This window comes from Salmo trutta, chromosome 21 (genome assembly GCF_901001165.1).
Source record: "Salmo trutta chromosome 21, fSalTru1.1, whole genome shotgun sequence".
In the NCBI taxonomy this organism is placed as follows: Eukaryota; Metazoa; Chordata; class Actinopteri; order Salmoniformes; family Salmonidae; genus Salmo; species Salmo trutta.
Genome location: NC_042977.1, coordinates 28,006,159 through 28,078,247, shown reverse-complemented (window position 1 = coordinate 28,078,247; position 72,089 = coordinate 28,006,159). Strand labels below are relative to the sequence as shown.

The 72,089-nt window shown below is 44.3% G+C and overlaps 1 long non-coding RNA gene across 1 annotated transcript; it reads left to right on the top strand.

The window, feature by feature from the left end:
- The first annotated feature begins 39,580 nt into the window (after nucleotides 1-39,580).
- LOC115157102 (uncharacterized) lies at nucleotides 39,581-71,297 on the top strand. Its single transcript, XR_003868387.1, has 3 exons — nucleotides 39,581-39,892; nucleotides 40,018-40,096; nucleotides 71,162-71,297. It is a non-coding gene; the product is annotated as an uncharacterized LOC115157102 (long non-coding RNA).
- The last annotated feature ends 792 nt before the right edge of the window (nucleotides 71,298-72,089 follow it).

Here is a 72,089-nt window from a genome sequence, read left to right as displayed (position 1 = left end):
AGTAATGTAGAGAATGGTTGGAGTATGGCTGCAACGCGGTATCGGCAAATGAGTGTGTCGAAAGGAGTGGGTGTATAGAAAGCGAATCAGCTAATTGGACAGATTTATTGCAATTTAAGACTGTTTTGCATGGCTGATTGGGCTGCACGACGAGCCGATAAGCCGGCGGCTAGTGCACTAGTCTTGTATGGACATGCATGCTGACCTGAGACCTACAGGGTATCATAGTCGTGTCGCCGGTGATAGCTAACGTGGCAATTATATTTCCCTCCCATGATTTTATTTCAAGTAGCAGCCTACACAAGAAATAACTAATATTGATAGACCATCTAGATGTCACCTTGATACATGCACATACAGTCTACTCAATGGGGATGGCATGAACAGCAACAACACTGGGACACAATGCCCTTTGCTCCCACTTGACAAGCACTACTGTCTAGCAACAGCGTGGGAAGTAGCTACCTAGTATCAGGATGACGGTCACAGTAAGCATACGCATTCAATGTGTGAAGCAACAGTACTCCCATTGTTACGTACCCCAGGAAGAAACCAAATAATGTTGCTAGAACAGAGGCGGAACTAACAAAGAGTCATTGACAACAACCAAAACGAAAGAGGGGTTCTGAAAGACACTCATGGAGGTGTCCACTGAAAGGTGACTGGCAACAACAACTGGAACCTAAAAGACACCCTCCATGAGCACCCACTAAATTTGCCCAAGAAGAGGCAAATAAAATATAAACACACACAAAACAAAGACAGGAAGCAAACCAAAAAGGTGGAAAAAATGTATTCAGGGAAGACCAGATAAAGGATTGGTTGCCTAGAAATCAAATAGGGAGCGCCAACTAAAGGGGGTAACCCTCCGTCTCTCAATACAACTGGAGCACAGGTGAAACACTTTCCCACTAACGCGATGGCAACCATCACAGTTGTAACACATACTGACTAATGAGGTGACACCAATCGGTGCAGCCTACGTGCTATACGTCCAACCTCAAAACATAAATGGAAAAACTAAAACATGAAACACCTTCCCCCTTAAGACAGCAAATATATCTTATATTTTTGTTGGACAAGTTTGCTCACCACCAACAGAAAACAGCTTCCATTGCGCAACATAATCAACATAAATGGGTTGCCCCATTTAAGTTTATATTTGAGATTCTTCAAAGTAGCCACCCTTTGCCTTGATGACAGCTTTGCACACTCTTGGCATTCACTCAACCAGCTTCATGAAGTAATCACCTGGAATGCATTTCAATTAACAGGTGTGCCTTGTTAAAAGTGAATTTGTGGAATTTCTTTCATAATGCGTTTGAGCCAGTCAGTTGTGTTGTGACAAGGTAGGGAAGGTATACAGAAGGAAGCCCTATTTGGTAAAAGACCAAGTCCATATTATGGCAAGAACGGCTCAAATAAGTAAAGAGAAATGAAAGTCCATCCTTACTCTGAGACATAAAGGTCAGTAAATCTGAAAAATTTCAAGAACTTTGAAAGTTTCTTTAAGTGCAGTCGCAAAAACCATCAAGCGCTGTGATGAAACTTGTTCTCATGAGGACCGCCACAGGAAAGGAAGACCCAGAGTTACCTCTGCTGCAGAAGATAAGTTCATTAGAGATACCAGCCTCATAAATTGCAGCCCAAATAAATGCTTCACAGAGTTCAAGTAACAGACGCATCTCAACGTCAACTGTTCAGAAGAGACTGCGTGAATCAGGCCTTCATGTTCAAATTGCTACAAAGAAACCACTACTAAAGGACACCAATAAGAATAAGAGACTTGCTTGGGCCAAGAAACACAAGCAATGGACATTAGACCGGTGGAAATCTGTCTTGGTCTGATGAGTTCAAATTTGCAATTTTTGGTTCCAACCGCTATGCCTTTGTGAGACGCAGAGTAGGTGAACGGATGATCTCTGCATGTGTGGTTCCCATCGTGAAGCATGGAGGAGGAGATGTGATGGTGTGGGGGTGCTTTGCTGGCGACACTGTCAATCATTTATTTAGAATTCAAGGCACAATTAACCAGCATGGCTATCACACCGGCGATACGCCATCGCATCTGGTTTGCGCTTAGTGGGACTGTCAATTGTTTTTCAACAGGACAATGACCCAACACACCTCCAGGCTGTGTAAGGGCTATTTGACCAAGAAGGAGAGTGATGGAGTGCTGCATCAGATAACCTGGCCTCCACAATCAACCGAACTCAACCCAATTGAGATGGTTTGGGATGAGTTGAACCGCAGAGTGAAGGAAAAGCAACCAACAAGTGCTCAGCATATGTGGGAACTCCTTCAACACTGTTGGAAAAGCATTCCAGGTGAAGATGGTTGAGAGAATGCCAAGAGTGTGCAAAAATGTCATCAAGACGAAGGGTGGCATCTTTGAAGAATCTAAAATATATGAATTGTTTAACCTGTCTGGGCTAGGGGGCAGTATTGAGAATTTTGGAAAAATATGTTCCCATTTTTAACTGCCTCCTACACCAACTCAGAAGCTAGAATATGCATATTATTGTTCAGGTTTGGATAGAAAACACTCTGAATTTTCTAAAACTGTTTGAATGGTGTCTGTGAGTATAACAGAACTCCTATGGCAGGCAAAAACCTGACAAGGTTTCAAGCAGGAAGTACCCTGTCTGACAAGGAGTCGTGCGTCTTACATCTTTTTATTGAAAAGTAAGGATCTTAGCTGTAACGTGACAATTCCCAGGGCTCCGATAGGCTCTCAGAGCCCGGGAAATAACTGAAGGTTTACGAGGGAGTCTCAGGCTGAAACACATTATCACCTTTTGTAAGTGGCTGCTCCGAGGACCTTTGAATGAGGCGCGTGCATGAGTCGCTTCTGAGGAGAAATTTTATTCGGCTGTTTAGGCTCAATGCATACTCCCGGTCGGAATATTATCACTTATCTACGAGATAACTGGCATAAAAATTGGTTTTAAACAGCGGTTGACATGCTTCGAAGTACGGTAATGGAATATTTAGACATTTTTGACACGCCAATGCGCCATGCGCGGGACCGTGAAGAAGCATTCTGATAGTGTCTAGAACTCACGAACAAAACGTCGCTGTTTGGATATAACGATGGATTATTTGGGACCAAACCAAGATTTGTTATTGAAGTAGAAGTCCTGGCAGTGTATTCTGATGAAGAACAAGCAAGGTAAGAACATTTTTCTTATAGGAAATGTGATTTTGGTGGAGGCTGACCTGGGTGGGTATCTAAATAGCTAGCCCTGTAATGCCGGGCTATGTACTTAGATTATTGCAAAATGTGCTTCATCCGAAAAGCTATTTTAAAATCGGACATATTGAGTGCATAGAGGAGTAATGTATCTATAATTCTTAAAAGAATTGTTATGCTTTTTGTGAACGTTTATCGTGAGTAATTTAGCAAACTGTTAGTAAATTCCCCGGAAGTTTGCGGGGGTTATGCTTTTTCTGAACGTCACATGCTAATGCAAAAAGCTGTTTTTTGATATAAATATGAACTTGATTGAACAGACATGCATGTATTGTATAACACAATGTCCTAGGTGTGTCATCTGATGAAGATCATCAAAGGTTAGTGCTGCATTTAGCTGTGGTTTGGGTTTATGTGACATGATATGCTAGCTTGAAAAATGGGTGTCTGATTTTTTCTGGCTGGGCACTCTGCTGACATAATCTAATGTTTTGCTTTCGTTGTAAAGCCTTTTTGAAATCGGACAGTGGGGTTAGATTAACGAGATTATTGTCTTTAAATAGCTGTAAAATAGTCATATGTTTGAGAAATTGAAGTAATAGTATTTCTAACGATTCAAAAATCGCGCCACTGGAATTTCAGTAGCTGTTACGTAGGTGGGACGAAATCGTCCCACATACCCCAGAGAGGTTAAGACTTTTTTGGTTTCTACATGGTTCCATATGTGATATTTCATAGTGTTGATGTCTTCACGTGGTCTTCCTGTCTGGGTTGGCGCCCCCCCCCCCCCCCCCCCCCCGGGTTGTGCCATGGTGGAGATCTTTGTGGGCTATACTCGGCCTTGTCTTAGGACGGTAAGTTGGTGGTTGTAGACATCCCTCTAGTGGTGTGGGGACTGTGCTTTGGCAAAGTGGGTGGGGTTATATCCTGCCTGTTTGGCCCTGTCCGGGGGTATCATCGGATGGGGCCACAGTGTCTTCTGATCCCTCCTGTCTCAGCCTCCAGTATTTATGCTGCAGTAGTTTATGTGTCGGGGGGCTAGGGTCAGTCTGTTACATCTGGACTATTTCTCTTGTCTTATCCGGTGTCCTGTGTGAATTTAAATATGCTCTCTCTAATTCTCTCTTTCGCTCTTTCTTTCTTTCTCTCGGAGGACCTGAGCCCTAGGACCATGCCTCAGGACCACCTGGCATGATGACTCCTTGCTGTGTTCTGCCTGCGGCTATGGAACCCTGACCTGTTCACCGGACGTGCTTGTTGCACCCTCGACAACTACTATGATTATTATTATTATTTGACCATGCTGGTCATTTATGAACATTTTGACATCTTGACCATGTTCTGTTATAATATCCACCCAGCACAGCCAGAAGTGGACTGGCCACCCCTCATAGCCTGGTTCCTCGCTAGGTTTCTTCCTAGGTTTTTGGCCTTTCTAGGGAGTTTTTCCTAGGGAGTTTTTCCTAGCCACCGTGCTTCTTTCACATGCATTGCTTGCTGTTTGGGGTTTTAGGCTGGGTTTCTGTACAGCACTTTGAGATTTCAGCTGATGTACGAAGGGCTATATAAATAAATTTGATTTGATTTGATTCACTATTACTCTACAATGTAGAAAATAGTACAAATAAAGGAAACCCTTAAATGATTCGGGGTGTCCAGACTTTTGACTGGTACTGTATATACACCCACACACACACACAAAAGTATGTGAACACCCCTTCAAATTCATGGGTTCTGCTATTTCAGCCACACCCGTTGCTGACAGGTGTATAAAATTGAGCACACAGCCATGCAATCTCCATAGACAAACACTGGCAGTGGAATGGCCTTACTGAAGAGCTCAGTGATTTTTAATGTGGAACCATCAAATTTCTGCTCAGCTAGAGCTGCCCCGGTCAACTGTAAGTGCTGTTATTGTGAAGTGGAAACATCTAGGAGCAACAACGGCTCAGCTGCGAAGTGGTAGGCCACAGAAGCTCACAGAACGGGACTGCCAAGTTCCAAACTCCCTCTGGATTTGGCAGTTGCCAGGAGAACGCTACCTGCCCCAATGAATAGTGCCAACTGTAAAGTTTGGTGGAGTAGTAATAATGGTCTGGGGCTGTTTTTCACGTTTTGGGCTAGGCCCCTTAGTTCCAGGGAAGGGAAATCGTAATACTACAGCATACAATGACATTCTAGACAATTCTGTGCTTCCAACTTTGTGGCAACATGACAGCATGACAATGTGCAAGTGCACAAAGCGAGGTCCATACAGAAATAGTTTGTCCACCGCCAGAAGGAGCAGGCGGATCATCACCGCAGTGAGGCTCCCGTGTTCCATCCTGGTGATCGCGTGTGGCTCTCCACCAGGAACCTCCCACTCCGCCTGTCCTGTAAGAAGCTGAGAACCTGGTTTGTGTGGCTGTTCAAGGTCCTCCAGAGGGTCAACGAGGTGACATATAAAGCACCTTTCGAAAGCCAGAACCACTTGTCCACCGCAGGAGCTTCGGTCTGTCTCGGGGTCCAGGGAGCCAGGGCTGGCTGATAACCCAGAACACACTGGAAGGGAGTCAGCCCGGTGGAGGAGTGACGAAGTGAGTTCTGGGCGTATTCCGCCCAGGGAAGGAATCGGGCCCACTCCCCTTGCTGGTCCTGGCAGTGACTCCTCAGGAACCTCCCCAGCTCCTGGTTCATCCTCTCCATCTGCCCGTTAGACTGAGTCTGGTACCCAGAACTGAGGCTGACCGTGATCCCCAGCTTTTCCATGAAGGCTTTCCATACCTGTGATTTGAATTGGGGGGCCACGGTCGGAGACGATTTCCTCCGGAAGGCCATAATGCCAGAAGACCTGCTGGAACAATGCCTCAGTGACCTGGCAGGATTTAGAGAATCTGTCCACAACCACCAAAATGATGTTAAAACCATCAGAGGAGGGGAGATCAGTGACAAAATCAATGGACAGATGAGACCAGGGACGCTGAGGCACTGGAAGGGGAAGGAGTTTCCTTGCTGGAGCGTGCCAGGGAGATTTAGTTTGTGCACATATGAAACAAGAGTTGGCGTAGTGAGTGACATTCTGCTCCAGGTGGGCCACCAACACTTTCCAGAGATGGATTGAATAGTGCGGGTGATACCTGGATGTCCAGCGACGACAACTGTGTGCGGCTTTGCGGAGGCGCAGAGCCTGCAAGCAGGTCGATGGTACAGTTCCAGCGGTGATGAGGACGGAGACAGGTGATGCGGGTCTTGGAGAAAACCTTCCGCAGGTCTTGGTATACCTCTGGGATGTTGGGCTGAAGGGCAACCACAGGACTCTCAAATGACATGGAACCAGAGGGGAAGGGAAAGCAGGTTCTCTGGCATTCGGGTGCCCAGTCCGTGATTGTCATCCTCGACCATGAGATGGTGGGGTTATGGCGTTGGAGCCATGGGAGGCCGAGGATGATCTACTGTACGGATGCACTGATGATGAGGAAAGGAAGGCTTTCTTGATGGTTGGATTCCACGGTGAGGGTGAGTGGTGCTGTGATGTGTTGTGATAGTCCCGGATCCCATTGGTCGATTATCCAGCGCTTGAACCGGAAACGAAGAGGAGCGTGGGTGATGTTCAGGGAGGAGGCAAGGGCCTGGTCAATAAAATTCCCAGCATCACCGGAGTCCACTAGAGCTGTAGAAACAAAACATGAGGGACAGCCAGCTAGTTAAATCGATACTAAAAAGGGTTTGGGGGAAAATGATGATGATGGAATACCCACACTTAACCCAGGAGATGGATGATCACAGGACCGTCCCTCTGCTCTCGTGGAGCCCGGGTTGGAGCGTACCAGACACCGTTGAAGCTGGTGCCTCTCCTGACCGCAATAGGGACAGAGCCCCAGCAGTCTCTGTCGGCATTGCTCAACCGCGGGGAGGCGTGCGGCCCTTACCTCCATGAGTTCAGGCTCTGACTCAGAACGGTCAACGAAGGAGGGTGAGAGGCGATGGGGGTGCCGACGCTCCCCAAGAAGGTGTTGCAGACGGATGGCCATCGCGATGAGTGCGTCCAAGGAGAGGGTGTCGTCTCTGCATGCCAACTCCGTCTAGACCTCTTCGTCCTCTTCTGAATAGGGTGTGGAGCGCCGGCTCATTCCATCCGCTGGGTGCTGCTACTGTCCGGAAGGTGAGGGCACACTCCGCAAGAGGGAATTTCTATGAAAAGAGATTCAACATAAATGGACATTCCTCCTCCCACTCTTGATGTTCTACAGTGGTGAATAGCATTATAAGGAGACATGTCATAAAGCATCTTAGTCTCTTCAGTTAACCATGTTTCTGTCAGGGCAGCAATGGAAAGATTCATGATTGAGAGAAGACAGATAATGAACAAGGTGGTTGTGATTTTTAGGAAGACTGCGAATGTTCAAATGAAAGGTAGAAAATAAGCTTGTCTTGGAATTATAATAATCACAAGTGATTGACTCACCTCTGGTAAATTTCAGGAAATTTGAATCTGAATCAACACAATCCTTATACACTGCTCAAAAAAGTAAAGGGAACACTGAAACAACACAATGTAACTCCAAGTCAATCACACTTCTGTGAAATCAAACTGTCCACTTAGGAAGCAACACTGATTGACAATAAATTTCACATGCTGTTGTGCAAATGGAATAGACAACAGGTGGAAATTATAGGCAATTAGCAAGACACCCCCAATAAAGGAGTGGTTCTGCAGGTGGGGACCACAGACCACTTCTCAGTTCCTATGCTTCCTGGCTGATGTTTTGGTCACTTTTGAATGCTGGCGGTGCTTTCACTCCAGTGGTAGCATGAGACGGAGTCTACAATCCACACAAGTGGCTCAGGTAGTGCAGCTCATCCAGGATGGCACATCAATGCGAGCTGTGGCAAGAAGGTTTGCTGTGTCTGTCAGCGTAGTGTCCAGAGCATGGAGGCGCTACCAGGAGACAGGCCAGTACATCAGGAGACGTGGAGGAGGCCGTAGGAGGGCAACAACCCAGCAGCAGGATCGCTACCTCCGCCTTTGTGCAAGGAGGAGCAGGAGAAGCACTGCCAGAGCCCTGCAAAATGACCTCCAGCAGGCCACAAATGTGCATGTGTCTGCTCAAACGGTCAGAAACAGACTCCATGAGGGTGGTATGAGGGCCCGATGTCCACAGGTGGGGGTTGTGCTTACAGCCCAACACCGTGCAGGACGTTTGGCATTTGCCAGAGAACACCAAGATTGGCAAATTCGCCACTGGTGCCCTGTGCTCTTCACAGATGAAAGCAGGTTCACACTGAGCACGTGACAGACGTGACAGAGTCTGGAGACGCCGTGGAGAACGTTCTGCTGCCTGCAACATCCTCCAGCATGACCGGTTTGGCGGTGGGTCAGTCATGGTGTGGGGTGGCATTTCTTTGGGGGGGCCGCACAGCCCTCCATGTGCTCGCCAGAGGTCGCCTGACTGCCATTAGGTACCGAGATGAGATCCTCAGACCCCTTGTGAGACCATATGCTGGTGCGGTTGGCCCTGGGTTCCTCCTAATGCAAGACAATGCTAGACCTCATGTGGCTGGAGTGTGTCAGCAGTTCCTGCAAGAGGAAGACATTGATGCTATGGACTGGCCTGCCCATTCCCCAGACCTGAATCCAATTGAGCACATCTGGGACATCATGTCTCGCTCCATCCACCAACGCCACGTTGCACCACAGACTGTCCAGGAGTTGGCGGATGCTTTAGTCCAGGTCTGGGAGGAGATCCCTCAGGAGACCATCCGCCACCTCATCAGGAGCATGCCCAGGCGTTGTAGGGAGGTCATACAGGCACGTGGAGGCCACACACACTACTGAGCCTCATTTTGACTTGTTTTAAGGACATTACATCAAAGTTGGATCAGCCTGTAGTGTGGTTTTACACTTTAATTTTGAGTGTGACTCCAAATCCAGACCTCCATGGGTTGATAAATTTGATTTCCATTGATTATTTTTGTGTGATTTTGTTGTCAGCACATTCAACTATGTAAAGAAAAAAGTATTTAATAAAATTATTTATTTCATTCAGATCTAGGATGTGTTGTTTAAGTGTTTCCTTTATTTTTTTGAGCAGTATATTTTTTGTTCGCTTCATTAATATCTTATGGGTTAAAGACCATGTTATCAGGATTGATATCCTGCCCTACTAAGGTAGATACACAGTCTCATTCATCTAGATTGTGGAACGGAAACATAGAAGTGTTGCCTCACATGTCCAATACAACCATACATTTGTGTTAGTTTTATCAATGGGGTGCACTTCCGATGGAATGCACATTGACACAGTCCACATAACACTGAAGACTTCAGAAGGTTATGACATTTAGAGCAATGTGTGTTTTTGGTCATGAGGTTAGGTGAAACACATGAACAAAGTAGAATACATTTGTGTTTGTATCACATTTTAAGGTATTTTAAGGTATGGTGAACGACCAGATGATCATACTTCAGCTATGCGATGTTGCCTTTCTTTCTTTCTTTCTTTCTTTCTTTCTTTCTTTCTTTCTTTCTTTCTTTCTTTCTTTCTTTCTTTCTTTCTTTCTTTCTTTCTTTCTTCAATTAGTCATGGCAGCAGTTCCTTTCTTCTGAGGCGTACCTTTTCGGAGAAGTCTTCATTGATGAAGATTTTGGTTCCCTTCAGGCACTTGGCTCTCCTGAGAATCTCCCCCTTGTCTTTGAACCTGAGCAGTTTCACCACAATAGATCTGGGCCATCTATCGGGGAAGAAAGTACCATTCCTATGCACTTCTCCTTTCGATGAGTTTAGAGTCCAGTTTGAGTTGATCTGCCAGGAGTTTCTTGGCCTTGACTTCTGTGTCATGCCAAGTTTCACATCCTTTACGTCCTCAATTCCATCGATTACAATGTTATTGCACCTTGATTAGTTTTGAGGTAGTCTGCTTTGAAAGAGCAGCAAATCCTCAGACATGGTCTTGAATGTGGTTTGCCTGGTGACATTTGTGCCCTTTAGCTCCTCCTCCTCTGACTGCGTAGATTCCAAACTGTGTTTAAATTCCATTACATCCTTAAACAGATCATCAACCCTTTTGTTGGTAGAATCCGTAAGGAGTTGCAGGAAGGACATAGTTATTTTCCTGCAGATCTATTAGATCTTTATAGAACTGTTTTTGTTGATTGAGTAGTTCATGGAGTGTAGTGTTTGATATGTACTCCTCTTCCACATTGAGCTTTGCTGTGTTTTTCTGTCTAGTATTAGCCGTGCTACAAGCTTGTGAGCAAAAATGAGTTCACAAACACAACCCACACCCGTCCGCCCAAAAACAAGCTCTGCCAGTGAAATGGCAAGCACACACAAGCAATACAGGCTTGATCACATATGCACCAGTACAAAAAACAGATAGGCGGAGAACTTGGCTGCACTTTACTAAACGGATGGGAGATCACCAACCTCCAAGTTAGAACTGTGGATACAAGCCGTTTGAGGGGCCGTAAGCCAAAACACCGGTCAAAGATGCTTGTGATAGACAGTGGTAGGAGCATTCGTTTACCCACGGAACAGGCAGCGTGAACTGAATGTCCAAATGATCACTGAAGAGAAATCTGCTTTGGAACAAAGTTCCTTGTTAGTTGTCCCATCCAACTGTCTGTCGACAGATGATACCACCATTTATTTTCAGTGCATCTGTCCACGAGACATTATAGTATGGACAAACACTGAGCACCACAATAAACCAGAAACACTGATTTGAATGCATTTGACATGTGTGAGAAGTGCAGCGAAACATCACAGTAAATTCAAACTCCAATGTGTGACATTGTGTCTAACCCTGCAAACTATGTGAAATGAAAACAAATCGAATCTATGATATATAAATCCACCCAGTTCCCCCTGTCTCCTATCTGTCCATAAATGTTATACTCAGTCAGCTGACAGAGGGTTGTACATCCGATACAGTCAACACAGCAGTCATCACTCATTCTAAGGAAAAAAATAGGAAGGAAAATAATAAATTAGAATGTCCATTTATAAATGTACAGTATGTCTCCGTACAGTTTGGTGCTGAAAAGTATACTCATGAGTTTGTGAGTGTTTTATGAGGGACATTTCATCAAACTTTGTACCATGACATTTCTTTCTTTTCATGGCCAAGGCCACTCCAAGGATCATCTCAAGTCCATCAACCATCCCCCTGCTCTATAGCACTCAGACAAAAATCCCAACACGAGTCCCCCACTGGTTCCCCAAGCTGACTTCATCATTAATGAGGATAGGGGTTCCCTGCTGATTGAGACCATTGACCCAGTACCTCAAATTGGGTCCATAGTGGATGCCATTTCTGGGTAACAGTTAAGTACCTTACTATGATTGTTTTACATTAAAATGGTGAAAAAGAGACATATATTCTTAGCAAAGTGCAATTTCTCAAGCAAGAATTTTGCTAGGACTGTCTGGGAGTGGTCCGAGTGGAGAGGGGGAAACTGAAAACAATCTGTTATTTGCAGAGAGGTTTGGAACTCTTTATTATTGATCTATTAACTAATTTATCGCCTGGTGATGTCACCAGGCAGGTCAAAACTCCATCCCACCAAAACAGGCTGAAATTTCAGGCAGTCTTTTCAGACAGCTCTTACACTAAAAGGTCCTTATCATAATTTAAAAAAAATTATTCTAACCTCAGTGTAGAAATATTTTTAAAATAATGGAAAACTCACATTTTTGACTGCATTGGGCCATAAACAAAGGTTTGCCATGTATTAGCAAAAAATGTATGTCCAAATCAAGGAAACTTAGCAACAGCCACTTGCCACACTGGTAGCCTATTTGCAAGTGTGTGAGTGTAATTGGCTCCAGTGAGTGTAATTTTCTGTAATGATGTGCGCTGAGAGTCGGTAAGCAAGTTCAGGGAGTGAGGGTTTTAATAAATAAATAAATGCAACATAAAACAAAACAAGAACCATTCTGTGTACATCTGGCCCTTCTTTGGACACTGTGTTAACAAACCTCCAAACGAGCTTCAACGCCATACAACTGTAACGGGCGTCGTATAGAGGGGACCAAGGCGCAGCGTGTTGAGTGCTCATATTGTATTTTAATGAAATCGAACACTTAGACAAATAAACAAAACGACAGCCAACAGTTCTGTCAGGTTACACAAAACGAAACAGAAAACAACTACCCACGAAAACCAAGTGGGAAAAAGGCTGCCTAAGTAAGGCTTCCAATCAGAGACAACGATAGACAGCTGCCTCTAATTGGAAACCATACGCGGCCAAAACATAGAACCAAAACACATAGAATGCCCACCCCCTATCACACCCTGACCTAACTAAACAGAGAAAAACAGCGCTCTTAGGTCAAATCAAATCAAATGTATTTATATAGCCCTTCGTACATCAGCTGAAATCTCAAAGTGCTGTACAGAAACCCAGCCTAAAACCCCAAACAGCAAGCAATGCATGTGAAAGAAGCACGGTGGCTGGGAAAAACTCCCTAGGAAAAACTCCTGAGAAAGGCCAAAAACCTAGGAAGAAACCAAGAGAGGAACCAGGCTATGAGGGGTGGCCAGTCCTCTTCTGGCTGTGCCGGGTGGATATTATAACAGAACATGGTCAAGATGTTAAAATGTTCGTAAATGACCAGCATGGTCAAATAATAATAATCATAGTAGTTGTCGAGGGTGCAACAAGCACGTCCGGTGAACAGGTCAGGGTTCCGTAGCCGCAGGCAGAACAGTTGAAACTGGAGCAGCAGCATGGCCAGGTGGACTGGGGACAGCAAGGAGTCATCATGCCAGGTAGTCCTGAGGCATGGTCCTAGGGCTCAGGTCCTCCGAGAGAAAGAAAGAAAGAGAGAAAGAGAGAATTAGAGAGAGCATATTTACATTCACACAGGACACCGGATAAGACAAGAGAATACTCCAGATGTAACAGACTGACCCTAGCCCCCCGACACATAAACTACTGCAGCATAAATACTGGAGGCTGAGACAGGAGGGATCAGAAGACACTGTGGCCCCATCCGATGATACCCCCGGACAGGGCCAAACAGGCAGGATATAACCCCACCCACTTTGCCAAAGCACAGCCCCCACACCACTGGAGGGATATCTACAACCACCAACTTACCGTCCGAAGACAAGGCCGAGTATAGCCCACAAAGATCTCCGCCACGGCACAACCCAAGGGGGGGGCGCCAACCCAGACAGGAAGACCACGTCAGTGGCTCAACCTACTCAAGTGACGCACCCCTCCCATGGACGGCATGGAAGAACACCAGTAAGTCAGTGACTCAGCCCCTGTAAAAGGGTTAGAGGCAGAGAATCCCAGTGGGAAGAGGGGAACCGACAAGGCAGAGACAGCAAGGGCGGTTCGTTGCTCCAGCCTTTCCGTTCACCTTCACACTCCTGGGCCAGACTATACTTAATCATAGGACCTACTGAAGAGATAAGTCTTCAGTAAAGACTTAAAGGTTGAGACTGAGTCTGCGTCTCTCACATGGGTAGGCAGACCATTCCATAAAAATGGAGCTCTATAGGAGAAAGCCCTACCTCCAGCCGTTTGCTTAGAAATTCTAGGGACAATTAGGAGGCCTGCGTCTTGTGACCGTAGCGTACGTGTAGGTATGTACGGCAGGACCAAATCGGAAAGATAGGTAGGAGCAAGCCCATGTAATGCTTTGTAGGTTAGCAGTAAAACCTTGAAATCAGCCCTTGCCTTAACAGGAAGCCAGTGTAGGCAGGCTAGCACTGGAGTAATATGATCAAATTTTTTGGTTCTAGTCAGGATTCTAGCAGCCGTATTTAGCACGAACTGAAGTTTGTTTAGTGCTTTATCCGGGTAGCCGGAAAGTAGAGCATTGCAGTAGTCGAGCCTAGAAGTAACAAAAGCATGGATTAATTTTTCTGCGTCATTTTTGGACAGAAAGTTTCTGATTTTTGCAATGTTACGTAGATGGAAAAAAGCTGTCCTTGAAGCAGTCTTGATATGTTCTTCAAAAGAGAGATCAGGGTCCAGAGTAACGCCGAGGTCCTTCACAGTTTTATTTGAGACGACTGTACAACCATCCAGATTAATTGTGAGATTCAACAGAAGATCTCTTTGTTTCTTGGGACCTAGGACAAGCATCTCTGTTTTGTCCGAGTTTAAAAGTAGAAAATTTGCAGCCATCCACTTCCTTATGTCTGAAACACAGGCTTCTAGCGAGGGCAATTTTGGGGCTTCACCATGTTTCATTGAAATGTACAGCTGTGTGTCGTCCGCATAGCAGTGAAATTTAACATTATATTTTCGAATGACATCCCCAAGAGGTAATATATATAGTGAAAACAATAGTGGTCCTAGAACGGAACCTTGAGGAACACCGAAATTTACAATTGATTTGTCAGAGGACGAACCATTCACAGAGACAAACTGATATCTTTCCGACAGATAAGATCTAAACCAGGCCAGAACTTGTCCATGTAGACCAATTTGGGTTTCCAATCTCTCCAAAAGAATGTGGTGATCGATGGTATCAAAAGCGGCACTAAGATCTAGGAGCATGAGGACAGATGCAGAGCCTCGGTCTGACGTCATTAAAAGGTCATTTACCACCTTCACAAGTGCAGTCTCAGTGCTATGATGGGGTCTAAAACCAGACTGAAGCGTTTCGTATACATTGTTTGTCTTCAGGAAGGCAGTGAGTTGCTGCGCAACAACTTTTTCAAAAATTTTTGAGAGGAATGGAAGATTCGATATAGGCCGATAGTTTTTTATAATTTCTGGGTCAAGATTCGGCTTTTTCAAGAGAGGCTTTATTACTGCCACTTTTAGTGAGCTTGGTACACATCCGGTGGATAGAGAGACGTTTATTATGTTCAACATAGGAGGGCCAAGCACAGGAAGCAGCTCTTTCAGTAGTTTAGTTGGAATAGGGTCCAGTATGCAGCTTGAGGGTTTGGAGGCCATGATTATTTTCATCATTATGTCAAGAGATATAGTACTAAAACACTTTAGTATCTCCCTTGATCCTAGGTCCTGGCAGAGTTGTGCAGACTCAGGACAATGGAGCCCTGGAGGAATACCCAGATTTAAAGAGGAGTCCGTAATTTGCTTTCTAATGATCATGATCTTTTCCTCAAAGAAGTTCATAAATTTATTACTGCTGAAGTGAAAGCCATCCTCCATTTGCGAATGCTGCTTTTTAGTTAGCTTTGCGACAGTGTCAAAAAGAAATTTCGGATTGTTCTTATTTTCCTCAATTAAGTTGGAAAAATAGGATGATCGTGCAGCAGTGAGGGCTCTTCGATACTGCACGGTACTGTCTTTCCAAGCTAGTCGGAAGACTTCCAGTTTAGTGTGGCGCCATTTCCGTTCCAATTTTCTGGAAGCTTGCTTCAGAGCTCGTGTATTTTCTGTATACCAGGGAGCTAGTTTCTTATGACAGATGGTTTTAATTTTTAGGGGTGCAACTGCATCTAGGGTATTGCGCAAGGTTAAATTGAGTTCCTCGGTTAGGTGGTTAACTGATTCTTGTCCTCTGACGTCCTTGGGTAGGCAGAGGGAGTCTGGAAGGGCATCAAGGAATCTTTGGGTTGTCTGAGAATTTATAGCACGACTTTTAATCTTCCTTGGTTGGGGTCTGAGCAGATTATTTGTTGCAATTGTAAACGCAATAAAATGGTGGTCCGATAATCCAGGATTATGAGGAAAAACATTAAGATCCACAACATTTATTCCATGGGACAAAACTAGGTCCAGAGTATGACTGTGGCAGTGAGTAGGTCCAGAGACATGTTGGACAAAACCCACTGAGTCGATGATGGCTCCGAAAGCCTTTTGGAGTGGGTCTGTGGACTTTTCCATGTGAATGTTAAAGTCACCAAAAATTAGAATATTATCTGCTATGACTACAAGATCCGATAGGAATTCAGGGAACTCAGTAAGGAACACTGCATATGGCCCAGGAGGCCTGTAAACAGTAGCTATAAAAAGTGATTGAGTAGGCTGCATAGATTTCATGACTAGAAGCTCAAAAGACGAAAACGTCATTGTTTTTTTTTTTGTAAATTGAAATTTGCTATCGTAAATGTTAGCAACACCTCCGCCTTTGCCGGATGCACGGGGGGTATGGTCACTAGTGTAACCAGGGGGTGAGGCCTCATTTAACACAGTAAATTCCTCAGGCTTAAGCCATGTTTCAGTCAGGCCAATCACATCAAGATTATGATCAGTGATTAGTTCATTGACTATAACTGCCTTGGAAGTGAGGGATCTAACATTAAGTAACCCAATTTTGAGATGTGAAGTATCACAATCTCTTTCAATAATGGCAGGAATGGAGGAGGTCTTTATACTAGTAAGATTACTGAAGCGAACACCGCCATTTTTAATTTTGCCCAACCTAGATCGAGGCACAGACACGGTCTCAATGGGGAAAGCTGAGCTGACTACGCTAACTGTGCTAGTGGCAGACTCCACTAAGCTGGCAGGCTGGCTAACAGCCTGTTGCCTGGCCTGCACCCTATTTCATTGTGGAGCTAGAGGAGTTAGAGCCCTGTCTATGTTCGTAGATAAGATGAGAGCACCCCTCCAGCTAGGATGGAGTCCGTCACTCCTCAGCAGGCCAGGCTTGGTCCTGTTTGTGGGTGAATCCCAGAAAGAGGGCCAGTTATCTACAAATTCTATCTTTTGGGAGGGGCAGAAAACAGTTTTCATCCAGCGATTGAGTTGTGAGACTCTGCTGTAGAGCTCATCACTCCCCCTAACTGGGAGGGGGCCAGAGACAATTAATCGATGCCGACACATCTTTCTAGCTGATTTACATGCTGAAGCTATGTTGCGCTTGGTGACCTCTGACTGTTTCATCCTAACATCGTTGGTGCCGACGTGGATAACAATATCTCTATACTCTCTACACTCGCCAGTTTTAGCTTTAGCCAGCACCGTCTTTAGATTAGCCTTAACGTCGGTAGCCCTGCCCCCTGGTAAACAGTGTATGATCGCTGGATGATTAGTTTTAAGTCTAATACTGCGGGTAATGGAGTCGCCAATGACTAGGGTTTTCAATTTGTCAGAGCTAATGGTGGGAGCCGTCGGCGTCTCAGACCCCACAACGGGAGGAGCAGAGACCAGAGAAGTCTCGGCCTCCGACTCCGACTCGCTTAACGGGGAGAACCGGTTGAAAGTTTCTGTCGGCTGAATAAGTGACACCGGTCGAGCATTCCTACAGCGTTTCCCTCCAGACGCCATGAGAAAGATGTCCGGCTGCGGGGACCGTGCGAGGGGGTTTATACTAACGTTACTATCTGTACTTGCTGGTGGCACAGACGCTGTTTCATCCTTTCCTACACTGAAATGACCCTTGCCTAACGATTGCGTCTGAAGCTGGGCTTGCAGCACAGCTATCCTTGCCGTAAGGCGATCGTTCTCCTGTATATTATGAGTACAACGACTGCAATTAGAAGGCATCATGTTAATGTTACTTAGCTTCGGCTGTTTGAAGTCCTGACGAACCATGTCCAGATAAAACCTCCGGGGTAGGAAAGTTGAATGAAAAAAAAAAAAAGTTGAGTGAGGGAAAAAGTAAAAATATACGGTAATGAAAAAGTAAAAACCGTCAGGTAGCAAAGTAAAAACGGCAACAAAAACGCACAGCAGCGTAAACAAGTCTGCAAGTTGTGACCGGATAGTTCAAATGATGATGTAGGTCAGAGCGTGACAGTACCCCCCCAAAGGTGCGGACTCCCGACCGCAAACCTGAACCTATAGGGGAGGGTCCGGGTGGCCATCTGTACTTGGCGGCGGCTCTGGTTCAGGGCGTAGCACCCCCACCGCCCGCTGATCCCCCCGCTTCTGTGTGTCCGGAGGAACCAGACCGTGGATCATAGCCGGAGGTTTTGGAATGTCAACCGCCGCTGAAGACTCTGGGCTGCAGACCGCCGCTGAAGACTCTGGGCTGCAGACCACCGCTGAAGTCTCTGAGCTGCAGACCGCCGCTGAAGACTCTGGGCTGTAGACCGTCGCTGGAGGCTCCGGACTGAGGAGCGTCGCTGGAGGCTCCGGACTTGGGAGCGTCGCTGGAGGCTCTGGACTGGGGAGCATCGCTGGAGGCTCCGGACTGGGGAGCGTCGCCGGAGGCTCCGAACTGAGGAGCGTCACCAGAGGCTCCGAACTTGGGAGCGTCGCCAGAGGCTCCGGATTGAGGAGGATCGCCGGAGGCTCTGGACTGGAGAGAGTCGTTGTAGGTTCCGGACTAGGGACCGTTGCTGCAGGCTCCATGCCATGGATCATCAATACAGGTTCCGCGCCATGGATCATCACTGGAGGCTTCGTGCCATGGATCATCTCTACAGGCTCCGGGCCATGGATCATCCCTACAGGCTTCTTGCTATGGATTATCCCTACAGGCTCCAGGCCATGGATTACCTCTGGAGGCTTCGTGCCATGGAACATCCCTACAGGCTCCGGGCCATGGATCATCACTGGAGGCGTTGTGCCATGGATAATCTCTACAGGCTTCGGACCATAGATTATCACTGGAGGCTTTTCTCGTGGAGCTGGAACAGGTCTCACCGGACTGGAGAGACGCACTGAGGACCGGGTGCGCAGAGCAGGCACCGGACATACTGGGCTATGGAGGCGCACTGGAGGGAGAGTGCGAGGAGCAGACACATGCTCACTACGATAAGCACGGGGAGTTGGCTCAGGTCTCACCCCTGGCCTCGCCAAACTACCCGTGTGCCCCCCAAAAAATGTTTTGGGGGGGCTGCCTCTCGTTCTTCCCTGGTAGGCTACGATACCTGTCCAAAACCTGGCCCCAAGTCCAGTTTCTCCTTTCGATCCACTCCTCCATCGACCAGGTATCCATCTCCGCCCGGGCACGCCGCTTGATCCAATCGTGGTGGGCAGTTCTGTAACGGGCATCGTATAGAGGGGACCAAGGCGCAGCGTGTTGAGTGCTCATATTGTATTTTAATGAAATCGAACACTTAGACAAATAAACAAAACGACAGCCAACAGTTCTGTCAGGTTACACAAAACGAAACAGAAAACAACTACCCACGAAAACCAAGTGGGAAAAAGGCTGCCTAAGTATGGCTTCCAATCAGAGACAACGATAGACAGCTGCCTCTGATTGGAAACCATACGCGGCCAAAACATAGAACCAAAACACATAGAATGCCCACCCCCTATCACACCCTGACCTAACTAAACAGAGAAAAAACAGCTCTCTTAGGTCAGAGCATGACAACAACACTCCTTCCGTGGCCTCCAACTGCTCTTAAATGCAAGTAAAACTAAATGATTTTACTGGTCATTGCCAAAGCCAACACTTCCTTTGGCCGCCTTTCCTTCCAGTTCTCTGCTGCCAATGACTGGAACGAATTGCAAAAATCACTGAAGTTGGAGACATATCTCCCTTACTAACTTTAAGCGTCAGCTGTCAGAGCAGCTTACCGATCGCTGCAGCTGTACACAGCCCATCTGTAAATAGCCCATCCAACCAACTACCTACCTCATCCCCATATTTGTTTTCGTTTTTCTGCTCTTTTGCACACCAGTATTTCTGCTTGCACCTCCTCATCTGCACATCTATCACTACAGTGTAAATTGCTAAATTGTAATTACTTCGCCACTATTGGCCTATTTATTGCCTTACCTCCTTACTTCATTTGCACACACTGTATACATATTTTTCTATTTTGTTATTGACTGTATGTTTGTTTTACTCCATGTGTAACTGTGGGTTGTTGTTTTTGTCGCACTGCTTTTCTTTATCTTGGCCAGGTCGCAGTTGTAAATGAGAACTTGTTCTCAACTGGCCTACCTGGTTAAATAAAGGTGAAATAAATCAAAAAGAATAAAAAAGAAACACGAACAACACACAGACTAAACACTGGAACAGAAACAATAACACCTGGGGAAGGAACCAAAGGGAGTGACATATATAGGGAAGGTAATCAGGGAGGTGATGGAGTCCAGGTGAGTCTGATGACGCGCAGGTGCACGTAACGATGGTGACAGGTGTGCGCCATAACGAGCAGCCTGGTGACCTAGAGGCCGGAAAGGGAGCACACATGACATTTGCTCAATATTAGGAGTTAAGAAATAAAGTTGACATCATCAGCAATAAAATATTTTCTACTGTAGGTATATAATTCCAAAATGTGTTTATTCTGTGTGTTTGCTAGCGATATTAATACAAATAATCAAGGGGCCGCGGACCCCCAGTTGAATACCTCTGTTACTGACCTATTTCTCCTCTAGGTCTATTTCATTACTTTTCACAAAATTGTCATGGTGAATTGGACTTTATATATGACTTTGTATAGATGTCAGTACAGTATGCAATGCACAATACACACATGTTTCCTTTACCTGAAGTTAGAACAAAGTTTTGTAGTGTGTCCCCTAATTCCAATTGAAAGTTACTTGACATATAAAGCAAAGGCCAACAAAGTCAAATGTAAAGTGTGTTTGCCTAATTTGTTGTGCTGTTATAATTGGTTGAAACTTTGTCTGTTGTCTCTCATGTGTTAATGACTTGGATAGCATTTGTCAATAAAGCTTTTGAAGATTATTTGAGATTATCTGGATTAAAGAGATAATAAAATGCTGTCTGAACACTTTCATTATGGATTGATGATAAGAGTCCTCAGTCTCCCAGACAGTTGGCTGCTTGATGTGGAGTTAATTATTATTATTCAGATATTACAACAACACTGTCTTTGTCACGCCCTGACCTGAGAGAGACGTTTTTCTCTGTTTGGTTAGGTCAGGGGTGGGGTGGGCCTAGTAAGGTTTCCAGTCAGAGGCAGCTGTCTATCGTTGTCTCTGATTGGAAATCATACTTAGGCAGCCCTTTTTCCCTCCTTCAGTGTGGGATCTTGTTTTGGTGTTGCATGTGTTTGCATGCCTAGCTTTTCGTTCGTTGTATTGTTTATTGTTTTTTCTGGTTCACAATTAAAGAAAGAAATATGATGAACCCAAACCACGCTGCACCTTGGTCTACCGTTAATGACCACCGTCACAGTCTAGACATCTTCAAAGCCAATGAAGTTAATTTTGCTCCATCAAACCAATGAAAAAAACATTTATTATAAGTCTATAAAGAATTGTAAATTACCTCCATACCAAGCAGCCAACCATAGATAGTATTTGAAATGTCCCAACATTTGAGAGAGACTTAGAGACTTGGGAGGCTGGAGTATGGCTGGAGTATTTCCCAACATTGAGCAGTTGTCAGAGAACACCTGGAAATGGACTCCCAAGATACCTGTAACTAAAAGAGTGTCAGCCAAACCAACACCCAGAGCAGGTGAAAACTAGAGCAGAAACATTAAATATTTGTATATTCTAAAATAAAAAAAGCATCAGCATGTCGTTGCAGTGGGATTAGCCTCGACTGATGGTTGTCAACCTGTGAAGACAGTAGCTGTAAGATTACAAAACACATCAGCGTTGACTGTTTTCAATTTGTCTAAATGTCAACACTTCCTTTAAATTGTATGTGGGGTTCAGGGGCATTTCATGTCCATATGGAAATTAATTAATCATGGAAATACAACCCAGTGCAGAAACATCTATGACAGTTCGTTTATAACTAAGATGCAGAGGACAGGTCATGGAAAAGGCTCTCATGCTTTATTCATGTTATCATTTCTGTGTGGAATGGAATTGTTTGAATTGTTTTGGATGTGATTATTTGTAAGGCTGTGTGTTACAATCAAGACTTTCCTCTGTTATTGCACAGCTACCATCTCACCAGCCATAGAGAATATGGTGAATGTTTGTTCATATGGAGGTAAGTTTGGGAAGTAACAATAGCACACATGGTTCTTAGTGGAGAGCTATGAACTAACACAAATTCTCCCATCTACTTCACCAATCTACAGTGCATTTGGAAAGTATGCAGACCCCTTGACTTTTTCCACATGTTGTTACTTTACTGCCTTATTCTATAATGGATTAAATTGTTTCCCCCCTCATCAATCTACACACAATACCCCATAATGACAAAGCAAAAACAGTTTTAAAAAAAACAATTGTTCCAAATTTTTACAAATAAAAAAAATGATATCACATTTACTTAAGTATTCAGACACTTTACTCTATACTTTGTTGAGGCACCTTAGGCAGCGATTACAGCCTTAAGTCTTCTTGGGTATGACGCTACAAGCTTAGCACACCTGTATTTGGGGAGTTTCTCCCATTCTTCTCTGCAGATCTTCTGAAGCTCTGTCAGCTTGGAAGGGGAGCATCACTACACAGCTATTTTCAGGTCTCTCCGGAGATGTTAGATCGGGTTCAAGTCCGGGCTCTGGCTGGGCCACTCAAGGACATTCAGAGACTTGTCACGAAGCCACTCCTGCATTGTCTTGCCTGTGTGCTTAGGGTCGTTGTCCTGTTGGAAGGTGAACCTTTGCCCCAGTCTGAGGTCCTGAGCACTCTGGAGCAGGTTTTTTATCAAGGATCTCTCTGTATTTGCTCTGTTCATCTTTCCCTTAATCCTGACTAGTCTCCCATTCCCTGCCGCTGAAAAACATCCCCACAGCATGATGCTGCCACCACCATGCTTCACTGTAGGGATGGTGCAAAGGTTTCCTCCACACGTGACACTTAGCATTGAGGTCAAAGAGTTCAATCTTGGTTTCATCAGACCATAGAATCTTGTTTATCATTGTCTGACAGTCCTTTAGGTGCGTTTTGACAAACTACCAGGGTTGCTGTCATGTGTCTTTTACTGAGTAATAGCTTCCGTCTGGCCTGATTGGTGGAGGGCTGCAGAGATGGTTGTCCTCCTGGAAGGTTCTTCCATCTCCACAGAGGAACTCTGGAGCTCTGTCAGAGTGACCATCGGGTTCTTGGTCACCTCCCTGACTAAGGCCCTTCCGCCCGATTGCTCAGTGTGGCCGGGCGGCAAGCTCTAGGAAGAGGTTTGGTGGTTCCAAACTTCTTCAATTTAAGAATGATGGAGGCCACTGTGTTCTTGAGGACCTTCAATGCTGCAGAAATGTTTTGGTACCCTTCCCCAGATCTGTGCCTCAACACAATCCTGTCTCAGAGCTCTACGGGCAATTCCGTCGAGCTCATGGCTTGGTATTTGCTCTGGCATGCACTATCAACTGTGAGACCTTTATATAGACAAATCAAGTCCAATCAATTGAATTTAACACCGGTGGACTCCAATGAAGTTGTTGAAACATCTCAAGGATGATCCATGAAAACAGGATGCACCTGAGCTCAATTTCCAGTCTCATAGCAAAGGGTCTGAACACCTATGTAAATAAGGTATTTCTGTTTTTTACTTTTAATACATTTGCAAACATTTCTAAAAACCTGGTTTCGCTTTGTCATTATAGGGTGTGTAGATTGAGATTTTTTATTTATTTAATCCATTTTAGAATATGGCTGTAATTTGGGGGTCTGAATACTTTCAGAATGCACTGTACATACAGTTTGAATGATACTTTGACAGTGTAATAATTTGTATTTCTTGTGCTGAACAGAACCGGCGCAGCAGAAGCAGAATGGTTACCACAGTAGCCAACACGGCCACACTTTGAAGCACAGTCAAACAAGGTTGAGTGTTCAGTCACTTTGCCTATGTAACGGCAGTGCTCTGCTTTCTCCGAATCATGCTCTGTAAAATATGGCCAGCGTTTTGTGGCGGTTGTGGGTTCATAGGACCATTTTAACTATCAGTCAAACAAGAGGGTCTCAGGGGAGCCCTAATGTAATTAAACACTAAAGTGTTTTATGGTTGGCCAGTCAAGAAACATGCCCTGCAAGGCGTCCTCTGAGAGTTGTAACAGCAGCTTTAAAAAGATTAGGCTTTGCATTTGAGCACTCTAATTGTTCACACAGCATTAGTTTCACTAAGTTATTTTAAGATGTGCAGTCAGGGTAAGTGGTTTTACTTTAAGAGATTTTTACAAGAGAACATTTTATGGTTACATAAAGTCAGACAATGTGTTGTCATGCCTGGGCTTTTTGTAGCTCGAAGCCCAGCTTTTTGTGACGTGTGCAATGAAGAGCATGTGGGTAAGTCATGTAACATACATAACGAAGGGATTATCCTGAGGTAAAATGAGTGTCCTGGTTTGGTATCACAGAAATTCTGATTTGAACCACCCACATCAGTTATATTCAAAACGCCTGCATATTGTGTATTGAACTCCTTTATCGTGTCCATATCCAGACCCCCAGTTGCAAATAATTTGTCATTCTACATTATGAACGAGGCATTGGGGCCAATCTGGGATTAGATATGGTTCTAAGGTTACAATATGTGAGGCAGGATCAGAGGGGATGACAACCTCCCACCTCAGGCAATCTGCTGCTACACACACAGATCACAGCATCTTAGGTCCAGATCTCTATCAACTCTCCCCGAGGAGGCCAGATGAAGTGTGTTTGGAGATATCAAAGACTACACCGACAGCCACCACAGCACACACACACAAACATATGAAATCCTGCACCCTGGGTTCACATGGACATAGAGAGTTAGCATGAGCTGTTATCTCAACTGAAACAACACTGTCAGAGCGTATAGGACTGGTCAGACACATCCAGTTGGACTTTGAATGTAGCCAACCTGACCAACCTGAATGTACAGACATATAAGGGAAGTGTTCATGACTGGCGATTTATAGGAGCAAGAACACCTTCTTTTAATGTACTGTAATTACTGTACTGTAAAAGTTTAAAGTTGACAGACCGGCGACGTTGAGAGCATTAGCTAATATATAAATCTCCACCTATTTAACTTTGCCTTTCACTGTTAATCATTAAAAGCTTTTATTTGAAACGACCAAAACCCTTTGGAAATGTAGGCCAGTGTACAGAGCCCAATGCAATGAATCCTTTTCTAAATCTCTACGCTGGGGTAGAGGGAGTGTGAAGAGACGAGCTGTTGAATAATTCATTATGTGAGCATAGGAAGTGAAACACACCACTAGGGTGACAGTCACAGGGAAGCAGAATGTAGGTTGTCTGTGTGCCAACTTTACTGTAAGTTGGTCCCTTTCAGTAAGAACACTCCTTAATATGCATGCAACCATTGAATTACATTTATGATATCTGATTCTGTGTACAGGTGCTCATTTGGTCGTCTGTTACGGGATAAAAAGTGGGTCCTCCAGAGCTGCCTGTCTTCCATTGCAGACGTAATATCCTCCTCCAGTCCGATACCACTCCTGAGCTGGTCCACATTCGTGATCTCTGATCCCCCCTTAGGTTCACACACTAGGTAAGGCATAGACTTCACCAGGCAACTCCCCATCACAGATGGAGGTGATGATATCACTACTGTTGTTCTGCTTACCCATAGTTTGGCCCATGTATTAAACTGATTCCATCCTAGATCTGTCCCTTTTTATTGAGAGAATTCCTGTAGTCTCATCTATAGGGATTTACTAGAAAGTCAACTTGCTTCCCTTGCAGTGTAAACATTCAAATAAATACCTCTGGCAAGCTTACTGAAATAGATTGCCAAGTTGGGGCATCCCTTTCCATCCATCTGAAAACACCGACCAACTTTAATCACACCCCACTGAGAAAAAACTGGTTGAATTAACATTGCTTCCCCATAATTTCAACAAACAACATTTTTTATGTGATGATGTTGAATCAATGTGTAAAACTGATTGGATTGTCAAAAAGTCATCAATGTAAGGGAATTTCATGTTTTTTTCACCCAACTATAACCTAAATCTAATGACATGGTGAAATGTTTTGTTGATTTCATGTTGAATTCATGTCAGTTGATAACAACCAAATGTGAATCAAAAGTAGACATTGAAATTATGTCTGTGCCCAGTGGGACCTTTATGCGCTCATGTATTTTTTAAATGGATCTCTGACAGGAGAGGGTAGAGCCTGTGAACCAACAGTGGTTGGATGAAAACTATCCCCAAACCAGGAGTGTGAACGTGATAAATAAGTCATGCCACCCAGGTCCATTAAAGCCTGAATTTCTACTTGCACCTTAAAGATCTTATCAAAATTTGATGAGGCAGGTGAGGAGATAGACACAAGCCTGCCGTGCCATAGACGTCTGAAGGTCTTGAGGATTGATAGAGATGTCAAAAGTGAGTGGCAGTTGTCTTGTTTCTTTTGTCCCAAGTCCCAACCCATGTGTAGCTGACAAGATTAGAGAGAGAGAGAGAGGGAGAGAGAGAGAGAAATGGTGAAAACAGTTTTCCTTTCGCCTGCAGGGCGAAATGGTAACATTGAGAACCCCACTAGTACAGAAGGTAATTTCCATAGCTCAGACACATCAGCTGTCTACCCCAAAATAGAATGGTAAACAAGCCGCAAAGCAGAGCACCTGACAACTAGGACAGCCAGGTTAAGTTTTTCTGCTTTCCAGTTCATTTACAACTGAATTTGAACCATTGATAAAACATATTTACTATAATGTACAGTACTGTAGCATCATGCAGAATTCTGTTCTGCTGACGACTCAGAACAGTCTATACAGAAAATGTGCTACTACCTGAGTACATATATTGCTGTCTCCACATAAATATAAACACTTAAGTGGGATAAATGACTGCACCCAAAATACTGAATCTTTTGTTTAATAAATCACCATTGTCCCAAACTGAAAGACTACACAATGGTTACTGTAATTAAATGTAGTATCCAACTGTACAATGAAATACAAGGAGTCTCCCTATTCTTAGTGATAAATGAACTGTCAGACAAAACACAGAGACAAAGGGTTTTGATGAGTAATACTTAAGGGGCCATTTTAAATGTGTATATGTGTGTGCATACTGTAATCCACAAACATCTGTGTACTGTATTTCTGCCAACATGAGCAATGCGAATCGCTTTTCCCAATCCAACCCTACCATACAAAAGCACATGGCTTACTGTGCTGTCATGGTGATGAATGAAAGTTGAGGTCCGGGGACTGATCTGGTGAGGCTGTCAGTGGAGTATCCTTACAAGAACTCAGATTTGATCTTAGAGAGTGCAATGTATCCCATATTCCCAGTAGTTTAGCGAGCAAATCACGGACAGTGCTTTGAGTACTGTAATATATGGTGGCGCTTTAGTATCTGTGCAACACACATCTAACATGAAAACCTTTTCACCAAGCCCTGCCATTTATTCCCAATATGTTATGTATTCATTCATACTAGTCATAATTATTTGTTGCTTGTCTAGCTCATCAGAACAAAAAATTGCAATTTGAGACTATTCAAATCTTTCGTGTTCTAATGTCCAAATTAAATCTTCCTCTGGGCTTATTCTTCAATCCATTTTTCAATTTGAGAGAGAAGATTACAATAAAAACATAACAGAGAGGACACAAAGACAGCAGCAGTTATTGAATTGTGGGTTCATTTGAGGCTTAATATGGAGCAACACATTCCTACTGGCATTGTGCAACAGCATCAACTGTCCCCCTCTGATGGAGAAACACATAGGCCTTTTCTCAATTGCATCCTCCTTGCGTCCTCTCTCCTTCTCAAAACCCATTGGAGGAGAAGGTTAGGGGGGGGCTCTAGGCTTTCACATTCAATGGGGTTTGAGAAGGAGATGAGGAGAGAGGACGCGAGGAGTATGGAATTGAGAAAAGGCCATATTCCTTGTGGCATTGTGCAATGGCATTAACTGTCCCCCTTAATGGTGTCACGTCCTGACCAGTAAATAGGTTATTTGTTATATTAGTTTGGTCAGGACGTGGCAGGGGGTATTTGTTTAGAGTGTTTCGGGGTTTGTTGGGCTATGTGTTTTGTAGAGGGGTGTTTGATTAGAGTGTTCCGGGGTTTTGGTTTATGTTCTATGTTAGTATATTTCTATGTTCTAGTGTAGTCTTTCTAGTTCTATGTTTAGTTTATTGATTTGGCCTTCAATTGGAGGCAGCTGTTCCTCGTTGCCTCTGAGTGAAGGTCCTATGTATAGGGGTGTTTTGGGAATGGGAATTGTGGGTAGTTGTCTCCTGATAGGACTGTTAGTGTCGGTCGTTGTGTTTTGTATACGTGTTTTGTTTGTTTTTCCTTCTTTTCACAATTAAAGAAGACGAGTATACATTTTCCCGCTGCACCTTGGTCCACTCATTACGACATCCGTTACAGAACTACCCACCACAAACGGACCAAGCAGCAGAGGAAGGAGCAGCAAGAGGACTGGACATGGGAGGACATCCTGGACGGCAAGGGATCATACAGTTGGGAAGAGATCCTGGCCAGAAGGGATCGCCTCCCATGGGAACAGATGGAGGCAGCCAGGAGAGCGGAGATACAAGAGGCTGAAGAGGACCGGGAACGCTACAGGGGAACACGGCTGGCAAGGAAGCAGGAGAGGCAGCCCCAAGACATTTTTTGGGGGGGGGGTCACACGGGGAGTGTGGCTAAGTCAGGTCGTAGACCTAAGCCAACTCCCCGTGCTTATTATGGGGAGCGTATGAAGTGGAGAGCGCAGGAGTATGCGGAAGTGCGCACGATCTCGCCCATGCGCACGCACAGTCCGGTGCGAGCGATCCCAGCCCTCGCAAGTGCCGTGCTAGAGTGGGCATCCAGCCTGGAAGGAGGATGCCTGCGCAGCACATCTGGCCACCAGCGCGCCTCCTAGGCCCAGGCTACCCTACGCCTGCTCTACGCACGACAACCATCAGGCCTCTGCACAGCCCAGTTCGCCCTGTGTCAGCACTCCGCTCGTGCAGGGCTGCTATTACCATCCAGCCAGGACAGGTTGTGCAGGAGGTACGCTCCAGACCTCCAGTGCCTACTCATGGCCCGGTGTATCCAGTTCCCGCTCCACGCACTAGCCCTGAGGTGCGTGTCTCCAGTCTGGCGTGTCCAGAGCCAGCACTACGCACCAGGCCTCCAGTGCATCAGCCCAGTCTAGTACGTCCTGTTCCCGCTCCTCGCACTAGCCTTGGGGTGCGTGTCTCCAGTCTGGCGTGTCCAGAGCCAGCACTACGCACCAGGCCTCCAGTGTGTCAGCCCAGTCTAGTACGTCCTGTTCTCGCTCCTTGCACTAGCCTTGGGGTGCGTGTCTCCAGTCTGGTACCTCCACTACCAGCCCCACGCACCAGGCCTCCAGTGCGTCAGCCCAGTCCAGCTCGTCCTGCTCCTGCTCCTCGCACTAGCCCTGTGGTGCGTGTCCCTAGTCTGGCGCGTCCTAAGCCAGCCCCACGCATCAGGCCTTCAGTGCGCAGTCCCCGTCCAGAGCTTCCGGCAACAGTGCCCCGTCCAGAGTGTTCGACGACAGTGCCCCGTCCAGAGTGTTCGACGACCGTGCCCCGTCCAGAGTGTTCGGCGACAGTGCCCCGTCCAGAGTGTTCGGCGACAGTGCCCCGTCCAGAGTGTTCGGCGACAGTGCCCCGTCCAGAGTGTTCGGCGACAGTGCCCCGTCCAGAGTGTTCGGCGACAGTGCTCCGTCCAGAGTGTTCGGCGACAGTGCCCCGTCCAGAGTGTTCGGCGACAGTGCCCCGGAGACGGCCCACAGTCCGGAGCCGAGAGAGATGGTCCACAGTCCGGAGCCGAGAGAGACGGCCCACAGTCCGGAGCCGAGAGAGACGGCCCACAGTCCGGAGCCGAGAGAGACGGCCCACAGTCCGGAACCGAGAGAGACGGCCCACAGTCAGGAACCCGAGAGAGACGGCCCACAGTCAGGAACCGAGAGAGACGGCCCACAATCAGGAACCGAGAGAGACGGCCCACAGTCCGGAATCGACGCAGAAAGAGTCGCCCTACAGTCCGGAATTTGTAAATCGCTCTGGATAAGAGCGTCTGCTTAATGACGTAAATGTAAAAATGTAAATGGTTCCGATAAAGAGTCAATGTGCGGAGGCAGTTGAGTAATTGAGGTAATATGTACATGTAGGTAGAGGTAAAGTGACTACGCATAGATAATAAACAGAGAGTAGCAGCAGCGTAAAAATGGGGGGTGGCGTGGGAACAATACAAATAGAGAGTGTGATGTGTGTGTGTGTGTGTGTGTTCAAGCACAAACAAACTTTTTCTCATGGAGGACAGAATTGGTGGTTGATTATACAATCAGATTACACAAACTGTCCCTGAATTGTCCGTCCCTCAGGAGCAGCAAGCAAGTTATATGCAGAACAGTACAGATGTGTATAGTCACTGCTGTAAGTAACATTGACTTACTTTATACAGTATATCAGCGGTACTCAAATACTATTTCAGAAGGTCCAGTCACACACATTTCCTCGGTGATCCGGATGGATATTGTAATTTATTGCGTAGTAACAAATCCCCACCCTGCAACCTATGCCACCCCAAACTGTTTAAAAGGTTCACACCACTCTTGTTGGCGGATAGAAAATGTTCCTGTTTTAAAGCAACATTCCTGCAATTCTACACATTTTGCCATGGGGCGGAGAGAACATTTAGCAGTTTTAAAGCAAAGTTCCTGCAATTCTGCACATTTTTCCATGACTTATGTGTGTCCATATGACGCTTGAACGACTCAACAAGGTTTTGGTTTTGTCACCAAAGCCCCATATACTACCCACCGCTGCGACCTGTATGCTCTCGTTGGCTGGTCCTCGCTACATATTCGTTGCCAAACCCACTGGCTCCAGGTCATCTATAAGTCTTTGCTAGGTAAAGCTCCGCCTTATCTCAGCTCACTGGTCACCATAGCAACACCCACCTGTAGCACGCGCTGCAGCAGGTATATTTCACTGGTCATCCCCAAAGCCAACACCTACTTTGGCCGCCTTTCCTTCCAGTTCGCTGCTGCTAATGACTGGAACGAATTGCAAAAATCACTGAAGTTGGAGACTTATCTCCCTCACTATCTATAAGCGTCAGCTGTCAGAGCAGCTTACCGATTGCTACAGCTGTACACAGTCCATCTGTAAATAGCCCATCCAACCAACTACCTACCTCATCCCCATATTTGTTTTCATTTTTCTGCTCTTTTGCACACCAGTATTTTTACTTGCACATCCTTATCTGCACATCTATCACTCCAGTGTAAATGGCTAAATTGTAATTACTTCACCACTATTGGCCTATTTATTGCCTTACCTCATTTGCACACACTGGATACAGATTCTTCTATTGTGTTATTGACTGTACGTTTGTTCATCCCATGTGTAACTGTGTGTTGTTGTTTTTGTCGCACTGTGTCACGATATTCGTCGTGGTGTTGCAGAGAAGAGGACCAAAATGCAGCGGGTATATGGATACTCATTCTTTTAATTCACAAAAAACAAGAGTAAAGCATCCACAGAAAAAAAAACAATAAACGATACTCACGACACCAACAGTTTTGCAGGCTATACTAACGCAGTGCAAAAACAATCCCCACAAACACACAGACAAACACACCCAACTAATATAGGACTTCCAATCAAAGGCAACACCACACAGCTGCCTTCAATTGGAAGTCCACCCCAATTACCTCTACATAGAAACACCCAACCTAGACAGAACATAGAAAACACAACTTCTCCTGCCACGCCCTGACCAAAACTTAACACTTACTCCCTCTGCTGGTCAGGACGTGACATTACCCCCCCCTAAAGGTGCAGACCCCGGAATGCACCTAAAAGAAAAACAAAAGAAAAAAACAAACCCCCAAACAAAAAATACCCCCCTAAACAATAAGGGAGGGAAGGGAAGGTGGCTGCCGTCACCGACGGCACTGTGCTACACCCTCCCTCCCCAACCCACCTATCCTGGAGGTGGCTCAGGTGCAGGACGTGGACCTCGTTCCCCCTTCGGCGTCGCCCACTTCGGTGGCGCCGATAGCTGCGCCGGAGGACAATCGGGCCACTCGGGCTGGGCCGGAGGGCAGTCGGGCCGCTCTGGCAGACCCGGAGGGCAGTCGGGCCGCTCTGGCAGACCCGGTGGGCAGTCGGGCCGCTCTGGCAGACCCGGAGGGCAGTCGGGCCGCTCTGGCATCTCTTGGCAGTCTGGCCGCTCTGGCATCTCCTGGCAGTCTGGCCGCTCTGGCATCTCCTGGCAGTCTGGCCGCTCTGGCATCTCCTGGCAGTCTGGCCGCTCTGGCATCTCCTGGCAGTCTGGCCGCTCTGGCATCTCCTGGCAGTCTGGCCGATCTGGCATCTCCTGGCAGTCGGGCGGCTCCTGACTGGCGGGCGGCTCTGGCGGCTCCTGACTGGCGGGCGGCTCTGGCGGCTCATGACTGGCGGGCGGCTCTGGCGACTCATGACTGGCGGGCGGCTCTGGCGACTCATGACTGGCGGGCGGCTCTGGCGACTCATGACTGGCGGGGCTGGACTGACGCACTAGAAGCCTTGTGCGTGGGGCTGGTACTGGACGTGCCAGCCTGGAGACACGCACCTTCGGGCTAGTGCGGGGAGCTGGCCTGGGGCTCCATTCTTGCCCCGTAAAACTGCCCTTGTGCCCCCCCCAAAAAAATTCTTGGGGCTGCCTCTCGAGTTTCCTAAACTCCTCCATAGCCCTGGAAACGCTCAACCTTATTTCTGTCCATGTCCATCCTTCCTCCTCGTTCCTCTGCTGCTTGGTCTTGTGTTGGTGGGGAATTCTGTCACGATATTCGTCATGGTGTTGCAGAGAAGAGGACCAAAATGCAGCGGGTATATGGATACTCATTCTTTTAATTCACAAAAAACAAGAGTAAAGCATCCACAGAAAAAAAAAACACTAAACGATACTCACGACACCAACAGTTTTGCAGGCTATACTAACGCAGTGCAAAAACAATTCCCCACAAACACACAGACAAACACACCCAACTAATATAGGACTTCCAATCAAAGGCAACACCACACAGCTGCCTTCAATTGGAAGTCCACCCCAATTACCTCTACATAGAAACACCCAACCTAGACAGAACATAGAAAACACAACTTCTTCTGCCACGCCCTGACCAAAACTTAACACTTACTCCCTCTGCTGGTCAGGACGTGACACACTGCTTTGCTTTATCTTGGCCAGGTTGCAATTGTAAATGAGAACTTGTTCTCAACTAGCCTACCTGGTTAAATAAAGGTGAAATAAACATTTAAAAAAATGTATCTATGGGGGCTTGATTTTGGGGGTCGAGGCCCCTGGGTACATAATCTACAATATTTAAATAGCTGGTTAGCCTAACTTACCTACATACTGACATGGGATAGTTGGTCAACTGGACATTTCTGACAGGTTATAAGTAGCTCTCTAAGGTCTCTCAGTGAATGACATAACAAGAGGAAAACTGCCCATACACTACCAAATTTCGAAATTGCACCTTATGCTTTCTACTATTACAACTCCCAACAGCAGTGCGTTCAAACCCTACTGAGAAATGTTTGTTTTAGTTTTTTTCGGGACCGTATTGACCAGGTTCTGGGTCCGGATCCAAACCGAGGTCTGCTTATTGAGTATGACATTGGCTGGTATATATTGTAGCTAATGTTCTTTCACAAAATCTACTTATGACAGAGGTGTCTGCAGGCTTTTGGTTTTACCTTTCAATTAAGGCCTAGACAACCATGTGAGGGGAGTATTGTACTAATTAGTGCCCTTAATTCATCAATCAAGTATAATGGAGGAGCGAAAACCCGCAGACACTCGGCCCTCCGTGGAATGAGTTTGACACGTGGCCTATGACATTCCCAGACCATACAGTGCAGAGGCCTGTCACCCAAAACCCTGACAAACTTTTACAGATACACAATTGAGAGCATCCTGTTGGGCTGTATCACAGCCTGGTACGGCAACTGCACCGCCCTCAACCGCAAGGCTCTCCAGAGGGTGGTGCGGTCTGCACAACGCATCACTGGGGGCAAACTACCTGCCCTCCATGACACATACAGCACCCGATGTCACAGGAAGGCCAAAAAGATCATCAAGGACATCAACCACTAGGGCCACTGCCTGTTCACACCGCTACCATCCAGAAGCCGAGGTCAGTACAGGTGCATCAAAGCTGGGACCGAGAAACTGAAAAACAGCTTCTATCTCAAGGCCATCAGACTGCTTAACAGCAATCCCTAACTCAGAGATGCTGCTGCCTACATTGAGACCCAATCACTGGCTACTTTAATAAATGGATCACTAGTCACTTTAAACAATGCACTCTAAATAATGCCACATTAATGTTTACATATCTTATATTACTCATATCACATGTATATACTGTATTTTATACTGTCTATTGCATCTTGCCTATGCCGCTCGGCCATCGCTCATCCATATACTTACATGTACATATTCTCATTCACTCCTTTAGATTTGTGTGTGTATTAGGTAGCTGTTGGGAAATTGTTAGATTACCTGTTAGATATTACTGCACGGTCGGAACTAGAAGCACAAGCATTTCGCTACGCTCGCATTAACATCTGCTAACCATGTGTATGTGACAAATTAAATTTGATTAAAAAAAAGGAGTTTTAACATGTTGTGTACTGTACTCTGCAGTAAGTAGTAGACAGTGCATTGCCATGTCAATCCCACCTCTCAGCTGTCTATGTTGACATGTGGGTTCAATTCTAATTACTGCAAAGACTTCAGAGGAGTGGTTAACATGAGCTGTGTGCCTGCCTGGCTGTATGGAAGGAAGATGATATTGCAGGAAGTCACTGTGGCGGTTCTGTCCTTAATCAGAGCTGTCAGTCACTCACTATGAAACCTGCCCCTGTAAACTGATGCAGGTGTGCGTGACATTGATTCTCCACTGAGGAACATGCAGTACTTGAATATAATTACTGTTCTCTCTCTCTGTCTCTGCTTTGTATAAGGATGACCCAACAGGAAATTACACTTCCATCAATTTAATTCTCTTGAGATCAATATGATGTGGGATTATGCATTAATTGTTGATAGGCTTTCAGTGAGTCAACATGTTACATTGAATACACTACTTCCTCCTTCCTCTCTACTCTTCACCACGAGGCACACTGAACTGTACATATGCTTGAACCAAAGGAAGGACAGAAAGAGAAACTGAGAGCAGTAGCAATGTTGTTCACCTTTTGCTTTTATATAATATCACTCACTCCTTAGATCACCTCTTCAGGTGCACAGTCGAGGTTAGATAGAGGTATTGGTTAGAGGAAACCATAGCCTCTGAAGTTGACTGGAGAGTTACATTTCACTGTCATTTGGGTCATTACTACCCATGGGCTTGGAGCTTGAATTCTTACATCAGTCCCCAAAGCGCACATTTCTTAGAACCAGAAGTCTTTTAGATTAGTTGTGGCCCCCTGAGAGATTAAATTCCGTAGCCCCTGTGCTCAGCTTTATTGATATTCTAATGAAGAAAAGGAGAAGACCTCACAGAGAATGGAATTGGATTTCTCTACCAGACACCATGTAGCTTCTTCCTCTCCAGCTCTGTTTCAGCTGTAGGAACAAAAAACAAGACTAATTGTATGCACGGTCATTAAATAAATGTTCTCGTAAATCAAAGTGTTGCAAGACCTGAAAATGTCAACCGTCATTGTTTTATCCAAACTCCATATCCATTTCAATGTCTTTCTATAAACTATACTACATCTATACTACAGAATATACTGATCATAGCGGAAACAACATCTGAGAATATGCTTCTGAGGTTGTAGAACTCGTCTGCTTTCTTCCCGACAGGAAAACGCTTTGACAACAGAAACCTTGAAACACTGATACTTTCTAATACCTGTCAATCGACACATATGGAAACTACAAAACACTGTATACATGATCAGTCAGTAGGCAGGGAGAAGTGCATCAGTAGTGGAGACACATTAATATCACATGAAGTACCCCTCTGGGTTAACGCTATAATTGTCACAGTTCCCCCTAATGGAAACAGTGGTGTAATAAGATACTTGACTGTTAAACAAAACTAAATTAGAACACTGATCCCACTCTTGTTCTGTCTTGTTCTAGCACAGCTAAGCACTATGTGGTGAGGAACAGTCAACCACTGTATCTTTAAAAACCAAAACGGACACTTTGCCATATTCGATTATTTTCAAGAGCTGTTCAAAGGTGTAGAAGTTCCATTTTCTCTCCTCAAACCCACTCAAACACTTCACTGTATAAACGGCAAAGCATTTTACTGATGAGTTACTTAAGTAACACAGACATACAGATAAGTTGCTTAAGTAACATATTCACACAGCGGGACAGGGAGCAGTAACACTCACTGTGTGGGTTGCAATGAGATCCAAGAATATTTGTATATACTGCGTACATGACCTCTTTTCCTTTATCTTGCCCATCTAAAATGTAGCCTGGTTTTAAGTCTTAGTTATGGTGTCCCTAAAATTAGTCTTCCAACTGTTACTGAACAGCAGTGTAAGACACCTGAAGTTGAACCTCCTATGGCTCTCAATCTGTTTCCTCTATTATCACCACCACAGTGTACTGTTTCTACTGTAGCTCCCGCCTGGCTGGTTGCTGTCCAATGTGCTGATCTGTAATTGGTGGCTTGGTGGAGTGACTGGCTGCACAGCCTAGTGTCGAACCTGATTTAACATATTTCTTATGAGACAGAGGAAGACAATTATGTATTTTTTGTAACTACTTAGTAGTTACAAAAAATTGGTACAACAATGGTGTCCAGTTTCCTTTTATTACAAATGTAGTCTACTTCATCTCCTGTAATCTAATAGCATATTAACTTACAAGGGGCGCAGAGTGAGCCGTGCTCTGCCATGTCCTCCTCATTACTCTATGCACACTGGTCTCTAGCTTTTCCGTGCGACCTCCTTAATATTTTTCCTACCACAGCAGCATTGGGGAATTGTCATGGTTAAACTGTGTCTTTGGGTAGGCTAATTGCATACAATTTTTTCCCACTAAATTAAGCAAACGTAGCCTATGGAAGTTTAGAAGTCAGCTTGTCTCACACTTAACCCCCTGCTGTGACACTTCTATTGTCACGACTTCCGCCAAAGTTGGTCCCTCTCCTTGTTCAGGCGGCGTTCTGCGGTCGACGTCACCGGTCTTCTAGCCATCGCCGATCCACCTTTCATTTTCCATTTGTTTTGTCTTGTTTTCCCACACACATGGTTTACATTCCCTCATTACTTGACGTATAACCCTCTCATTACCCCATGTCTGTGTGTGGAATTGTTTGTTGTTAAGTGTATGTGCACTTCAGACTGGTTTGCGACGGGTTACTTCAACCCGTATGTTGTTGTTCTGGGTACAGTTTGTTGTGCCTCATTAAAGTGCTCCGGTTGTTACCCATTTCTGCTCTCCTGCATCGGACTTCCCTGCAGCCAGTTACGCACCTCTTACACCTATGTCACACTTTACCTTCTTATAACAGGAAAAGTTATACTTACTTATAACAGGAAAAGTTACACTTTAATCTCCCCTGCTCTCATGCTAATTGACTTCAAACCTGTCAATTGCCTCTCGACGTGAACCCTTTGTAGGCTAGATTTCCAGACTCTAAGGAATCCAAAACAGTCAGATATGCAAACAGAGGTGGTACTTACACTGAACAAAAATATAAATGCAACAGTAAAGTGTTTCATGAGCTGAAATAAAAGATCCCAGAAACATTTCTCCTCTACCAAGATAACCCATCCACCTGACAGGTCTGGCATATCAAGAAGTTGATTAAACAGCATGATCAATACACAGGTGCACCCTGTGCTGGGGACAATAAAAGGCCACTCTAAAATGTGCAGTTTTTTCATACAACACACTGCCACAGATGTCCCAAGTTTTGAGGGAATGTGTAATTGGCATTTTGACTGCAGGAATGTCCACCAGAACTGTTGCCAGAGAATGTAATGTTTATTTCTCTACCATAGGCCACCTCCAATTTGGCAGTACATCCAACCGGCCTCACAACCGCAGACCACATGTAAACATGCCAGCCGAGGACCTCCACATCCGGCTTCTTCACCTGCAGGATCATCTGAGAACAGCCACCCGGACAGCTGATGAAAGTGTGGGTTTGCAAAACCGAAGAATTTCTGCACAAATTGTCAGAAACTGTCTCTGGGAAGCTCAGCTGCATGCTCGTCGTCCTCACCAGGTTCTTGACCTGACTGCAGTTCGGCGTTGTAACGGACTTCAGTGGGCAAATGCTCACCTTCTATGGCCACTGGCATGCTGGAGACGTGTCCTTTTCACAGATGAATCCTGGTTTCAACTGTACTGGGCAGATGTTAGACAGCGTGTATGGCATCATGTGGGCGAATGGTTTTCTGATGTCAACGTTGTGAACAAAGTGCCCAATGGTGGCGGTGGGGTTATGGTATGGGCTGGCATAAGCTACGGACAACACGAACAATTTAATTTTTTGATGGCAATTTGAATGCACAGAGACACCGTGACGGGATCTTGAGGCCCATTGACGTGCCATTCATCCGCCGCCATCACCTCATGTTTCAGCATGATAATGCACTGCCCAATGTCTCAAGGATCTGTACTGTGGAGGAAACTGATATTCATTACATACTATACTGTTTAATTAGTCATACTATGCTGTTTTTTACTTAAAGAATTGTCCATTATTATATGCTAGTATTTTTACTAATACAAACTTGCCATGTGACTTAGTCATAAATCTGAGTGTACAGATTTATGAGCCACTTGGGTGCGACCGCAGTATGTGACCTCCTGTGTTCACGATCGGCAAGAATTTAGCTATGTGGGAAGTGCAGGGAGGAACAGAGAATGGTGGCGATATCAGCTATCTTGATCTACACAGACGAGCTAAATTACTTTTTACAACTTTGTTCCCAGAGCCTGTTTCTGCACATCTGCTAACTGTCACAAAGACAAAAGGATGTACTTTCTATAAAAGGAGAGGGACAGCTCTGTTCGTTGAGCTTTTCAACCATGAACCATTTGAGGGGTTGTTGATTGCTTAATTTTTGCTAATCTTATAATAAAGTTGTTTGAAAGAATCTGCAGTCTCTCTTCCTATAGAATTTCTACCATGGTACACAATTCCTGGAAGCTGAAAAAGTCCCAGTTATTCCATGGCCTGCATACTCCCCAGACATGTCACCCATTGAGCATGTTTGGGATGCTCTGGATAGACATGTATGACAGGGTGTTCCAGTTCCCGCCAATATCCAGAAACTTCGCACAGCCATTGAAGAGGAGTGGGACAACATTCAACAATAAACAGCCTGATCAACTCTATGTAAGACGTGTGTTGCTGCATGAGGCAAATGGTGATCACACCAGATAGTGACTGGTTTTCTGATCCACACCCCTACCTTTTTTTAAGGCATCTGTGACCAATAGATGCATATCTGTATTCCCAGTCATGTGAAATCCATTGATTTGGGCCTAATTAATTTATTTCAATTGACTGATTTCCTTATATTAACTGTAACTCAGTAAAATTGTTGAAATTGTTGCATGTCTCGTTTATATTTTTGCTCAGTCTAGATAGACAAGTATTTTGCAGTATGTATTGCCCCATTCCATGAGTGTGCTTCAGGCTACACTAAAGAAACTCGTTGACATGTTTACCTGTGTAGCTTTCTGAGGGGTGGAGGAGCAAAAACATGTTTTAAAGCCTTGCAATAACCATTCTGGAAAAACAAACACTTTGCAAGTGATTCACACACAGCCTTTGGAGACACGTGCGCTTTGTTTTTCGGAAATCACTGGCGTAGGAGGCTCGAGCGCCAAAGACCAGTATGGACTTGGAATGAATGCTACTGAATGAGCAGTTTGTGAAACGTGGACTACAAAGTTAAGAATATGTTTTATTTACTCTAACATAATAACTAGGCCTACTACACGTTTGATTAACATCACTAAATGATACCACACTGAAGAGGAAATTCGAGGGAACGACTGATTCTGCTTAGTTTGGCGCGACAATTGATTCCGGTTAGTTTGCCTCGTTCACACTTTTCTACTCGCGCTGTGTTTTCATTTTCGAGTGGCCATGTTGAGATGAACGTAGTTTATGAACGAAACAGCTGTATAGCTCTGCATATATCTCTGTTTTTCAGGTAGCCTACCAACCGAGAGACCATGAACTCCTCAGCAGGTGCAGGCAACTACCGAAGGGGCTCCACCAAGGGAGAGAAGGTAGGCAATGCTATAAAACCTTTGCGTAAAATGAGTGCGTGAAATTCATCCACCTCAAAGGTCTTCTCCTTTTCGTATACAAAAGGTACAGAGTAGCCTTACCAGGTACCACTGTTTTGTATTTGATTAAAACAAACCATCTATTTAGACAGCAAGGAGCAGTGTTCATATCAATTATATGTGCCCAATTCCTTTTATTTGTGCTGAATAGTCTACTTTCCACACTATGTGCGCCCAAGAAAGATTCGCTGTTGCTGCTGTAAATTAAAATCCGGGTTTCGCCCCATTGGGCGCAGTACTAGGCAACACCGTGGCAGTCTGGCAGCTCGACCACACCGAAAAACATGATTCGAGACAAGGAGACCCGTGTTAGTCTGTTCAGGTGTTGTTTTCATTTACAGTTTTTCAATTCAACAATTTAACATCGGTCCGATCAGACCGATGCCCGCGCAGCCGTGCCCATTATGGTTGTTTTGTTTTATTTTATTGTGCCAGAAAGTGGTGACTGCAACCCCCCCAAAAAAACAGTAGCGAGTCTTGTGTTGTATTCCAGCGCTAAAGAGATGCCAACTGGAACAAAGCGTGCACAACCAAGTCCATTAGTGGTTGATTGACAGTCCTTTGATATCAAGTGAATTCCATTATGCTACCCAGGGGATGGCATTGTACTTGTTAGACTTTCCCTGCTGAACTTCAAAAACGCTGTGTTTTCAGCAGGGGTACAACTTAGGTTTTAGAATTGGGAGGAACATAATTATTCTTTTTATACAGTTGGATAAACAGTCAACCCGACTGCTCAGTGGCGTCCCCATGGTCATAAAGCACACCGTGGCCTCGTTTTGTATCACATTCCAATGATACAGCTGGCGGGGGACTTAAAAATGCAATTTCAGAATGTGGGGGGATGACATGTCCCGTCCCCAGTGAAAGTTGCACACCTGGTTTTCAGCATTGAGCCCAGGGAATAAATGCCCCAACTTTTCCTCAGGTTATTTAATATAGCTAATACATAAAATAACCAGGTTAATTGCTCTTAGTTTAAAGGACGTCACGCTGCTTGTGGGGGGAGGGGTTGTCCAAAATAGGGGAGTCAAACTTTTTTTTTGCTTTGGGGATGGTAGTGCGGTTTTTCCCTGGTTTACATTCACACTTCTGCTCACATTCTCCCTATAAGCAATAGCTTGACTTACTTTTGATATTACCTTAATAAAGTTTAGAAACGTTTGTGAAGGTATGGTGTGGGTATTCTTAAGCTTTATCTACTGCTGGCCTATGATATGAAGGTTGTGCACCCGGCGCTCCAACTAACTCTGACAGTTTAACTTGAAGTTAGAAGTTAGGAAGACTGTTTCAGGCCTACCAGAGTTACTCCTATAAGGTAGCAATATACTGCTTATCATTATGCAAAATATTCTGATAGAAAATGTACGAATTAGCCTCCTTCTGTACATCTATTTCTCTCTCTCTAGGGTTGACATATGTTCCCTTCCTTTATATATATATATATATATATACTGCTCAAAAAAATAAAGGGAACACTAAAATAACACATCCTAGATCTGAATGAATGAAATAATCTTATTAAATACTTTTTTATTTACATAGTTGAATGTGCTGACAACAAAATCACACAAAAATAATCAATGGAAATCCAATTTATCAACCCATGGAGGTCTGGATTTGGAGTCACACTCAAAATTAAAGTGGAAAACCACACTACAGGCTGATCCAACTTTGATGTAATGTCCTTTAAACAAGTCAAAATGAGGCTCAGTAGTGTGTGTGGCCTCCACGTGCCTGTATGACCTCCCTACAATGCCTGGGCATGCTCCTGATGAGGTGGCGGATGGTCTCCTGAGGGATCTCCTCCCAGACCTGGACTAAAGCATCCGCCAACTCCTGGACAGTCTGTGGTGCAATGTGGCGTTGGTGGATGCGAGACATGATGTCCCAGATGTGCTCAATTAGATTCAGGTCTGGGGAACGGGCGGGCCAGTCCATAGCATCAATGCCTTCCTCTTGCAGGAACTGCTGACACACTCCAGCCACATGAGGTTTAGCATTGTCTTGCATTAGGAGGAACCCAGGGCCAATCGCACCAGCATATGGTCTCACAAGGGGTCTGAGGATCTCATCTCGGTACCTAATGGCAGTCAGGCTACCTCTAGCGAGCACATGGAGGGCTGTGCGGCCCCCCAAAGAAATGCCACCCCACACCATGACTGACCCACTGCCAAACCGGTCATGCTGGAGGATTGCAGGCAGCAGAATGTTCTCCACGGCGTCTCCAGACTCTGTCACGTCTGTCACGTGCTCAGTGTGAACCTGCTTTCATCTGTGAAGAGCACAGGGCGCCAGTGGCGAATTTGCCAATCTTGGTGTTCTCTGGCAAATGCCAAACGTCCTGCACGGTGTTGGGCTGTCAGCACAACCCCCACCTGTGGACGTCGGGCCCTCATACCACCCTCATGGAGTCTGTTTCTGACCATTTGAGCAGACACATGCTCATTTGTGGCCTGCTGGAGGTCATTTTGCAGGGCTCTGGCAGTGCTTCTCCTGCTCCTCCTTGCACAAAGGCGGAGGTAGCGGTCCTGCTGCTGGGTTGTTGCCCTCCTACGGCCTCCTCCACATCTCCTGATGTACTGGCCTGTCTCCTGTTAGCGCCTCCATGCTCTGGACACTACGCTGACAGACACAGCAAACCATCTTGCCACAGCTCGCATTGATGTGCCATCCTGGATGAGCTGCACTACCTGAGCCACTTGTGTGGGTTGTAGACTCTGTCTCATGCTACCACTAGAGTGAAAACACCGCCAGCATTCAAAAGTGACCAAAACATCAGCCAGGAAGCATAGGAACTGAGAAGTGGTCTGTGGTCACCACCTGCAGAACCACTCCTTTATTGGGGGTGTCTTGCTAATTGCCTATAATTTCCACCTGTTGTCTATTCCATTTGCACAACAGCATGTGAAATGTATTGTCAATCAGTGTTGCTTCCTTAGTGGACAGTTTGATTTCACAGAAGTGTGATTGACTTGGAGTTACATTGTGTTGTTTAAGTGTTCCCTTTATTTTTTTGAGCAGTGTATATATATATATATCAATCATACAGTGGACACCTAAGCCTTTGCATGCAAAGCCCTGATATATTTAGTGCTTAAATCTCTGACAGCTGAACCGTGAGGTGGACAATTATTATTTTAGGAAAGTAGCCTAAAAAAGATAGGCTATAAAGTTTTGCATATGCTACACATCGAAACACAAGGGATAGTGTTTTTGTAATTTTTTGCTTTTAAGGACACGTAAATGTGGCTCATTTGGCCAACATCCATTGTTTATTGATGGGACAGGCCGGCCAAGGTCGGATCTGAATGCATATGGATGTCCCTAAAATTTCTCGATTGTCCGGTAAATTAAAATCTTCCCTGTCATGTTGTTCGGTGCCAAATTTTCCTAAACAATGGTGTATTGTTTTTATGAAGATTTTAGAATATTCACATGAAAATCTGTCGCTAATTGGATGGAAACCTAGCTATTCCCCCTAAAGACTCTGTCAAGTGCACTAGTCTAGTGTCACTTTGATGATGCCTATACATCATGGTTTACTAGCAGCCCCAAGCATCTAAAGTATAAGCTACCTGCCAAACAAGCTTGTAAGAATTGTACTTAAACTCCCTCCTCATACTCATCTGTAGGTTAAACATTTTTTTGTGTCTATGTAATTGTATTTATGTAGAAAATAGGGGACCAAAATGTATATAAGTCCCCGACTTTATTGTGTATATATTTATTTTTTTAAATGACAAATAAAATCAATCAATCCAAACTGTGCAGCGGCCAATTCATGAACGGAAAGAGTAATTGGTTACAAAACACTAAACAGTTTGACATTCTGAGATTGTCAAGCCAAGCCTTCGATACTGGGTAAGCCAGCCTACAAGGCAGGGAGGGATTTATTTTCTGTTTGTTGAGCTTGACATAGTCTATTTATTGTGGTGTTGAAAATGCAAACCATGGTAGTGCCTGAGGTCGGCATGCTTTTTTTTATTGGTTGTGTGGTGCAGTGGCACAGAAACCTGTTGGTGGGAAATTAATTGCATATATTTTATACAATTATAAATATGGCATCAAAATGTTGAAAATCTGATTTCCCCTTAGTTGATCATTGTCTGCAGCCGACCGATTGTGGTGTAATGAAACAGGCAGAGAGACTGAGCTCGTCTGTGGTGGTCTGCAAATCCTCAACCTTCTGGACCGTAGCAGCACGTGGCATCAACTGTGCCACAAAAGCATGCTGAAGTCGAAATCCATGTTTTATAAACACAGGGTTGCGACAGTTATTTTTGGTTGAAAACATTATTTTGAGTTAATTCGATGAGGGGGGAGGATATTACATTTATTTTACAGTACAAGGAGAAGGTCATGTGAAAATATTTGTAATGTTGGGAAGGGGAGTGCGTTTTTTTTATGACACCTTGAGTTGTACCAGCCAGTACATTTCGATCTGTCCCTTAGCGAGTGCAGCATCCCCCTAGTTCGGCTCATACCAAGGCTTGAACCCAAACTCTGCCTCACAAACACACGTGACCGCCCTCCTAAAGTGTCTTACCCACTTGCGCCAACATGGCACATTTTAGAAACACTAAAGCTAATCTCACTGAACAGCTGACTGGTAGCTGTCCAAGGTGCTGGTTTGTAATTGCTGGATCATGAGGTGACTGAACTGCCTAGTGTTGGGATAGTTAACCCAAATTACCACTAAATGACATCTTGATTTCCTTACCCTGTAAGCAATCTATGGACAACATAAGACAGAAATCCATGCTTTGCTTTTGTTTACTTGGCACTGTCTCCAAATGCTAACTTTTTTTTCAAAATCCCTAATATTATATCCCCAATATTCAAATCATCATAAAGTATTGAGCTACGCAATACATTTTAGACACTTTAGGATGATTTGAACATGAAGTTTATGTGGAAAAATATATCTGTATCTATGAGAAACATACATGTTGCCATTTAATCCCCACTTAAAACGATTTGAAGGGGTAATATCGGTTTCCATAATACAGGTATCATTGGTCCTTGTGTTTTGTGGCATGGCATCGCTTGTGCAGATCTGTACTGCACCTAAACTGTCGACTTCCATCTCTGGTTGTTTTGATTTACTATGGTTGCGTCTCAATAATCTGTTCTTTCTCCTTTGTGTGTACTTGTTCACTTCCCTTCGTGGATTTGAAAGGAAATTCCCTCTAGCCCATTCCTACACCAATCCAATGCAGTAGTGAACAAGTGCATAATATGGATCAATTAAGGTCATTTTCTGAAGATATCCCCAGAGGACCATACAGTCTGTCCTCTTGCCGAAAACAGAGGTGAAAGCTTTGCTTTGTTTCACAAGAGATAATGCTCTTGTCCACATTATTTGGGAAACTGTTGGGCAGTTCATTTCCTGGGAGAAATATCAGTAAAACACATTCATTGAGTTTGGAGTACATCTCCAATGCACTTGGAGTACATCTCCAATCTCATAGTCTGGACAAACTGTGCAAAATGAAATATTCAACCTACAATATGTTACTTTGTATGCATTACTTCCGCGATGCATACAAAGGCCTCCCCCACCCTCCCTTCGGCATATCTGACAACGACGCCATCTTGTTCCTACCGTTTTCTAGGTAGAAACTCAAACAGGATGTACCAGTGACTAGAACCATTCAACGCTGGTCTGACCAATTGGAATCCACACTTCAAGATTGTTTTGATCACGTGGACTGAGATATGTTCCGGTCAGCTTCAGAGAACAACATCGATCTATACGTTGACTCGGTGAGTGAGTTTATAAGGAAGTGCATTGGAGATGTTGTACCCACTGTGACTATTAAAACCTACCCTAACCAGAAACCGTGGATGGGTGGCGGCATTCGCACAAAACTGAAAGTGCGAACCACTGCATTCTACCATGGAAAGAGGTCTGGGAATATGGCTGAATATAAACAGTGTAGTAATTCCTTCCGCAAGGCAATCAAACAAGTGAAATGCCGGTACAGGGACAAAGTGGAGTCGCAATTCAATGGCTCAGACACAAGACGTATGTGGCAGGGTCTACAGGAAATCACGGGACTACAAAAAGAACCAGCCACATCACGGACACCAACGTCACGCTTCCAGACAAACTAAAGACCATCTTTGCCCGCTTTGAGGATAATACAGTGCCACCGTCGCGGCCCGCTAACAAGGACTGCACCCCCCCTCCCATTCTCCGTGGCCGACGTGAGTAAAACATTTAAATGTGTTAACCCTCGCAAGGCTACTGGCCCAGACGGCATCCCTAGCCGCATCCTCAGAGCATGCGCAGACTAGCTGGGTGGTGTGTTTACGGACATGTTCAATCGCTCCCTATCCCAGTCTGCTGTCCCTACATGCTTCAAGATGGCCACCATTGTTCCTGTACCCAAGAAAGCAACGATAACTGAACTAAATGACTACCGCCCTGTAGCACTCACTTATGTCATCATGAAGTGCTTTGAGAGACTAGTCAAGGATCATATCACCTCCACCTTACCAGCCATCCTAGACCCACTTCAGTTTGCATACAGGTCCACAGACAATGCAATCGCCATCGCACTGGACAATGCCCTATCCCATCTGGACAAGAGGAATACCTATGTAAGAATGCTGTTCATTGACTACAGCTCAGTATTCAACACCATAGTACCCTCCAAGCTCATCATCAAGCTGGAGGCCCTGGGTCTCAAACCCGCCCTGTGCAATTGGGTACTGGACTTTCTGACGGGCCGCCCCCCAGGTGGTGAAAGTAAGAAACAACATCTTCGCTGACCCTCAACACTGGGGCCCCACAAGAGTGCATGCTCAGCCCCCTCCTGTATTCCCTATTCACCCACGACTGCGTGGCCATGCACTCCTCCAACTCAATCATCAAGTTTGCAGACGACACAACAGTAGTGGGCTTGATTACCAACAATGATGAGACCGCCTACAGGGAGGAGGTGAGGACACTCGGCGTGTGGTGTCAGGAAAACAACCTCTCAACGTCAACAAAACAAAGATTATCGTAGACTTCAGGAAACAGTAGAGGAAGCACCCCCCTATCCACATCGACGGGACAGGAGTGGAGTAGGTGGAAAGTTTTAAGTTCTTCGGCGTACACATCACAGACAAACTGAAATGGTCCACCCACACAGACAGTGTGGTGAAGAAGGCGCAACAACGCCTCTTCAACCTCAGGAGACTGAAGAAATTTGGCTTGTCACTCAAAACCCTGACAAATTTTTACAGATGCACAATCGAGAGCATCCTGTCGGGCTGTATCACCGCCTGGAACGGCAACTGCACCGCCATCAGCAGCAAGGCTCTCCAGAGGCCTGTTCACACCGCTACTACCCAGAAGGCGAGGTCAGTACAGATGCATCAAAGCTGGGACCGAGAGACTGAAAAACAGCTTCTGTCTCAATGCCATCTTTCTGCTAAACAGCAATCACTAACTCAGAGAGACTGCTGCCTACACTGAGACCAAAGTCACTGGCCACTTTAATAAATGGATCACTAGTCACTTTAAATAATGCCACTTTAAAAATGTTTGCATATCTTACATTACTCATATCATATGTGTATATACTGTATTTTATACCATCTATGCCGCTCGGCCATCGCTCATCCATATATTTATATGTACATATTCTCATTCACTCCTTTAGATTTGTGTGTATTAGGTAGTTGTTGGGGAATTGTTAGATATTACTGCACTGCCAGTACTATAAGCATAAGCATTTCGCTACACTCACATTAACATCTGCTAACCATGTGTATGTGACCAATAACATTTAATTTGACTACCTCTAGAGGGCATAACAATCTGGACCCTCTCTTTCTAAAATTATCTGCCACAATTGTTGCAACCCCTGTTACTAGCCTGTTCAACCTCTCTTTCGTATTGTCTGAGATCCCCAAAGATTGGAAAGCTGCCGTGGTCATCCCCCTCTTCAAAGGGGGAGACACTCTAGACCCAAACTGTTACAGACCTATATCTTTCCTACCCTGCCTTTTCTAAGGTCTTTAAAGCCAAGTTAACAAACAGATCACTGACCATTTCGAATCCCACCGTACCTTCTCCGCTACGCAATCTGGTTTCCGAGCTGGTCATGGGTGCACCTCAGCCACGCTCAAGGTCCTAAACGATATCATAACCGCTATCGATAAAAGACAATACTGTGCAGCTGTATTCATCGACCTGGCCAAGGCATTCAACTCTGTCAATCACCACATTCTTATTGGCCGACTCAACAGCCTTGGTTTCACAAATGACTGCCTCGCCTGGTTCACCAACTACTTCTCAGACAGAGTTCAGTGTGTCAAATCGGAGGGCCTGTTTTCCGGACCTCTGGCAGGCTCTACGGGGATGCCACAGGGTTCAATTCTTGGGCCGACTCTTTTCTCTGTATACATCAATGATGTCGCTCTTGCTGCTGGGGATTCTCTGATCCACCTCTACACAGACGACACCATTCTGTATACTTCTGGCCCTTCTTTGGACACTGTGTTAACTAACCTCCGGACGAGCTTCAATGCCATACAACTCTCCTTCCGTGGCCTCCAACTGCTCTTAAATGCAAGTAAAACTAAATGCATGCTTTTCAACCGATCGCTGCCCACACCTGCCCGCCCGTCAAGCATCACTACTTTGGACGGTTCTGAATTTTAGAATATGCGGACAATTACAAATACCTAGGTGTCTGGTTAGACTGTAAACTCTCCTTTGTGACGACCCTCCCACTCTGTCTGCCGTATTCTCTCTTGTTCTTGTTTCTTTATTAGGAGGCCGGTGGGCGGAGTTGGAAGGGTCGTCAGATGAAGGGGAAACACCTGGGCTCAGGTGTTTCCCAGGATAAATGGACCTCTTCCCCATTCATTGAGGAGACTCTCTCCACGCAGACACCTTGTTGATATTGGTTGGGGAGTTTTGTGGTTCTTTTGGTTATTTGCTTTGGCACCTTTCAACACTCTGCAATATTACATTCAAGTATGCAACACACTCACTTACATTACTGATTACTGATTACACATGCCATTGTTAACTTCTTAGTTGCTTTATTTAATAAATATATATTTATTAAATAAAGCAACTAAGAAGTTAACAATGGCATGTGTAATCAGTAATCAGTAATGTAAGTGAGTGTGTTGCATACTTGAATGTAATATTGCAGAGTGTTGAAAGGTGCCAAAGCAAATAACCAAAAGAACCACAAAACTCCCCAACCAATATCAACAAGGTGTCTGCGTGGAGAGAGTCTCCTCAATGAATGGGGAAGAGGTCCATTTATCCTGGGAAACACCTGAGCCCAGGTGTTTCCCCTTCATCTGACGACCCTTCCAACTCCGCCCACCGGCCTCCTAATAAAGAAACAAGAACAAGAGAGAATACGGCAGACAGAGTGGGAGGGTCGTCACACCTTCCAGACTCACATTAAGCATCTTCAATCCAAAAATAAATCTAGAATTGGCTTCCTATTTCGCAACAAAGCATCCTTCACTCATGCTGCCAAACATACCCTCGTAAAACTGACTATGCTACCGATACTTGACTTTGGCGATGTCATTTACAAAATAGCCTCCAACACTCTACTCAGCAAATTGGATGTATTCTATCACCGTGCCATCCGTTTTGTCACCAAAGCCCCATATACTACCCACCACTGTGACCTGTATGCTCTCGTTTGCTGGCCCTCGCTTCATATTCGTTGCCAAACCCACTGGCTCCAGGTCATCTATAAGTCTTTGCTAGGTAAAGCCCCGTCTTATCTCAGCTCACTGGTCACCAAAGCAGCACCCACCCGTAGCACGCGCTCCAGCAGGTATATTTCACTGGTCACCCCCGAAGCCTATTCCTCCTTTGGCCGCCTTTCCTTCCAGTTCTCTGCTGCCAATGACTGGAACGAATTGCAAAAATCACTGAAGCTGGAGACTCATTTCTCCCTCACTAACTTTAAGCATCAGGTGTCATAGCAGCTCACAGATCACTGCACCTGTACATAGCCCATCTGTAAATAGCCCATCCAACTACCTCATCCCCATATTGTTATTATTATTGTTTTTTTGCTCCTTTGTACCCCAGTATCTCTGCTTGCACAGTCATCTTCTGCACAGCTATCACTCCAGTGTTTATTTGCTAAATTGTAATTACTTCGCGACTACGGCCTATTTATTGCCTTACCTCCCTAATCTTACCTCATTTGCACACACTGTATATAGATTCTTTTTTCTTCTATTGTGTTATTGACTGTATGTTTGTTTATTCCATGTGTAAGTCTGTGTTGTTGTTTGTGTCGCACTGCTTTGCTTTATCTTGGCCAGGTCGCAGTTGTAAATGAGAACTTGTTCTCAACTGGCCTACCTGGTTAAATAAAGGTGAAATAAATCAAAAATTTATAAAAATAAAAATTACCTCCCAACAAATGTCTTCAGATTATGTTTTGACAGTTTTATGACAGAAACATACAGTACATGCATGCAGCCAGGTTAGGAAGATCACTATGCATGCAGCCTTGTCAGTTCAACTAATGGAAGAAGTATTACTGTGAAAAGTAGGATTACTTCCACTGCTATCTTTACGTTGGTCATTACCTTGGTTTGGCACATTTGTGTTGTGATTGATCAACCACTAATGGTGATGCACTGGCAATAATGCTAGTATTCTTTCTGTTCTGTGGTGTCTTCATTCATGAGTTCAATTAATTCACTAATGCATCAATATCACAACCAACGTAATGAGTCAAAGTGACTCATTGATGACAATTATCATTCAAATGGTATAGCACCAATGGCATGGTATAGGTTCCAATAATGCTAGTGAGATTGCCCTCTGCTGGAGGGATATGGTACTGACCTCTTAACTGTCACTAACCCTTTCTGGTTGTTGGCAGGTGTTTTCACTACATGCTTATTGTTATCTTTTTCATTTTCAGCCTTTAGCCTACTTTCTCACGTTGTATAATCTGTTCATTGAGAGGCACCGGTAGATTACATCTATTTAGTAACTTGTTTTTCTGTAGGATGGCGAACATGATACACAGAGTAGCAAATTTTTTAGTTTAGAGAAACGTAACTCTTTCTTAACTTTATAAAGACACCCAGTGTATTGTTCTACATAGTCACAGATAAGTTAGGATAAAGAATTCTAGCATAATCTCAAGACTAATTTAGATAGAAAATAAATTATTAAGTGTGGTTGTGGGTATCCAAGACAGTCTGTCTCCTCTGAGAATAGTCTCTAATTTCGGAGTTAATGCTGATTTCTCTTCAATAAGGTTCATTAAGTCCCTGCTGTTATAAGCCAGCTGTGAGAGCTCACTTTTACCATGTAATGAAAATTGCCTGGGATGTATAATGAAAGGATACAGCTTTACTAATGACAGTCAAAGTAAAATGGAGTTTATGCATTGATTTGTAGAGGTGAAAAAAGGTCATTGGATGGCCTTGTATCTAGTGACATAAAGACAAGCTTCTGTTGGTTGGTCCTCTCTCGCGTTCTTCCTCTCTGTCTCCCCCCACCTCTCTCTCTCTCCCCCTCTTTGATGTGAGTCATTGCAGCCATGACAGTGACTGAGATTACAACACAGGTATATAAATCATATGGATTGTAAAGTGAAGATGACCTATCTGAAGTAAATCGGTCTCTGTCCTATGAGACTGGTACAAAAAAGCAAGGTCATTTGTCAGTACTGCTATTTTATTAATTTTACTAATTTCCCTACCCTTCTTCCTCAGCCAATCACCTATTAAAGTTGGATGGATCCATTGATGAGTCATTTAGTGTGTGTACTTACTTTATGACCCAAGCAAATTGTTCATGGAAAATTGCTCCTTGTATTTCAGTATGACATTTGACATTGACTGTTGACATTTTACAAATGCTTGCAAAACCTGAAGTTGCATCAGGATTTTTGAACTTCCATTACGATTGTTAATGGAAGGCTCTTGGCGTTACCTGTTGGAACTGTAGCTCTTCTCTGACCTTTATTCAGGGAGCACAATGCTCATGTTAATTGTGGCACTTTAAGTGTTTCTTAACTCCCAGAGCACACTCTCAGGTCCCCTTGTTTTTATGTCAGACAAACTGCAGAGTTTTCTTCTGTACTTTGTCTTTCAATTGGCCCATGCCTCAAACTGGCAGTAACTCTCACACAAAGGACCTGCTGAATCGTCAGCATTTGTTATATTAATGCCTGATGGGCCCCTCTCTTAACAGGCCTACCTCATCAAATGAATCTCAGATACGTCGCTTTTTGAGGGAATTTACATCTGCTGGAAAGGTTAGACGGCATCATTTAAGTCTATTCAGGCACAGGCTGCCTCGATAGAATAACTGAAATTAATTTGCCCCTTTGCCAATGGAGCAGGGAATATTTCATAGCCTCCCTCAGTGTGGATCCCTGTCAGATATATACTGTAGTTTTAGCTCTTCCTCCGGTGTTGCTTGCTCTGTCTGACACGTTGGAGGAAAGTAGTTGGCTCTGGACTGGGTCTAAACTTTGATGATTTGCATTGCCAGAGTGCTGCTGTCTGAAAGTAGCAGGGAGCGAGGCAGGAGCTTTAAAACTTTATTGTTGTATTATTCTGGTAGAAAACGTTGTATAAGTCTCAGTGTAATTGTAACGGCTGTCTGTAAGAGGGAACCAAGGTGCAGCAGAGGATGTGCTCATCATTAGAATTTTAATTCAAATAAACAAGAGAACACTACAAAATGAACAAAACGACAGCAAACAGTCCTGTTAGGAAAATACTCAAACAGAAACAATTACCCACAAAACCCAAAGGAAAAACATGCTCCTTATGTGTGACTCCCAATCAGCAGCAACGAGCTTCAGCTGTGCCTGATTGGGAGCCACACACACGGCCCAAAACAAAGAAATACCAAAACAAAGAAAAAGGAACATAGAACGCCCACCCAATGTAACACCCTGGCCTAACCAAAATAAAGAACAAAAAACCCCTCTCTATGGCCAGGGCGTTACAGTACCCCCCCCCCCCCCAAAGGTGCGGACTCCAGCCGCAAAACCTGACTCTGAAGGGGAGGGTCCGGGTGGGCCTTCTTACGGCGGCGGCTCAGGTGCGGGACGTGGCCTCTGCTCCACCCTTGACGTCGCCCTCTTAGGTGGCGCACCTGGCCGCGCCGAAGGTCTGGTGGGCGATGGATGCGCCCGGCTGGCGGGCGACCCTTGTTGCGCCCGGCTGGCGATGGTTGCGCCCGGCTGGCGGGCGACCCTGGCTGCGCCCGGCTGGCGGGCGGCGATGGTTGCGCCCGGCTGGCGGGCGACCCTGGCTGCGCCCGGCTGGCGGGCGGCGATGGTTACGCCCGGCTGGCGGGCGACCCTGGCTGCTCCGACGGCACTGACCCAGGATTCACCAGGCTGGGGAGACATGACAGAGGCCTAGGCGTAGGCACAGGACTCACCGGGCTGGCGGGCGTCCCTGGCCACTCTGGCAGTTCAGGGCAGTCTGGCCACTCCGGCAGTTCAGCGCAGTCTGGCCACTCCGGCAGTTCAGCGCAGTCTGGCCACTCCGGCAGTTCAGCGCAGTCTGGCCACTCCGGCAGTTCAGCGCAGTCTGGCCACTCCGGCAGTTCAGCGCAGTCTGGCCACTCCGGCAGTTCAGCGCAGTCTGGCCACTCCGGCAGTTCAGCGCAGTCTGGCCACTCCGGCAGTTCAGCGCAGTCTGGCCACTCCGGCAGTTCAGCGCAGTCTGACCTCTCTGGCGACTGTTGACTGGCGGGCAGCTCTGACGACTGTTGACTGGCGGGAAGCTCTGACGACTGTTGACTGGCGGGAAGCTCTGACGACTGTTGACTGGCGGGAAGCTCTGACGACTGTTGACTGGCGGGCAGCTCTGACTGCTCTGGACAGGTGAGACCCACTGGAGGCCTAGTCCTGGGAGGTGGCACAGGATGGACCAGGATGGGGAGACCCACTGGAGGCCTGGTCCTGGGAGGTGGCACAGGATGGACCAGGATGGGGAGACCCACTGGAGGCCTGGTCCGAGGAGGAGGCACAGGATAAACCGGGCTGTGGGGGAGCACTGGAGTTCTGGTACGGACACTCTTTACCCACACTCCAGGCTGAATGCCCACTTTGGCACGGCACAGGCGGAGAGCAGGCATTGGGCGAACTGGACCCTCCCAGCGCTCTGGAGACACAGTGCGCAAAGCCGGCGCAGGATAACCTGGACCGAGGAGGCGCACTGGAGACCAGACGCGCTGAGCTGGCACCATCCGCCCTGGCTCGATGCCTGCACTCGCATGGCACTTGCGGGGGGCTGGTATGTAGCGCACCGGGCTTTGAACGCGCACTGGGGACACCGTGCGCTCCACAGCATAACACGGTGTCTTACCAGTACCACGCTGCTTCCGGTAAGCACGGGGAGTTGGCTTAGGTCTACCACCTGACTCCGCCAATCTCCCCGTGTGCCCTCCCACAAAAAAATTGTGGGGCTGCCTCCCGTGTCCGTTGAGCTCCCTTGCCTCGTACCAGCGCCTCTCAGCTCTCGCCGCCTCGATCTCCCACTGCGGGCGGCGATACTCCCCAGCTTGAGCCCATGGTTCACCTTCGTCCAGTAATTCCTCCCATCTCCAGGAATCCTGAACGATCCTCGCCATCTTCTCCAAAGTCCATGAGTCCTTCTCCTGGTGCCTCTTCTTCCTCTGCTGCTTGGTCCGTTTTTGGTGGGTAATTCTGTAACGGCTGTCTGTAAGAGGGAACCAAGGTGCAGCAGAGGATGTGCTCATCATTAGAATTTTAATTCAAATAAACAAGAGAACACTACAAAATGAACAAAACGACAGCAAACAGTCCTGTTAGGAAAATACTCAAACAGAAACAATTACCCACAAAACCCAAAGGAAAAACATGCTCCTTATGTGTGACTCCCAATCAGCAGCAACGAGCTTCAGCTGTGCCTGATTGGGAGCCACACACACACACGGCCCAAAACAAAGAAATACCAAAACAAAGAAAAAGGAACATAGAACGCCCACCCAATGTAACACCCTGGCCTAACCAAAATAAAGAACAAAAAACCCCTCTCTATGGCCAGGGCGTTACAGTAATATTCAGGATTATAGAGATCTGTGTTAAATTATATACAATTGTGTAATTGCTCAAGTGCGTAAACAGTATGTAATGTAAGTAATTCAAGCACATTGACTAGGTCATAAATAAATGTACCAAATTATGGCACATCCCTTTCCAAACAGATGATACAGTTAGTTTCACCCGCAAGGCCCTTTTATGCCAATGTTTTAGTTAACCTTTCTCACAGCTTTTTGACTGTTGTTTGGTGTAAATGAGAGATTCCATTGTGATTTTTATGAGTGCAATTTGGAGCCACAGACTCACTCACATTCATTTGTATGCAGACAGAATATGTGGTCCTCTGAGAGTTAGCTGGTAAAAAGCCTTTGAAATAGGTTTCTGTATTCATCAACTGAACTTGAATGACTTTGAACAGCCAGACTGAAAACATCTTACTGCTTACCCACAGCTAAGTAATAGCCCATATAAACCATGTACAATACACACACACCCACACACACAATTTGCACATTTTCATATCAGGAGCCAGTAGTGCATTGTTCAAAATAATGAATTCACACGAGAGCATTGTGGTCTCCTTAAAAATATTCCAAAGAGGACCACAACATTCAATGTCTGTCATTTAGAAGTGCTGCACTGAGGATTGGCGGCGCTACAGGGATGGCTTCCTCTCTAGCCATGGACCATATTTATGAAAGCTGTCCAGGTTTTGTGGTCTGGGCCAGTGGGGCCACCCTAAAGTGCTTAATGCAGTTCCCATTCCCACATCCTGGTCATAATCACCTCTTCTCTGGCCCATAGGGAACCTCTTGTCTTATGACATTCACACTGTTGCCATTAAAAGAACATGTCATAGTGATCCTGCTTGATTTGTAACAAACAATGTTGTTGTCAATATTTTTATAATCATGATCTTGACATTTGCAGTATGGTTATTGCTATAAATAATAGCCTGTGTTACTATCAATATCTTAGCAAGCGTGGCCATTTCCCAGCTCTCATGAGACTGGCCCTAACTGAGGAGCATACAGAGGTATAATTCCTTCATATTCTCAGGGAAATATGCAGGTGAAGGTTAAGGATGTGTGGCTGGCCTCTGGGATGGAATATAGTCGGGTACAAAGCCAATTGTCTGACTCAAGGTCGAGTACAGGGTCAGGTCTTTCTCATGAGGGGGATGCAATGAGTTTAGTCTGAGAGACACACACAGTTTCTCTCTGAATATCCTCTTTCTCCATTCTTTCCTCTGTTTTCTTCATTAGTATATTCATGTTTCACACAAGCCTTGGCCCGAGCTGGTGTCCTAGAGTGTGCCTGTTTTATAGCGGTGATTAATATGTAAAACATTAATGAGATGCTGGAAAATGGAGGGAAAACTGCAATAAGGGATAATAAGTGTCCTTTGTTACAGCTCCTATACAGTACATGTTTATATGCCTTGTTTAGTGTTTACCAGAAAGGATCTTAGGATCATTTTTTATTTATTCATTGATTAAAGCCATTAACTGGGCAGATGACCACCTAACCTCAGTTTGAAATAAGAGCTTATTAGAATGCACCTTTTAATGAGATAGTGGGTTATACCCCTAACTTACATTTTTGTACCTGCTTTTCTGCTTTTCTGTAAGGAGCAGAGCTAGCCTCTCACTGCTTCTTTCTGTCCATCCCTCATTAGAGGTGTGAGGTGAATCCAGTAGCATTAGCAACGCGGTAGGGTTCTTGAGTTAATACTGTCCCTAAGTGTTTATCGTTCTATGCTCCGGGCATCGTCTCCCATTATTCAAACACTAATTTAGCCTCTTAAACCTTCTCCTACAATTTCTATGGCCATGTGGACATCTAATTAACATAATAATACAAAATTTGTCTGTTTAAGCTCTTTTTTATTTTTAGATTTGTTTTTTTTGCATGGCCTGCGTCTCAGATGTGCAAAGATGAGACTCTTACGAACATGATCGCGTTCTCCGTAGGGCTGACCCCATTTAGTCGACTGGTCGATTGTTTGGTCGATAAACTGTTGGTCGACCGAGATTTCTTAAGTCGAGCAGTTGCAATTTATTTATTTTATTCATGGTGCACAAGACACCTATCTGATTTGCGCCTGTCTCAGTGGACTAATCCATTGCAGAGGCCATGGGGATGGTACAGCCCATCACTCTAAGAAATTGTATATGTTTATATTATGTAAAAATAATGGTGCAACACTAATAAATCTAATTTTATTTTATAACGAATGTGCTTTCTCCCACATTGGATACAGTCGCTGTCCGAGGTTCTGAAACATCTTTAGTGCGCTGTAGAATTGCCGCCTTTCCCTATGATGCTTTGTGCATAATAGCAAAGTTAACCAGCATATTGGGATTGAGAAAAATATGGCAGAGGGAGCAGCAGCAGAGACGAGGAAACTGCCCTTGCCTTAACCTAACTGTCTAAGAAAATTGAGGAGAGTGGAATCCCTAACTTAATTAGGTCTATAACCCATAGCCTAACTGTTTAATGTGCCTGGCTTTATAAATCATCCATATACAGTACCAGTCAATAGTTTGAACACAACTGCTCATTCAAGGGTTTTTCATAATTTTCACTAGTTTGTACATTGTTGAATAATAGTGAAGACATCCAAAACTATGAAATAACACATATGGAATCATGTAGTAACCAAAAAAGTGTTAACCTCTCTCGGGTATGTGGGACGAAATCGTCCCACCTAGTCAACAGCCAGTGGAATCGAATGGCGTGAAATACAAAAACCTTAAAAATCTATAACTTCAATTTCTCAAAGATATGACTATTTTACATCATTTGAAAGTTAAGATTCTCCTTAATCCAACCACATTGTCCGATTTCAAAAAGGCTTTACAGCGAAAGCAAAACATTAGATTATGTTAGGAGAGTACCCAGCCAGAAATAATAACACAGCCATTTTTCAAGCTAGCATATGTCACAAAAACCAAAACCACAGCTAAATGCAGCACTAATCTTTGATGATCTTCATCAGATGACACTTCTAGGACATTATGTTATACATGCATGTTTTGACGTTGTTTTCGTTCAAAGGCTGAAAGAAAAACATGGCCACTTCTCGGGGCCGCGCATCTCCTGTCTCTGAGCCACCAGCCTGACCACTCACAAACAGCGCTCCTGTACCTAGCCCAGAGACAGCAGAGATCTCATTCCACTTTCTGGCGCCTTCAGAGAGCCTATGGGAGCCTTATAAATTGTCACGTTACAGCAGAGATGCTATATTTTCGACAGAGATGCCACAGAAGCACAAGAAATGGTCGGAGAGGGCACTTCCTGTATGGAATCTTCTCAGGTTTTGGCCTGCCATATGAGTTCTGTTATACTCACAGAAGAGGTATACAGAAGATAACCAGCTTCGGTTTATCAAATAGGGCTATCTTCTGTATACCACCCCTACCTTGTCACAACTCAAATGATTCCACAAATTAAACTTTTAACAAGGCAAACCTGTTAATTGAAATGCATTCCAGATGACTACCTCATGAAGCTGGTTGAGAGAATGCCAAGAGTGTGCAAAGCTGTCATCTAGGGGTGGCTACTTTGAATAATCTAAAATCTTAAAATATATTTTGATTTGTTTAACACTTTTTTGGTCACTACATGATTCCATATGTGTTATTTCATAGTTTTGGATGTCTTCACTATTATTCAACAATGTACAAACTAGTGAAAATTATGAAAAACCCTTGAATGAGCAGGTGTGTTAAAACTATTGACTGGTACTGTATATGGATGATTTATAAAGCCAGGCACATTAAACAGTTAGGCTATGGGTTATAGACCTAATTAAGTTAGGGATTCCACTCTCCTCAATTTTCTTAGACAGTTAGGTTAAGGCAAGGGCAGTTTCCTTGTCTCTGCTGCTGCTCCCTCTGCCACATTTTTGTCAATACCAATAAGCTGGTTAACTTTGCTATTATGCACATAGCATCATAGGGAAAGGCGACAATTCGACAATTTTACTCATGTCTGCCACGGAGAACGAAAGCCCACAGTCCTTGGGAGCGGGCTGAGTCGGTGGCACTGTGTTATCCTCTAACCAGGTGAAAAAGGTGTTTAGCTTGTCTGGGAGCACGACATTGGTGTCTGCGACGTGGCTGGTTTTTCCTTTGTAATCCATGATTGTCTATAGACCCTGCCACATACGTCTCGTGTCTGTGCCGTTGAATTGTGACTACACTTTGTCAGTGTACTGATGTTTTGCCTGTTTGATTGCCTTAAGGAGGGAATAATTACACTGTTTGTATTCAACCATGTTCCCTGTCACCTTGCCATAGTTAAATGCGGTGGTTCACGCTTTCAGTTTTGCGCGAATGCTGCCATCTATTCACAGTTTCTGGTTTGGGTAGGTTTTAATAGACACTGTGGGAACAACATCCCCTATACACTTCCTTATAAACTCACTCACTGTGTCCATGTAAACGTCAATGTTATTCTTTGAGGCACCCAGAACATATCCCAGTCCGCATGATCAAAACAATGTTGATGCATGGATTCTGATTGGTCAGACCAGCATTGAATAGACCTTAACATGGGTACTTCCTGTTTGAGTTTGTGCCTTTTAGGAAGGGAGGAGCAAAAGGGAGTCGTGATCTGATTTGCCAAAGGGAGGGCGGGGGATGGCCTTGTAGGCGTCTCAAAAAGTCAAGTAGCAGTGATCTAATGTTTTTCCTAAGTGAGTACTACAGTCAGTGTGTTAATAGAACTTCGGTAGTGTTTTCCTCAAATTTGCTGTGTTAAAATCCCCAGTTACAATAAATGCGGCCTCAGGATATGTGATTTCCAGTTTGCATAAAGTCCAGTGTAGTTCCTTGAGGGCTGTCGTGGTATTGGCTAGAGGGGGAATACACACGGCAGTGACTATAACCGAAGAGAATTCTCTCGGGAGGTAATACGGTCGGCATTTGATTGAGGTATTCTAGGTCAGGTGAACAAAAGGACTTGAGTTTCTGTATGTTACCACTATCACACCATGAATAGTTAATCATGAAACATACACCCCTGCCTTTCTTCTTACTGGAGAGTTCTTTATTCCTGTCTGTGTGATGAACTGAGAACCCAGCTGGCTGTATGGACGTGGACAGTATATCCCAAGAGAGCCATGATTCTGTGAAACAAAGTATGTTACAGTCCCTGATTTCTCTCTGGAAGGATATTCTCGCCCTGAGATCATCTACTTTATTGTCCAGAGACTGAACATTAGCGAGTAATATTCTCAGAAGCGGTGGAAGTTGTACCCGCCTCCTGAGTCAGACTAGAAGTCCACTCTGAATATCTCTTCTCTGCCGGCGGCGTCTTAAGGCAGCCTCTGGGTTAAGTTAAATTGCCCTGGGGGGTACGAACAAAGGATCCAATTCGGGAAAGTCGTAATGCTGGTGAGTCACCGCCGCTCTGATATCCAAAAGTTATTTCTGACTGTATGTAATAACACAAACGTTCTGGGCTAATAATGTACGAAATAACACACTAAATACTGCAAAGTTGCTTAGGAGCTGGAATGAGAGCTGCCGTGTCTGTCGGCGCCATCATCTTCTCTTGATGAGAAACATGGCGCGCTCTTGATCTATTGATATCACTATTATGATCCTCATTACAATATGTAATGTCATTATCATTAGTAGGCTTTGTATAATAGCCTTGTATTACCACCATCGAGTTGTAGGCCCAAGAGCGCGTCTTGTTTAGTCTTAATACCCTAACTTACTTTGGCCTATATTTCAATATATAGGCTACTGTATCTATCGATCGATCAATCAATCATTCATTCATTCATTCATTCATTCATTCATTCATGCCATCTCACAGCATACAAGACATTCATACTTTCAAATGCAATCAGCATTTTAGTTTTAAATAACAAAGGGAGCTTTGAATAATTAGCCAAAACAATAAATAAACTGCAATTCACGAATGCATGCAACTGTTTTTAGTCTGCTGTAATAAAGGATTTATATATCATTTTTTTTCTCCATAAGAACAGACTCTCTGGTACACTTATTTATTTAGTGTTGTTTATTTAGTCTGTTCCAAATAGTCAGGAAAAAAGTATAATATTGCAATCTAACTGTTTGGCACACGATACTCACGCAACGCTTGCTCCATAACCATCCTTTTTCTGGATCTCCAGTAGTTTCCACAACTAAGTCAAATGTCTTCCACAGTTCTGACTTCTCCTTTCCCTCCTGAGCAACCAGTAAACATTCCCCCGTTTTGAGTTTCTTTTTCACGTCCATCAAATCCATTTTTCTGTCACGTGTTACTGTTCTCGAGATTGTTCATAACAATTTATTGATGTGATTATGTTAGACTAATAAGTCAGGCTCTATTGGTCGCTTACATGTTTCACGTAAAGAGAGCAAGAGTTGAGGGAATGTTTTTCCTAAACAAATTAGGGATTTCGATAACAGAACTTTTCAGTCAGAAACGAGTAACTAAATGGCTGCATTGATGTTGCAGCTTCAGCACGGCCAGCGTAATAAACACTTGCTGTGTTGTGGTGCCTTTTCACTGCAGTAGAGAGGAGAGTGAGACAACGTGCGCCAGTCACACAGGCACTTGATATAATTACACAGGCACTTGCTCTTTCTTGAGTCATTTGTGTGTCTTAATTATTTAATCAAACCGTGTGCTTAAAGCATCAGACAACTCAGTGCATACTGTATGTATATTATTTTATTTATGTGTCTGTCTATATATGTAAAAATATGTTTAAACATTTCGACCAATCGATTGGTCGAAAGAACAGGATGACTCTCGGTTGAGCAAGTTTTTTTTTTTCGGGGGGAAAACCCTAATTCTCAGTTTTTGCTCTACGACCCCACAAGCGTCACGGGACTCATCTGAATTTGGTACAGCCTCTTTTGCCAACTTCTTCTGTCTGTAGCCTCCGAACAGTTTGGGCTACACACTAATCTGGAAAGGTGAGTCTCTCACTAACACGCACATGTCGTTTTTTTGCTCTAGGATGCCCACAACCCTCACAAGACTTGTCTGAAGGTCAGCGGTACCAGTTAAATTTTTTTTTATGGAAGTATATATGGAGATAGTTTAGTGTGTAAAATAAGGGGTTAAATACATGTCCCCACCCCAAAAAAATATAGTTTCCTGATTTTTCTTATATCTCAGATATAGGACACACACTTCAGAACAAACTTCCTTTTGAATTTCTGTTGTTCCATATAGTGAATCTGTTATTCAATGCATTTCTGTGGGCTAATGGCAGTAATGCCAAATTCAATATTTCATAAAAAATAAAAAAATGGTACCTTTTAAAATTCAAAATCAAATAGCTAAATGATCCTTGGCATGACCATGTTAAAACAATTGCATGTGTTAGCTTAGGCTCTAAAGGGTTGAGTGGAGGCGCAGAGAGATTTGCAAGATCAACAAAAACATGACAGGTGGGAAGTGGGAAAAGCGAGAGGAAATTATAGCAGATTGCATTGTGTTTGTGTCAAAATGACAAATTTCAAAGAAACATTTACCATCTGTCAGTGTGAGAATAACGCCTCTCCGCTTCATTGCAATAACAGCAGTGACCTTTTTCCCTAATTGCAATTACAATGACTTACTGTACTGTGTTCGTGATCAGAGGTATTTCACAGCTGTAAATCTGACAGAAAGGAATTTAGGAGATGACCAATCAGGAGTGAGTTTAAAGGGCCCAGGAGAAATGTCAGAGTAGGAAATCAGCTTGCTAAGAACAACAGGGGCTATTATGACCTTATATCCCTGTTATGTTAAAGTATACCTTATCTTTTTCTCTTTAGAATAAAATGTTGCTGTAATAGCATTGTTTAGCACTAGTGTGAGAGATTCCACCATTACATGCTCTGTGTTCTGATTCTTCTATCCTTGTCTTGAGTTCTGTGAGAATTGCCTCTCATTATCAGCCTTTGACCACCTCACTGTTTTATCAATAATTGCATTCCCCAGGAGCGTGTTAAAAAATGAGCTTGTCAGTATGTAACTGAAAGACAGGCGGTTTGGGCCTGATTGGCAGCACAGGAGCGATAACCTTTGGCGGAGAACGGCCTATTTAAACACATCAAAATGCAGTGGAAAATAACTTTTTAGCTGATTTAATGTATCAGTATTTATGAGAGGCAGTGAAACCCCAAACCAGTTACTGCCTCTCCTGGGACAAAATAAAACCCTCATCCATGAAATAAGAACTTGAGCTTCTCTTCCTTTTCATTTGTCGTTTCATTGACTATTTGGCAAGGCAATTTTTTTATGATGGTTTGAATGAATGTTGTGTATTTGGATTAGGACCCAAGCTCCATAAAACGTAAGCTGAAAGACACAGGTGTAACTGGAAAGCTAGCTCCGATGACAACGCAGTATCCATTGTAGACATTTGATTTTCACGTGCCCTGAATGTTCACAACCCAGCAATGTCTGATCTGATATGCAAGCACAGCGCAGCAAATATCAATAACAGTAATTGTCAAGTTCTGACTGCATGGAAGATATTTAGTGTGGATATATGACTACGATTAAGTGGTCTTGGGCATAAACATACACACACTTTTTAATGAATTAGTTATTCATGCCATGCTATACATGCTCTCTGTGCTAAGTATTGTTTCTTCTCTCTCTCTTGGTCACATTCTACTGAGTAAATTAGATTAGTTTGGGAAGCAGGCAGCAGCACTGTTTGGCTTTCTCTTTCATTGAAGACGTATTTTAATGAATCCTAATCTCCCAAAAGCCATTCCCATTTCATTCACCCTCCGTATCTCCTCCCTGCGTAACTCCTATAGCGCAGCATGCAGATTGTCTTTGGGTTTGGAGGGTAAATTGGTTATTCAGTCTCAGCCCCAGGATGGAATCAAATACACAAACTACTATGTAAATAAACCAACAACGTTGTATCATGCCAGGCTTCTGTCCTTTTAGGTTGGGTGGATTGGAGGAGGGGAGGGGTGAAGAATAAATATTACTTGTGCTTAAATACAACCTAACCGGGGACCTGACTGAATTAATCAATTTCTTGGTAACGTACACACTCACTCAACTGGGTGCATGTGCAGTATGTGCATGCCTGCATGTCCACGCAGGGCTCACACATTCTCACATTGCTAAAGCCACAACACATACATTCAAACAAATACATGGCATGCACTAGCCCGACTGATGGGTAATCGGCATTATTGCATATCAACTTGTGTTTGTGAGCATGTGTGTGTTAGTTTCCTCATTCCATTGAACCTCTCCCCCACTCTTCTGGGAAAGTCCTTAGAGTAAGGGGGTGGCTTATAGGGGGACAGATTGGAGTGACCGAGAGTCTGTGCAGAGGAATTCCACCCCTCCTTGTAGGAGCGACACTGGTGTGTGCTTGTGTGAGAGTGTGTGATTCATTCTCTCCGTGAGGGGAGAGTCATTCTAGAAGGGGCTGCTGGACCCCCAGGCCACACTCTCCCCTCCTGAAGCGCATCCCCAACATCCCTGCCTTCACCCTAACTTCAGAGGAGAAGGTGCGTCTGGGACTTTGAAGCCAGACATCGTGAGACTGCGTGAGAGTGAAAGACCCAACGCTCCACAGTCACCATGTCTGTTCTCATAGCCACTGGCCAGCTGAAGATAGACACCACCAGCTCCTCCAGAAAGGTAAGCATGGCCTTGTTAGTATACATACTGTGATGCTGCCTGGGACATTGTCTGTCTATCGGGGACTCTTATTGCTGACTGCCATGTTTCTGTAAGAGCAACAGGACCGCAAGGGACAGACATTATTTCAGACGCTCTTGATGGGCATGTGCTGCTGGATCATTTAATTTCTGATTGGCCTTTGAATAAACATGTTCAGTGTAAAATAATCACATTTTTCTCAGTGACGCTTTGGTTTCTACTAATGCATAGAACAAATTGTGAGGAAAGGAAAAGGGGATAATCTAGTCAGTTGCACAATTGAATGCATTCAACTGGAATGTTCATCGGCGCCCAGAGAGGAGTTGTTGTTGGGGGTTAACTGCCTTGCTCAAGGGCAGAACGGCAGATTTTTCCAACTTGCTCGGGGATTCCTTTTGTTTACTGGCTCAAAGCTTTAAACTGCTAGGATACCTGCCGCCGAGAGCTAAGCATTCCGTCAAGTATGCACTGAGGAAAATAACATTATCTAGAGACTTGTGGGTGAATAGAATAAGTCTTTTAGAGAGAATGTGAGGGCTTTTTGGATTTAGATTTTTTTTATTCTATGTTTAAAGTAGATCATGTTTCAAATCTGTCTTGGAGTATAGGGTGATACATTTGTTTGTGGATCAACTTGTTGCAAACAAACTCTGGATGAACTGAATGAACTCTTGACACAGATGTACAGAGGATGAAGTTGAACATCACCAACATATCTGATTTCTATGTTCTTCCTTAACCCAATAACACCTGATCTGACTCTTGCCCCATGTGGGGTAAGGATGATGTATAGTACTTTATACCATGAATACTCGTTTCTTATTGGCTTGAAGGGCATTCTAGAGCGTGCATTATTTGCCTTTAAAAGCGCATTCCAGCCGGTGTCTATTCTATAAGTTACCATCTATGATGTTAAAATGCCTATTTACTCTGTTCCATCTAACTGTGCAATACACTGTCTCATCAGCCCAGCCAAGCAATTTATAAACTTGATCTCCACTATAAAAAGCATCTAGACATTATTTGACATTTCTTTAAGTCTAACATTTAGTTTTCAACAGCGGAGATTTGTATAAACCTTGCTGTTATTCTGGCTGCACTTTTTGACCTGACTGTAAGTCAGCTGTAGTTGGCTAGCTCGCAAGCAAGGGATAAGAACGTTGCCAACCAGTATGGCAATGGAGCATTTAGAACGAACGACTGGGTCGCGTTCATAGATACAGAACACAAAGACTGAACGACTGGGTCGCGTCTCTAGCAACCAAACCGATGGAACGAACGACCAGCCAGCTTGGGTAGCAACTCTAGATTTGTGTTGGGACTATAACTTGTGGAAAGATGACATACTATGAATAAATTCATCAAAATAACGTTTTAATGAAAATATGTCAATCATTATTTGATAATGTAAGTAATCCGCTGGATAAAAGTGATAATGCCCTCGAAGCCGGTGTTTGGAGGATATATTGGCATGGTTTGCCGGCCCTCGACTTCGTCTCGGGTCTAACAACACCCATGCCAATGTATCCTCCAAACACCCGCTTCGAGGGCATTATCACTTAAATAGAGCACTGTATATTTGCACGGTATAATTCAATGGCTATAGTTCATTCTTACATGTTCTATGTTTGAGCTGCTTTTGCTAGTGTGTCGTGGAAAACACCTTCCACGTCATTCATTATTTTCCATAGAATGCATAGCCTCTTGTTGATTATCCCTTCCGTAACTAAATGCTTTTGACAGTGCATAATCACTCTGAATGATATACTACGGATTATCTATAGGTTGTGTCTTTTGATTCACACCATTGAATTCATTACATAGGAAGTAAGTTATACCCGGTATTCCAATGGCGAGAAGCATCAAATCTATGTAATTGAATGACTATGACACATTGGCATGCATGGCTCCTTAGCCAACACCAGTATATAACCACCATACACTATGGCAATGTTAAAACCACAGAGTCTGACAACTTTGAGGTGATCTGTGCTGTTTCCAAGCCTCTCAGTCAGAACACACAGCTGTAGAGCCATGTGGAGGTGTTAATGCTAACCGTGGGAAAATAGATGCTCCAAAATGAAGCAGTTAAGAAAGGCAATGAACGCCACAGCTGAATTGAGCAGTGTGAGGTGCAGAACGGGTGTGGAAGATGAGGTTTTTGCTATCTCCTGTGATTGACTGTGCCAATCACAGGAGACGAGCTCTGCATATGAGTGCATGCTCTGTTATTTTCTGTTATAACAAGACTTAATTTTGTACCTCAAGCCTCAGAATATCTTTGCTATTCTGTATCATGGGGTAGGACGTCTTGGAGTTAGGGTTTGACTATTGTGTACTTACTCTGTTTTGGCAGGAGCAAACTGTGGCCTCTTCCTCATCATCATCTGGTGTCACACTGCAGTCAAGCCTAGTAGCTATAGACCGTTCAGTCAGCTCCACATCATCCTGCATTAAAAGTCAATTTCCTCAGCCTTATCTTCTGCAATTTCAATTTGGACTGTAAGTCAGTGTGTCTTCCATTCTGGAATATACTGGATGGTTCAGAGCAGTTATTTGGAAGCACGATTAAAGTTTATATGGCAGATATTTCAGGACTGGTGTCAATCCTTTCAGAGAGCAATAGGCTATGCATTTTCACATTAATATTGATTTGCACATACTGTGTAAACTGAGACAGGTTTATGTTTACTGGCAAGTTATCATGGACATGGACTGTAGAAACATCTACAGTTGTGGACAGTCTCACTTGCAATATACTACATAGATTGGTCTCTCTTGGTTATACTACATGCATTAGGTTTCAGTTGGTTGTAAATACATGAATAAGAAGGGAATTAGCATTGAATGGTAAGTTCAACTAATTTAACCAGCTCCAGTGATCTGTGGAGACAGTTTTTCTTGATAGAACATGTCACAGCAGTTATAAAGTGCTTTGACTTGCAACAGATTGTAATTGCATTCACCAATGTTACAACAGGCTGAAATGAAAAGTGTTGTAATGGAGTGTTGAAGTATAATTGAATGATAACGAACGGATTCCGCTTCCAGAATCCTATTAAGTTTGGCCTTCAGTGAGGTATAATTACATTTTGATACACAGTGAGGAAGGCATGTGTTGTCAACCTTCAAGCAAGCAAGCGACAGTTCTGGTCTAATAGATTCTATAATTTTTATGGTTGAAATGCTGATGGAAATCCATTTAAAACCCGTTACAACTCGCAAGCCTTTGAAGTCTAAGATTTATCTTTTTTGTTTGTAATTAAAATCTAATGAAATTTTATATTATTTTGAATCACCATGCGCATACCAGAGTTGCGGATATTCCTTTTTTTGTTTGATACGTGCTTCTGTCCTGCACGTGATGAGTTGGATGTACATATTTTTCAAAATTTTCTGATTAGAATTCATGGACAATTTTGTATGGGTTGATAGATTTTTCGTAAGGGAAAATCAAGTCTAACATTTATAAGTAGAAATTACAAACTTCCCAAGCCTTTTTTAACCTCAAATACACTACATGTTTCTCCTGCAACAGTGATCAAATTAAGATCCTACATCTGTAGAGGAAGTTTAGCATTATTTTATGAAGACACGGCTCACCATATCTAATGTGACAGTGCAGTCCCATCACAACCCTGGCTGTGTGATTAAGTCATCTCTTTGACTTCCCTGGCATCAGGGAATTATTAGGTCCTTACAGATGTCGGCACTTAATATGACCCATTTTGTCGCAGGAGGAAAATAATCCTGGAGCAGGAGGATTTGAATGAATATTGAATATTTCAAATCAGTTTGTAGGCTATACAATGTAGTACCGTGCCTAGGGGGCTATGGTTTGGGGAAGGCTCTGCGAACCAACAGATCTCATACCATCAAGTATCATCAATTCTCATGGCTTGATAAACCATTGTAAACTGACATAGCATTGTGGTCTGAGCAGCATGCTTCGCTCCAAGCATCATGAGTTCACGCCCAGTTCTGGGCAATCTTTATTATTTAACCAATCCAAAGACAGCTGCTTGCTGTCTACCTGCCTCCAAAGGCACCTACATTAGTAGGTAGCACTTTTTCTGTAGGTTACTGGCATTTGGGACAGGATTTGAAGGCAGCATTGCGTGATAACGCATTCACATTCCACCAAACGCTAGACATTTGTAGCCACTTTAGAAAAAAGGGTTCCAAAAGGGTTCTTCGTCTGCCCCCATATTATCACCTGGAAACAAAAAGTGTTTTTCTGACATGAATAATAACTAAACAAGTAGCAGAATGGATCTCCTCAGTACCTTTTAATGAATGAAGTTGACACAAACCAGAATAATTAGGTTACGGTATAGGGTCCATCTCTCGCATATTGATTGGTCTGCTGGTCCATGGTTGTGAACATGACAGGTAAGCTTGCATGCATGATATCATGCAGGTAAAAACAAATTATAATAAGCTAAATAAGCTATTTTACTGACTGTTCTAAGAATGATTAATAGACAGTAGTGTTTCAATGTGAAGCCAATATTGCATTTGAGCTGCTGTTTTTTTCTAATAAGTAGGCCTGCATTGGAATTAATTCATACAACTTTTACAACCGTGCATATTATTAAATGACTCCGATGTTCAAATTAACATGGTTTTATATTCATTGATAACTAATATTGAAAGGTGATATGATGCAATCTAACTCTATTAGGCTGCTTCATCTAAATGTAAGCTAAATGCATTGGATACAAAACAAATAGTGGCATGTGATAAAGGATAACATGTCCAATATTATTATGTAAATTCATATCAAACAGGAATATACAGTGCATTTGGAAGGTATTCAGACCGCTTGTTTTTTCCCACATTTTGTTACGTTACAGCCTAATTCTAAAATTGTTAAATAAAAATGTTTCATCAATAATCTACACACAATACCCCATAAAGACAAAGCGAAAACAGGCTTATAGATTTTTTTTGCAAATTTATTAAAAATTCAAAACAGAAATACCTCATTTAAATAAGTATTCAGACCTTTTATGCGCCTTGAAATTGAGCTCCGGTGCAGCGCATGTTAAAGCAAAAACCAAGCCACGAGGTCGAAGGAATTGTCCGTAGCACTCCGAGAGAGGATTCTGTCAAGGAACAGATCTGGGGAAGGATACCCCAAAAATTCTGCAGCATTGAAGGTTCCCAAGAACACAGGGCCCTGCATCAATCTTAAATGGAAGAAGTTTGGAACCACCAAGACTCTTCCTAGAGCTTGCCGCCCGGCCAAACTGAGCAATCGGGGGAGAAGGGCCTTGGTCAGGGAGGAGACCAAGACCCCGATGGTCACTCTGGCAGAGCTCCAGAGTTCCTTTGTGGAGATGGGAGAACCTTCCAGAAGGACAACCATCTCTGCGGCACTCCCCCAATCAGGCCTTTATGGTAGAGTGGCAGATGGAAGCCACTCCTTAGTAAAAGGAAACATAACAGCCCTCTTGGAGTTTTCCAAAAGGCACCTAAATGACTCTCAGACCATGAGATACACGATTCTCTGGTCTGATGCAACCAAGATTGAACTCTTTAGCCTGAATCTCAAGCCCCATGTCTGGAAGAAACCTGGCACCATCCCTACGGTGGAGCATGGTGGTGGCAGCATCATGCTGTGGGGATGTTTTTCAGTGGCAGGGACTGGGAGACTAGTCAGAATCAAGGGAAAGATGAACGGAGCAAAGTACAGAGATCCTTAATGCTAACCTGCTCCAGAGCGCTCAGGACCTCCGACTGGGGGCGAAGGTTCACCTTCCAACAGGGCACGACCCTAAGCACACAGCCAAGACAACGCAGGAGTGGCTTCGGGACAAGTCTCTGAATGTCCTTGAGTGGCCCAGCCAGAGACCGGACCCGATCGATTATCTCTGGAGAGATCTGAAAATAGCTGTGCAGCGAAGCCCCCCATCCAACCTGACCGAGCTTGAGAGGATTTGCAGAGAAGAATGGAAGAAACTCCCCAAATACAGGTGTGCCAAGCTTGTAGCGTCATACCCAAGAAGACTCAAGGTTGTAATCGCTGCCAAAGGTGCATTAACGAAATACTGAGTAAAGGGTCTGAATACTTATGTAAATATTTCTACAACCCTGTTTTTGCTTTGTCATTATGGGGTATTGTGTGTAGATTGACAAGGGAAAAAACAATTAAATCAATTTTAGAATAGGGCTGTAACGTAACTATATGTGGCAAAAGTCACGGGGTTTGAATAATTTGTATACCGAATGCACTGTATGTATATATTTAGTGAAATGAATACAGCGTTGTAATATTATTGATTATTTTTTATCCTTGCAGGGGATTAGACAGATGAACTGCAGTCATCAGATGCCCACGCCTCAAAACCAGAAACATGTGGAGACATCAACACTTGTAATTTTGAATAAATGTAAAAAAATATATCTTCTTTTTCCTGTATCTGTGGCTGTCACGTCCTGACCAGTAAAAGGGGTTAATTGTCATTATAGTTGGTCAGGGCGTGGCAGGGGGGTGTTTGTTTTGTGTGTTTGGGTATTGTGGGTTTAGGTTCTAGTTTTCTTATTTCTATGTTAAAATCTAGCTTTTCTATGTGAGTTTTGTCAATGACCTCCAATTAGAGACAGCTGATTGTTGTTGTCTCTAATTGGAGGCCATATTTAGTTGTTTGTTTTCACTGGTTTTTGTGGGTGGTTGTTTCTAGTATAGTCTGTGCACCTTACTAGACTGTTTTTGTCGTTTGTTTATTTTGATTAAGTGTTTTCTTTAATAAAATTAAGAAGATGAGCACTTTACCCGCTGCGTTTTGGTCCACTCAATACGACCCTTGTGACAGTGGCGGTCACAAAATTTTGTCAGCCAGTGATTGTCAAGCAAATAACTGTCGGTCTCACGGTAATTGACCATTAATTAACATAAACACATTTAGCATCTCCTGGCTTCCACACAAGCCACTGATGCAGACCTTTGGAGAATCTACATTTTAAAAAGTCTAATAAATCCATGTAATATAGCCTACACATTCACAATAAACCCATTATTTATTTTAGACAGGTCTAAACAAAAATGATATAAAGAAAATGTAGCCTATTTCAGAATAGAATTACATACTCTGTTGTCCTTATGTTAGGTCCTGGGGTGGCTATGCCAAATGGCTGTCGGCTACACCAGTTTATTTAGCAGACAAGATTTGCTTAGAATTCCTTGGCATTATTTTTATATTATTTAGCAGACAAGATTTGCTTAGAAT